The sequence below is a fragment of the Amia ocellicauda genome, chromosome 6, assembly GCF_036373705.1.
Source record: "Amia ocellicauda isolate fAmiCal2 chromosome 6, fAmiCal2.hap1, whole genome shotgun sequence".
Lineage (NCBI taxonomy): Eukaryota > Metazoa > Chordata > Actinopteri > Amiiformes > Amiidae > Amia > Amia ocellicauda.
The window spans coordinates 45,293,751-45,365,494 of NC_089855.1; the positions used below are offsets into that span (position 1 = coordinate 45,293,751).

General features: G+C 45.0%; 3 protein-coding genes across 10 annotated transcripts; all 3 read left to right on the top strand.

Annotated features, from left to right (window-relative positions):
- The first annotated feature begins 9,928 nt into the window (after positions 1 to 9,928).
- Positions 9,929 to 17,872, top strand: slc25a17 (solute carrier family 25 member 17). 4 transcript variants are annotated; one of them, XR_010817021.1, is made up of 10 exons: positions 9,929 to 10,150; positions 11,878 to 11,938; positions 13,124 to 13,190; positions 13,621 to 13,766; positions 13,878 to 13,994; positions 14,307 to 14,452; positions 14,544 to 14,639; positions 14,738 to 14,808; positions 14,926 to 15,126; positions 16,168 to 17,872. XR_010817021.1 is itself a non-coding variant. In XM_066707208.1 (9 exons), exons 1-9 carry the CDS (start codon positions 10,082 to 10,084, stop codon positions 15,065 to 15,067), a joined length of 915 nt encoding a protein of 304 aa, XP_066563305.1. In that variant the 5' UTR covers positions 9,929 to 10,081; the 3' UTR covers positions 15,068 to 17,872. The 4 variants fall into 4 exon arrangements, 2 of the variants coding, with proteins under 2 accessions (XP_066563305.1, XP_066563306.1); XR_010817022.1 differs by having other exon boundaries at positions 17,492 to 17,872; XM_066707208.1 differs by having other exon boundaries at positions 14,926 to 17,872.
- A 566-nt stretch (positions 17,873 to 18,438) lies between these two features.
- On the top strand, positions 18,439 to 45,141 carry LOC136751529 (myocardin-related transcription factor A). 5 transcript variants are annotated; one of them, XM_066707210.1, is made up of 20 exons: positions 18,439 to 18,796; positions 19,211 to 19,465; positions 19,686 to 19,751; positions 20,537 to 20,737; positions 28,116 to 28,181; positions 30,803 to 30,858; positions 30,963 to 31,038; positions 38,534 to 38,683; positions 38,854 to 38,996; positions 39,164 to 39,262; positions 39,445 to 39,752; positions 39,906 to 40,074; positions 40,367 to 40,798; positions 40,909 to 41,736; positions 42,103 to 42,339; positions 42,549 to 42,665; positions 42,785 to 42,931; positions 43,026 to 43,121; positions 43,419 to 43,479; positions 43,755 to 45,141. In XM_066707210.1, the coding sequence occupies exons 4-20, from the start codon at positions 20,587 to 20,589 to the stop codon at positions 44,603 to 44,605; spliced, it is 3,987 nt and encodes a 1,328-aa protein (XP_066563307.1). In that variant the 5' UTR covers positions 18,439 to 18,796; positions 19,211 to 19,465; positions 19,686 to 19,751; positions 20,537 to 20,586; the 3' UTR covers positions 44,606 to 45,141. The 5 variants fall into 5 exon arrangements, with proteins under 5 accessions (XP_066563307.1, XP_066563308.1, XP_066563309.1 ...); XM_066707211.1 differs by having other exon boundaries at positions 19,211 to 19,387; XM_066707212.1 differs by lacking the exon at positions 19,211 to 19,465.
- An 18,044-nt stretch (positions 45,142 to 63,185) lies between these two features.
- On the top strand, positions 63,186 to 64,073 carry LOC136751883 (protein shisa-9-like). Its single transcript, XM_066707635.1, has one exon. It carries the CDS (start codon positions 63,510 to 63,512, stop codon positions 64,071 to 64,073), a length of 564 nt encoding a protein of 187 aa, XP_066563732.1. The 5' UTR covers positions 63,186 to 63,509.
- The last annotated feature ends 7,671 nt before the right edge of the window (positions 64,074 to 71,744 follow it).

Here is a 71,744-nt window from a genome sequence, read left to right on the forward strand (position 1 = left end):
CGTCAACTCGATCCCCTCCTATCAATTCCCCGCCAGACACGCCCCCAGCACACACTCCCCAATTGCTACGCTCACACAGTCTATCTGTCAACCTAGCCTGACCAAGCACAACCTAGCCCCGGTTAAAAGGGGAACTAATTGGTAACTATATACAATCTCCCACCGCCCCCCAGGTGTGGACCCGCCTTACAATGCATAGAACACAAACAGCTCCCCTGCTTTGGTCAGGTCATTACAATATTATTCAGAAATATGAGGCCACATTGTCTCTTGACAGAGACTCCACTGTAAGAGAATGGATGCGCTTAAAACAAGCAGGAAAACGTTTGGCAGCCTCCTCTGTGTATGACTTGGTCAACATAGTGAATACAAGCAACCCAGATTGTTACTCCAACATCCATAAGGTAATTATTTTGTCTCTTACACTGCCTTTGAGCAGTGCAGCTTGTCAGAGGGGGAATTAACATAATACAAGGAGATTTCAATGCAGGTGCCTAATGGATTTTGCAGAGCAGCAAAACCTAATTATAACCAATACATGGTACCAATATCGCCATCGTTTTCTATACACATGGAAAAGCCCAGGTGATGTCAGCAGGAATCAAATTGATTACATCCTAATTAACAACAGATTCTTAAACGCAGTAAAATATGTTAAAACTTTCCCTGGAGCTGACATCAACTCTGATCACAATCCTATCATTATGAAAATAAAACTAAAGCTAAAAAGAACAAAACTAGCAAAAATCAATGAACAACTGGACATGAATATGTTACAAGAAACAGACACAAGAAGATATGCAACTGAAGTAGATAATTGTTACATACTTCTGAATATTGAAAATCTGAGCCAAGGCCAAGTGAATGAGGACTCCATAGAGAAAGAATGGAAAAACATCAGTGAAAGTATGGTCAAGGCAGCTAGGAAGGTCATATTAAAGAACTGATGATGAAAAATAAAATAATAAATAAAGGGAGTAGCTGTTTAGAACACAAATATGGAAACTTGCTATTTGAAGAAACTGATATCATCAAGAGATTGGTGGAATATGTTCAGGAACTGTATAATGATAACAGAGGAGAACCGCCTGAAATACCACAGAACCAAGAGATACTAGAGTTTATGGAAAGTGCAATTGATTGGACTATAAAGATGGTAAAAACTAGAAAAGTTCCAGGCAATGATGACATAACAACAGAAATGTTAAAAGAGTGAAGATGGAATAAAAAGACTACTTAAACAATACAATCGCATTAATAAGTTACATTCCCAAAGCTATGAACCACTCAACATCTGGAAGACTTCCGAAGAAACATGGAGCAACAAAAAGTACTGAATACAGAACCTTAAGTTTGATGAGTCACATCTTAAAGACCCTACTGAAAATGTAACTTTCAAATGTTAGACCAACAATAGAAGCTGACATGGGGGAAACCCACACTGGTTTCATGAAGGCATCCTTAACCTAGGAACAATAGTAGAAAGATATTTAGACATAAACAAAGATCTGTATATCTGCTTCATAGACTATGAAAACACTTTTGATCGAGTTTATCATCCCAAACTCACTGTGGCCCTTTTGAAATTAACCATTCACCCATATGACATAAAATTAATAGTAGACCTATATTGGAACCAAGTAGCATTCATAAGATCAGAAGTAGGACTATCTGACTCCATATTTAAAAGGAGAGGTGTTAGACAAGGCTGCCTCCTCTCACCAGTATTGTTCAACCTGTACACAGAAGAAATATTTAACTACACTGGAAACTGAAAGGCATACAATTTGTGGGTAAAAATATGAACAACTGATGCTACAGCACTAATTACAGAGATTCAGGAAGATCTCCAAACTTTATTAAATTAAGTTAATGGTATTGGTAAGAACTATGGTATGAAAATTAATGCCAAGAAGACAAAGACAATGCTATTCACAAAAAAGAATATACCATTCCCATTTATAATTTTAAAGATAGACAGAACTAATATAGAACAAGTTCAGTCATTTACTGTACATACCTAGGACAACTCATTAGTAATTACGGAAAATGTGAAAGAGAAATAGAGAGAAGAATAGGAATGGCAAAAAGTACATTAAATAAAATGTATGACACCTTGTCTTCAAAGAAATTGACCACCTCGACCAGATGAAGAATACTTAATTTGCTATGTACACTCCACACTGAACTATGGAAGCGAAACCTGGACCTTATCCAAACGAATATCTGTACAGATGTATTTGAAATGTGGTGTTTTCGAAGGATGCTCAAAATGTCCAGGACCAGAACATTTTCAAACAATAGGTATTAGATATGATGAAAATTAACTGATCATATTAATTAATATCATGAGGTGCAAGAACAGCTATTTTGGACATCTAACAAGAAGGAGCAACTTACAAATTGCGTCTTAGAAGGTAAAATAGAAAGTAAAAGCAGGAAGACCCAGACATGGATAGATAACATCACCACATGGAACAATCAAAACTATCAAGAATGTACAGTACCTATAAATCTTACAAACAAGATGAGTGGCATGCAATGCCATCCGACCTTCGCATCAAAGAAGGAACAAGATGATGATGATTGTTTCCCGAATAACCATCATCACCCTACCACTCAAGAAAGTTAGAGCTATTAACTTGTCAATGCGCAGGTTTTACAATAAGCATATAGCATTGATATTTTGATGAGTTTGGCATTGATTTATTATATTCATAGAGAAGAAAGCATTAGCTTCGGCATTTCACATGATCATATGCATGTCACGACTGGCATTCCAAAGCTGAATGCATGTGCTGTTAAATCCCGATTGATTGTACCACATTCCACAATCTCTGCCTGTGACCTTTGTGACATATTTTTGTGATTTCACGCTCTTTAGAATTCATAATTTTGATTTGTACTTTTTGCAAGTCATACTCATAACATCTCGCGGGATGTACTAGTTTTTTTGATGTGTACTCGTAATAGTCTGTGATCTGTACTCGTATTTTTAATTTGTATCTGTAATTACAAGTACAAACTGTTTTTATGGATACAAATCTTTTTGACAGTAATCTACCTCTTTGTGAACTTACACTTTGTGCTAATGTTAAGCTTTACCCACACAGACAAGAGTAGATTGGTACAGTGAATAAACCAAATACTTGAATAGTTAGGAAGCTCCCAGCCAGTAGCAAACAACACGAAATACACTTTAGCTGGAAGTCAGAAACATAAATCTCCCACAGAATAAAGTGGATAGGCAATTGGAAAATGTCTATAGGTTAAAATAAGGTTAAGTGGGTTTGGGCAGAGTCAGGGGCGTAGCCAGGATTTCTGGACCCCATGAAAGAAAACCTGCAAGGGGAACTTAAAGGGGAACTGTTATATTTGTAAATAAAGGACGCATTAACCTCAGGTGTGCTTAACATGTGACTGCTATTATTATTCACTCTCATTTCCATACTGTCAAGCAGTTCATCACTCTCCTGTAACACTTTCAGAACTTGCCGTGCATGGGCATAACATTTCAGCACTGTCGGAACTTTCTGTGTATATACATAACATTTCCTTCCCCACATGGAAAACAAGCAGCAAAACTCCCATTACAGTAGAATACCTCAGGCAGTGTAGCATAAGGTACACTTATACATTTCAATTAAAGAAGTGAATTTATAGTATCACCTTATCACGAATCCTGGAATCTTGTAGAACTCAATTTCTGTAATAATTGGACGCAGACACCAATTCCAAAGATATAAATTGTCAAATTTATTCAAAAACAAAGACTAAATGTAGCACTACACAAATTATACAAAAGGGAAAAACTAATTAAAATTCAACTCTAGATCAACAAATCAAAGACAAATCACTTCCGTGACCAAATCAAAGACCATGGGATCACATATGATAACACAAATCGTTAAACAAAAAGAAAGAAAGACTGTCCGCTGTTCCTTATAGTCTGTCAGATCGATAGGTGATTGGTTCCTGAGTTCTTGAGATTGGATTTCGGTTTCAGCCCCCAGTGTCCTATTGGAGGGGGGCTTGATTTATGACTGATGTCAATCCATGCCATCTTTTGGAAATGCCGGTTGGCCTGGGTTCGTAGCTCTATGTCGGGATTTCGGCTCTCATCCACTTCAAAGAGTTTTTATCACCTACAGGCCCCTTTCTCCAGACATCTCATAGCAGAATTCCAAACTATTTGGCCTCTTCTCGGTGCCATCCTCCCATAAACTGTCACTTTGATGCAAACCAGTTCCAAGCTGATGAGCTAAGGAAATCTGATAACTTTGGGGGGAGAGGTCTTCTTTAGATCAGTGCTTCAGCTCAGAGCCCAAATGCTCTTATCCAAATACACCCAACATAACGCTACAGCAGCATAGGTCATAGTCGACCCCCCTCCCCTTTTTGTCATCAAAGTTGATGTGTTAGAAGCAGGAAAAATGGGCAAGCGTAAGGATCTGAGCGACTTTGACAAGGGCCAAATTGTGATGGCTAGACGACTGGGTCAGAGCATCTCCAAAACTGCAGCTCTTGTGGGGTGTTCCCAGTCTGCAGTGGTCAGTACCTATCAAAAGTGGTCCAAGGAAGGAAAAGCGGTGAACCGGCGACAGGGTCATGGGTGGCCAAGGCTCATTGATGCACGTGGGGTGCAAACACTGGCCCGTGTGGTCTGATCCAACAGAAGAGCTACTGTAGCTCAAATTGCTGAAAAAGTGAATGCTGGTTCTGATAGAAAGGTGTCAGAACACACAGTGCATCGCAGTTTGTTGCGTATGGGGCTGCGTAGCCGCAGACCAGTCAGGGTGCCCATGTTGACCCCTGTCCACTGCCGAAAGCGCCTACAATGGGCACGTGAGCATTAGAACTGGACCACGGAGCAATGGAAGAAGGTGGCCTGGTCTGATGAATCACAAGTTCAAGGTGTTGACTTGGCCTCCAAATTCCCCAGATCTCAATCCAATCGAGCATCTGTGGGATGTGCTGGACAAACAAGTCCGATCCATGGAGGCCCCACCTCGCAACTGTAGCATTATGATGGGTGTATTCTGAGCTGAAGCACTGATCTAAAGAAGACCTCTCCCCCCAAAGTTATCAGATTTCCTTAAAGTGTGGAACTGGTTTACATCAAAGTGACAGTCTTGGGAGGATGGCACCGAGAAGAGGCCAAATAGTTTGGAATCCTGCTGTGAGATGTCTGGGGAAGGGGGCCTGTAGGTAATAAAAACTCTTTGAAATTGACGAGAGCCGAAATCCCGACACAGGGCTATGAACCCGGGCCAACCGGCATTTCCAAAAGATGGCATGGATTGACATCAGTCATAAATCAACCCCCCCTCCAATAGGACACTGGGGGCTGCAAAAACTCAAGAACCAATCACCTATTGATCTGACAGGCGTATAAAGAACAGCGCACGGTCTCTCTCTCTCTCTCTCTCTCTCTCTCTCTCTCTCTCTCTCTCTCTCTCTCTCTCTCCTGAACCAGAAACTCGCTGCCACAGCTCAACCTGTAGCTCTGTTGCCCGAACTGGAACCAGAAACCAACCAAGTCTTTGCCGGCAACAGAAGAGTTAAACTGGGAGAAGGAGATTGAGCCGTACGAAGAATTATTTTAAAGGACTTTATTAAATAAAGAACTTTACAGACTGCGCTGCCCGCCTGTGCCCATCTGATCAGTGGAGTTTTACAGTTGGACAATTGACTAAGTCGACTGAATACGAAAGTGTCAGTCATTTAAATAGCTATTTGAGTCTTAAGAAACTTGACCCTTGGAACAAACAGGGCCCTGCTTTCCTCAAAGACTTTGTCTTCAAGTAACTACGGTGGAACCCTGCTTACAAAGAAGATTTTGTGCACAACCTTGGAGCCGTCAAAACAGTGGAAAATCTGTTTGGAAAAGACTGTTTCGCGAAACCCCAACTTTCAGGTGCATCGACTGAGTGGAAGTTCTTGGACAAAGCCGAACCGGACTGCCTTTGTTCCAAACCACACGGACCTCGTGCCGTGTGCTGTTACCTGAGCCTGAAGCCAGAGAGGCCTCTCTGCGACGAAGTTCAGATAAGTTTAACAGTTTGGAGTTTGTGATTCATGACATTTGAGAAATCAATTAGAGATGTTAATCTGTGATTCATAACTCTAGAATGTGTAATATCATTTAGTTTTCTTAAATATAAATGTGTGTTGATGTTTTGTTGATCATTTTAGAAATAAAATCTGTCAACGCCGAGAAATATCTTCTCATTCCTGTTTAACTGTTTAGTCTGAAATTGACACAAGTTAATATACACCAGATTATTGGTGGCCCTGCCTATCCTTAATCATTGAATAATAATCAGTTAAGGGAAATTGTGGTAACAAGTAATGATAGGATCTTTCTCGGCACCTAAACGTAAATGAGACTGATATGTATATAACGAGAAGTTACCTGACATAAATACTAGCCTGCGTAGTTATTTAATGTCTGACTAACAATACTAATGAGAGACTCACCTTCGTCTTACTAACCGGTATTGTAGTCAATGTGTTTATAACCTTTTTTGTTTAACGATTTGTGTGTTATCATATGCGATCCCATGGTCTTTGATATGGTCACGGAAGTGATTTGTCTTTGATTTGTTGATCTAGAGTTGAATTTTTATTAGTTTTTCCCTTTTGTATAATTAGTGTAGTGCTACATTTAGTCTTTGTTTTTGAATAAATTTGACAATTTATATCTTTGGAATTGGTGTCTGCGTCCAATTATTACAGAAATTGAGTTCTACAAGATTCCAGGATTCGTGATAAGGTGATACTATAAATTCACTTCTTTATTTGAAATTTATAAGTGTACTTTACGCTACACAGCTTACAGGACTTAAAGGATCTGCTGCTCATGTCTTCGTGCCAGATACCACAGCACACCTTCAGAGGTCTAGTGGAGTCCATGCCTCGACGGGTCAGGGCTGTTTTGGCAGCAAAAGCTTATCTGTGACCTGCATAGGGGAGGACCAAAACGAACGTAACTTGTGGTTACGATGGGGTCGATAGATCCTGACCCAATCCTGGACAGAAATGCAGGGTGCTTTCACTGTGAATGATAGAACCACAGCTTAATTTGATGGTGGCGGCGGTCAACTCTGCTGTGTCCATGTGATAGAGGGGCCGGTGCTCTAGGGGCCTGGAGCCTATCCAGAGGTAGCTGCAGCTCTCGTCCTAGCATAAGAGACGCCGGTGAGCAGCCAGTTTTGGAGTGCTGCGTTGCTCTGTAATGTAACAGAGTGCATAAAAGTGCCACGGAGAAAGAACACCCCTCGGGCAGGTGAACTCTGATGCCATTCTTCAGGGTCTGGTTCAGTCTTTCCACCCCCCCATTTGCCTCGGGATGATAAAGGCTGTGGAAATGTGACGGATGTCCCTCTCAGCCAAGAATGCTGAGAACTCTCCAGACAGAAATTGGGGCCCATTATCTGTAGTGACAGCTGTAGGCAATTCCCAGAGGGCAAAAAGATCATCAAGGAAGGCCGTAACCACTCGGATTGTGACAGACCCTGCAGAGGTCACCTCAGGCCATTTAGAATGTAGGTCATAGACCACGATGAGGTACTGTTGGTGATGTGGAACCCCATGTAGCTCCCCACAGATGTCCAGCTGTAGATGCTCCCAGGGCTTAGCCGGCCAGTCGAAGGGCTGCAGCGGAGGTGGGGTAGGTTTTTCCGCTGACCAAGCAGGCTGTGCAGTCCTTGACCAGGGCTTTGATGGCCACCAAACCAGGTCACAACAGCGCTGTTTAAGGCCTTTTTGTTCTGCAGCGCTTAGAGCACGGGAGACAAAGGCGATGGGCCTCTCTGTGCCACTATGGAGCTGGGAGAGGACAACATTGATCGGTTCAATGACTCTGGCCTCCAACAGGTTCCACAGCTCTGTGGCGACGCCATCGCGGAGTGCCAGTGGAATGCGGCACAGTGGCTGGATGACGGGGTGCACTGAGGGGTTGAGAAGGGGCTGGTGGTTAAACGCTGATAGGCAACCAAGGCCATTGAACAAAGCAGGCCATTGCTGTTGCTATGGTGAGCCCACAGCATGGATAGCTGACCCACTTGTGTCAAGGAGAGCAAAACCCAGACCAGTAAACAAGTCGAGACCCAAGAGGTTGGCACCGTGGCGGGAAATGTGGAATGTGAAATCCGGCAGGAGCTTGGAGCAGTAGTGCACTGAGAGCCGGAGGGAGCCCACAATGTCAATTTTAGAACTGCCATTGGACAGGTTCAGCAGGGACACCGCCACCCCAGTGTCCACCAACAGTGGTATACACACATTGTCCAGTTCAACTGTTCAGGTTTTAAAAGCTGATGATGTGGAGCTGACTGTGTGTATTGTTGTAGGCATCTGTGAGTTGGAAAAAGACTGTGTAGCATCAGTAGAGGTGGAGTGGCAGAGTTTGGCGAAGTGGTTATTTTTTCAGCAGCGCTTGCATCTTTGTCCATGGGCAGGACAGTTAGCAGGACACCCGAGTAGCGTGTGAGGAGGAGCCACAATTCCCCCAGTGCGTGTGACATGATGCCCACAGCTGAAGCGTGTGATTGATGTCTGAGCCGTCAGAGAGCAAGTCACCTGCTGCGCCGCAAGTGCAGGTGGAGAGGGGCTGAATGATGCTCTGAGGTGTAGCAAACTGTGAGTTCAAAAGCGCAATGGCGTCAGTATACCTTGTAGCAGGACCAAAGGTTTTGAAAATGCGTTGTCCTTCCATACCCAAGCAGTGTAGAAACATAGCCTTTCTGCAGGCGTCACTCACATCCTGCAGGCCGAGAGCTGCGAGATACGTCTCGAACGATTCCAGCCAGTGAGTCCAAGGCACAGGAGGCTCGCCGGGTACAGCAAGGAAGGGAAGAGGCTGTGGAAGTGAAAACTCCATCCTCATCTCCAATGTAATATTTGTAAATAAAGGATGCAATAACCTCAAGTATGCTTAACATGCAACTGCTTTTATTATTCACTCTCATATCCCTACCATCAAGCAGTTCATTCCTCTCCTGTAACACTCTCAGAACTTACCGTGCATCGGCATAACATTTCAGCACTGTCTTCCGTTCTGTGCATATACATAAATCAGAATATTCTCAGGATATTCTATATGTAGACACATATTCTGTGGAGTGAGTTTTTCATGTCCAGCTCATTCTATGTACCAGAAATCAAAGATCGATAAATAGTCCATGATGTCACGCTAGTGCTAACTCTGGAGCTGCTTTGCTGGCAAGCAAGGAAAATCAGAAAAGTCAAGAAAATCATTGGAAAAATTAAATTGTATGAACGTTCGATGGCCCCATCACTCTATTTTTCCAGAAAGAACCATCAGTTTGTAGTCATAAAAAGTTAATTTCATTACCCAGAACTGAAGGACTGCCGTGTGGACTATAATGGAGTGCGAACTGCGCACGCGCGGGGATTCCCCTTTGCAGAAAGGGATTTTCGGTGGAGTTCCCCTTTAACTCCCCCAAATTCGCACACTGCTATATGATTTTCAGTTCACACTCCTCTCTTCTTTCATGTGTTTTACTCCTGTTGTGGTTTTGTCTTGATTTCTGTTTTTTTATTATTATTATTTGTTTAAATGTAAAAAATTGTAAAATGATGTTTGGGTCTTTGAAAAGCGTTTTATAAATGCCATTAACCATTGTTATTAATAATATTCTTATTATTATTGGATAAACTGTAAATAATGTTCATATTGGGTCGTATTTGCATAATAAAAGTGTAATAATTAGTCTTACGAGCTATTTCCACTGTAAGATCATTAATAATAATATGTAAAACTTAATACACGTCTAACAGTAGACACCATATAAGGAATATGTGGGTGTAGCTCCTGGTTAATGTACAAACTTTGCAGCCAATGAGATCGACGCACGCCCCGAGGCTGACCAATCTTCTTACACAAGCCGGGTAGTGTGGGCGGGACCACATTTGAAGAAATAGGAAGCTGTGTGTTTACAGCTGGTACACCATTGTATAAGTTCGTTAAGCTTTTATTTTAATTTAACTGTGACAATTTACTTTGCGCTGAGGGAAATTAAACCAATATTTTATAAAAATCTCGCAGCAAGAAATAATAATGAGAAGCGATTTTGGAGGTGAGAAACTGTCGTACGAAAATGTAGTTCATGCTGTAGCCGGAGCCGTGGTGAGTAACTGTAAGTTGTGTTGTGTGTGTGTGTGAGAGAGAGAGAGAGAGAGAGAGAGAGAGAGAGAGAGAGACAGACTGTCAGTGAGTGTGTGTGAGAGTGAGAGTATTCCAAGTATATGGTGTTGTCTCAGCCTGAGGGACAGGGAGTGATTATGTTACTCATCTCTTTACTGTCTATGCCTGCTGTGATTACTTCTCAATTTAAGATTTTCCTTACTAGACACACACACACACACACACACTTATCTTATTTCCTTTGTATTTCAGTGGGACTTAATATGTAAACTGCTTTGGCAACAATATTGACGTGGTAATGCCAATAAAGTATTGAATGTAATTGAGAGAAAGCACCAGTACCCCTTACTCCACTCCATACAAAAGCGAGCTACTGGGTCCATCTGCAGCAGGCTTATATGGAGACACACCACCACACAGCACTGTGTAGCTGCACACAGCCTGCAGGCCCACCACCACACAGCACTGCACACAGCCTGCGGGAGAGTAGCGTGGTCATGGGGCCAGCCAGTTGAGCCAAATTAACATCAGTGAGCTTCAGAACACCACCAACAAAAAACTCCCAGCAAACAAAATTAAAAATATTAATAGCAATCTGGAAACCAGTTACAAATTACACTGGAAACATGAAATTGAATCCAATAATAAACTACAGTGATATTTTGTCCTAAAAAGTCTGCTCAGGGTCTAAAACACAAAACACAGGAGACCCAGACTCAGTGAGCACAGCCTGGCCATAGAAACAGACGGCTGTGTGTGAAACATCAGGGAGACCTACTTCCTGCAATTTACAAATAAAATCCCTAAATTCCTAAAATCAAATACCATAGTAGCCCAGTATGTGTCCATCTTCCACAGCCCAAGGGGCAGTGTGTGGACACCAACCTGCAGGATTCCAGTGGACAGTCACTGGTGATTTGGGGAGGGAGGGAACTATTAGTCGCTCTTACACTGCCATTTCTGATCCGGATCAAATGCATCGGTACATTTGATCAGGATCACTTTTCAGCAGCACCAGGGTTCTTCGCATGTGCACTAGCACGCAAGTCCAAACTAAATTATATGTATGTATTAAATTAGTCCTTTAGAACACGGCTATTTCAAAAACTGTTGTTTTATCTAATTATTAATTATTCCAACAAGTAAAACCAATGCACTTGCATATTTTTTCACAACTGAAGCAGTTAAAATAAATACAATTATATTTTTTGTTAAAATAAAATAACCTTTTTACTTTTCACAACCTAGGCATTTTAAATAAAAATACAATTATATATTTATTTTTGCTAACATAAAATAAGCCATTTAGTATAAATTTTAACTATGTTATTTATAATATGGAAGTAGGGAAGTGTTCTCGTATCTGCTCCATGATGCGAAGGGTGGTCGTCTGCCTCTGCAGTGCATGAGCATGAGTGAACTGGAGCCGGTTGAGTGTCCACACTGCCAAGATCAAATACTACCAATGCATTTTATGGGTCTGTACCATCTTCCTGAGAGGTGCATTTGATCTGACTGCTGAGTGTTTCTGGCATTTTTGAGCAGGATCAAATGCTACTGATGCAATTGATGTGGATCAGAAATGGCAGTGTAAATGCACCTAATCTGTGTGTGAGAGAAAATTCATGTATCTTTGTGTAATGAAACCCATTGCTCTGTTGATACCAGACATCCATTTAAGGATCTCCTCTCTCTCTCTCTCTCTCTAGGGCAGTGTGATGTCCATGACTGTATTCTTTCCTCTGGATACTGCCCGTCTGATGTTACAAGGTGCAACTGACCTTTCATAGAGACTGGACTGGACTGCTGCAGAGTCACTGACTGGACAGGACTGAACTGCTGCAGAGTCACTGACTGGACTGGACTGGACTGCTGCAGAGCCACTGACTGGACTGGTGCAGTGTCACTGACTGGACATGACTGAACTGCTGCAGAGCCACTGACTGGGCAGGACTGGACTGCTGCAGAGTCACTGTCTGAACTGGACTGGACTGCTGCAGAGTCACTGACTATGTTTACATGCAGAATATTTGGTATTTCGGAATTAATTAATTCAGAATGGATATTCCGAACCAACTGTTTACATGATCTCACATTCATGAAGTTATTGTGGGTACCTGTTTACATGTCAGTCATATAACCCGAATAGGCCACTTTGTGACTTGCGCAGTGTCATTTTGCTGCGCAGTTTGCCTTTTCTCGCATACAGTAAGAGACATGTTACTTCACATTTTGTGCATCTTGCTGGCTTTAGTCATGTCCTTGCGATTAAGACAGAAGCAGAAATTGCAAACTCTCACCCTACTATTCAGACGTCGATGACATGAAGCAGAGGTATTTACTTCAAATGTCATGATCATGTACAGCAGATAAATAAATACATCTCTATCCACAAGAGTCACATGTCATGAATGGGTGAAAGTGAAAGTAAGGACTGGTGGCAAAGAGTTGGATGGAAGCAAGACTTTAGATTGACACGTCTATCTCTCACAAAACTATGCACCCTGATGGAAAGTGTGATGGCCCCAGATGATGTAACTTTAATCATGCGTGTGGCAAATGTTTTGTACACCTTAGGAAGCTGTGCTGAGTATTGCATCAGAGCAGACCAAGAGGAGTATGCGCACTAATCTTTTACTCATTCAGATTCATAATGTAATCCGAACAATCATTTATATGGCTAATATTCTCCTATTGAGGGGTTTATCAAAGGCATATACCAGGTCATTTACACAAAATGAAATTTCATTCAGAATGGCTCTGTTCGGGTTATTCTATTCCGAATTAGGTGTTTATATGAGGGACTTTATTCTGACTTTATTCAGATTATTAACGGAATATTAAGCTGCATGTAAACATATTCACTGACTTGACTGGACTGGTGCAGAGTCACTGACTGGACTGTACTGCTGCTGAGTCACTGACTGTCACCCACTCTCTCCCTCCCCTTTACAGTGGATGACAAGAGGAGTTGTCGCTCCACTCCTGCTGTCCTCTCTGACATCATCAGGGAGGAGGGTCTGTGAGCACAATCTGTGGTTTCGATCTTTTCTTTTGTTTTTCTTATTTTTCCCAACATCTGATAAAAATACAAAATGAAAATGCCCAAACTTCCCAGTTTAGAGCTCAATACAGTGTAGACTTGCAATACATCAGAGTATCTGTCAGGGTGTGTGTGTGTGTGAATGTGACTGTATGTGTAAGTGTGTCTGTCTGTGTGTGTGATTGTCAGATAGACACCCCTGTCAATATGCTTCAGTTCAGGTGAAATAGATACATACAGAAATAGGAAAACCATAACGAATGAATGAAAAAAATGAAGAATCTAAATAAGTTTGTACGAAATGCATAAATGACTGAATAATTCAATAGACGAATGAATGAATACATTGCTTAATGCATGGATGAATGACATGGATGAGTGAAGTTCTCTCTCTCTGCTCGTGTGTCAGACTGGCTCCCTACAGAGGTTGGCTGGCTGTGATCTGCTCTGTGTTCTGCTCCAGCTTCATCTACTTCTACTGCTTCCATAGCCTAAGGGCAGTCTGGGGCCTCCAGCCCACCCCCACTACTGACCTCATGGTGGGCATCATCGCAGGTACATAGCACTTGTACTATACTACAGTCCAGCATTGGCTCTAGTCTGGGCCCGATATTATACTATAATCTAGTCTTAACCCAGGTGACTTCTGCCCTTTGACCCTCACAGGTGTGGTGAACGTGCTGGTGACCACTCCACTCTGGGTAGTTAACACCAGGATCAAACTGCAGGGGGCGAACCTCCAAAATGCCAACATCCGCCCGACGTGCTACAGCGGCATTGTGGGTGAGGGCAAATGGTGTGGCTGTAAGATTGACAGACTGGGAGTCTGAGACACACTGGTACACACTGGGAGACACAGAGTGATACACAGAGGCATAGAGACGCACTGAGAGGCGCACAGAACACTCTGAGGAACATAGAGAGATAAAGAGACACACTGAGAGACATAGAGGGATACTGAGAGACAGAGAGAGAGAGAAAGAGGGAAAAACTGAGACAAAGAGGCACAGAGAGATGCATAGAGACATTGAGACACACTGAGAGACAGACACTGATGCATAGTTGAACTCATGCACATTCATCTCTCCCCCCCAGACGGGCTGGTGCAGACGGTGCGAGGGGAAGGTCTGGGAGGTCTGTGGAATGGCACTGTACCCTCTCTCCTCCTGGTGCTGAACCCCGCTGTGCAGTTCAGTGTGTATCAGGGCTTGAAGAGACACTTAGGGGGAGACACTACTGAGGTATATTGACTGACTGACTGACTGATACACTGACACACTGACTGACAGACACACTCACTGACTCACTTTGTGTCTCCGCGTGTGTGTCCAGCTTTCTTCTCTCCAGGTGTTTGTCATGGGAGCCGTGTCCAAGACCGTGGCCACTGTCCTCACCTACCCCCTCCAGACAGCGCAGTCCCTCCTCAGGGTGAGTGTCTGTCTTTCTCCCTCTCTTTATATCTCCTTCTCTCTCTCCAATTCAATTCAATTGCACAGAGCTTTATTGACATGCTATTGTGACCGCAGTGCTGCCAAAGCAGTGACAGACAGGCCCAGAACTGGAATAGAAGCTGGAGCCTGTTGAGTCAACGAGTCAGGTGAGAATCTGACACCCTCACACACTCACAATCACTCAATCACTCTCCTGCAAACACAAACAGACAGAATGCTACAGAAACCCAAATTAACAGTACTCTGTGCCCATACCCCACTAGGACGCAAGGCATGCTATGTCTGTTCAGAGGACTGGAGGCGAAGCTGCTGCAGACAGTGCTGACCGCTGCCCTCATGTTCCTGCTGTACGAGAACATCGCACACTACACCTTCCAGATTATTGGGACCAACCGGGACACCTGATTGGCCAGGACCACAACCTCAGGCACCACCAAGTGGCTGAGAACTGGAGGAAGTGGGAAGTGAGCAGGTTTTGTGTGGGGTGGGACAACTTTTGTTTTAAGTTGAATCAAATACAGCTCTGGAAAAAATTGAGACCACTGCAAAATTATCAGTTTCTCTGGTTTTATTATTTATAGGTATGTGTTTGGGTAAAACAAACATTTTTGTTTTATTCTATAAATTACTGATAACATTTCTACCAAATTCCAAATAAAAATATGAATGGAATGGAATGGCTGCCATACATGTAGAGACGCTGATTTAAGAACAAATTGCAATGGTCTCTTAATTTTTTCCAGAGCTGTATGTATTTTTATATATTTTATTAGTTTATTTTTTTAATGTTTTTATATATTAAAAAACATTCCCTGTGCATTATAACTTATGACTGTAGCTCCCTGGGACCCAGACTGACATTTCTGCACTGCCAGCTGATTCTGAAAGACTGAAATATTAGAACTGGCTACCTTTTGTGATTTTATTTTTCCCATTTGTATTGTAAGAGACTACGCCTGTGTCAGTAAATATTCTTTATTGGGTTAAGTATTTTACGTTTCAGTTAAAAACCAAAATTTAGAATTCAAAATTGTAATTCTTTTGATAACATTAAAAAAAAAAAACAATTCTAAAATCAAATCTTAAACATTAAAATATAAAAGTGAAACAACATATAAAGTTAATTCAAAATAAATGTATTAAAGAATACAAAAATTAAATTTGTGCTTAAATTTAGCAAACTGCCAAAAACAAATCAAAATGTAATCTAATACATTGAATAGTTAACGGAAAATGCATCAGATAAATCAAAAACTGAACAAAACCATTAAAAGAACAAAACCAAAACAATCTGATGCATTTAAAAGGAATATGAATTTTCAATGTATTAGACAAAGAAACGGAACAAAACCATCAATCAATAAAAAAAAAAACTGTTATGCCTGTCTGGGGGAAATATTATGCCTACATAGAGAAGAATAGGGAAGAGGATGGCCTTAACAACCAGCACCTTACCAGTCATCGTCAAGGTCCTTGTTAAAGTTAAAGCTTCCTCCCAACTCTAGGTGCCCGTGTTGGTCCCGTCGATCGTGATCCCCAGAACCTTGATGGCCGTCTTCACAGGGAACACGGTTGGCGGGGCCCAGCCGACAGGCCATGCCTGAGAGAGGTAGACCTCGCTTTTGGTGTTATTGACAGCAGCCCCCGTCACTCTGCACAAGCTGTCCAGCAGTTCTTCCACCCTGGCCACAGACGGCGCGTCCGTGCAGACCACAGCCACATCGTAAATGTAGGCCAGGGCTTTCAGTTGCTCTCAGCCGGCGCCCAGGAGACAGAAACCCGGGCGTCCCGGCAGATCGCCTGCATGAACGGCTCCAAACAGAGGACATGTATCAGGGCTGATGGGACAACCCTGTCAAACCCCCAACCTGACCAGAAATGGTTGCATCAGGTGGTGGTTCATGAGGACCCTGCTGCTTATGCTGCTGTAAATGATCTTGACCCATCTCCTCAAGCCAAGAGCAAGGTCCATCCTCTCCATCACGAGCTGTATACGTGGCCCACTCTGTCGAAGGCCTTCTCCTGGTCCAAGCTGATCAGGATCAGGGGAAGCCTTCTCTTGTTCGAGTAGGTCACGACATCGCTGAGCAGCATGGCATTGTCAGCCGCCAATCTCCCCCCCGGGGCACCACAGACATGGTCGGGACCCACGACTTGAGGGAGTGGCCGCTGTAGCCGGACTGTAAGTGCTTTGGCCAGTATCTTGTAGTCGGTCCACAGGAGGCTGACCGGCCGCCGGTTTTTCAGATCCTTTGGATCAGATCCTTCTCTTCTCCATAGAAGGTGCCGGTTTACCCTCTCTGTACACCAACCCCAAGACCTGTGCCAGATCTATGCCTGTGTCAGTATGTATAGTTTCGCTGCTCAATGACTGTAAGCACAGTGGGAAGCACAAACTACATTTCTCATGAGGCCTTATAGCCAAGTCCACAATTCAGTGGTAGGGTTCTCCATCCCAGTGCATTGTGGGTACTTTAGTTTCCTGGACTCTGATTGTTTTGCTGTACTGTACTACGCTACTGCCATCTGATTTGGAGTTAATGTGCAGTACACAGTGAATGGAGGTAAATACACAGCTGATGTAGGGCTAAGCTGCCCCATCTTGGGTATGGTATTCTGCCTGCCTTGCCAGTTGCCTGAACTCCTATGTGGTGGACACTGGAATGAGCGAACTGTGTTTTCCATGAGCATGTGCAGCTGCCTCCCAGTGCATGTAGCTAGTGAGCATGTGTAGAGCCCTCGGCCCTGGACTGTCTTTACTGTACTGTACTATACTGTACACTGCGCGCTGATTCAGAATCCCTTTTGTGCTTTGTATTTTCTCTCCAGATTCATCATACATCAAGTGTGCTGAGGAAAACAGCAGAGACACTTTCTGTTGCACTGAAAAACACTCCGGTTATTTTAATTTTTGGGGGTGTCTGAGAAAGGGACTGAGAGGATTCTGTTTGTTGTGGTACTTTACTTTCTATTGCAGTGTTGAAACTGCTGTGTGCTTTGTATTTGGTGTGTTACCACCTTGCACTGTACGATTTGCAGGTTTTACACTGTGTGCACTGGTGTCCTCTTTGGGAGTCAGGCCCAATGCCTGCTTGCCAGAATGTTCTTTTCAAAGACATGCAATTATAGCTTCTCACCACGTGGTGGAGCCCTGTTCCCACTATTCTATTGTACTGTGTTGCACTGTATTAAAAAAGTAGTTTTATTGTTCATGTCTTTTTGTTTGTGTATAAATATATGGGCTTCAGACAAATTATTATTATTATTGTAATTATAATAATAATAACAATATGGTATATTTTTGTATCCACCTCTATTATTATTATGATTATTTGACTAATGTTTTTTTTCCCTGCAAAGTAGTTACATTAACTACTTCCTAGTTACTACTTAACTTGGAAGTATGAATATGAAACGCTGTAAAATATTGGAAACCATAGATTTCGGTGTATATCCGGTTTGTTGCAGCACACTTTCTGCGAAAAGTTATTTTAGAAAGTGAACGACCTGGATTCCCATTGGCGCACAGCCTTACACAGCGACACCAGAGCGGCCGCGGATTGGTCCGGAAGTAAGACTAGACGCACTTGTTCTGCACTCCGATTGGACAACGTCGCTGTCAGTCGTCCTCGCTGTTTGAAAGAAATGTGGTTCCCGAGGCGGCCGGGAGCAGAGGCAGGGCGGGGATTGGCTGCTTGCTGGTGTCAATCGAGCCGGCGCCGCATGCCATTGGGTGACCTTCCCTAACGGGGGCGGGTGAAGTGGAAGGAAAACGGGCGGGTTTTCCGGCTGAAGTTTAATATTGGAAATCGGAAGCGAGTTGTGATAGTATGGGGGGGTGGTCGGGCTGTTACATGTTGCCTGACAACAATAATATTGGCAATAATGAAACCGTAATCTAAACAACGCGACTGGCGCACTGTATACCCCCCACCCCCCCGACACCGCCGCGCTGTGGATACTGTAACTCCTGAGAGAGGCGAGGCGATTGTCTTCACGCTGCTCGGGACAGACAGGGGCAATTGTCAGAGGATCTGCTCCTCCTGGCTTGATTTATTGTTCTATTCATCATATAACTGTACTGTTCATGAAGGTCCCCCGCGGACAGGGGCTCAGGCATGGAGTCTTTTACAGGTACGTTCTTTTTTTGCTGTGGCTGCTGTAGGTACCCTGTCGTAGTAGCGTAATAGTAAGTGTTGAGTACAGTGGAAACACGCCTGCTATGATTCAGAAACGACTACGATCATAACCGGCGCTTAGCCATAACATAGCCTCACAGGATATGATATACAAAGGGTGCAATAATGAGCAATAGCGTTTATTTACCTACTGGTCAAAGTACTGTTTGACATGGTCTTCACGAAATCCCAGACAGACGTGTGTCTAATAAACACACTTCCACCCGTGCACAAGTTAAAACAACTGTATTGTTAATTATTTCATGTTGTGCCATTCCATTAATTAATAGACAGCCATGTTAACATGACAGTTGGCCAGTTTCCGTGCCATAATAATAATGTCTGCCCTCATTATCATTGCATATTCGAGGAGCGTCATATTTTGAGGTCCATCCGGAAAATGACAGTGTTTTGAGGTAGAAGAGCAGCGCATCACAGGTCAAAGAGCCGCGGAGCCGCTGCAGCCGGTGATCGGCCGCGTCACAGATCAGTTGCGGAAGCCCTCGCACACGTGTACCGGGCAGACGCGCTGAACACGGGCTGCTCTGTAAGCTGGCCGTGTTCATCGTTTTAACATGCTTTTTTGAGAGAAATGTCCCGGGTGAAGGGGACGTGTGTGTCAGCTGTAAGTGTCTAGGGGACAGTGTTGTATGGGATGTCGAATACCAGTACTCACACTCACAATCTCACTCTTACACACACACTAACACTTTCACTCTCACTAAAACACACACACTCTCATTCAGTCTCGTACACGAACGCACTTTCATTCACTCTCACACCATGGAATTGGTTACTAATTGCTGAAGGCCCAACTGTCCTAATAATCTCTCTGTCTCCCCTAGTGAGTGAGTTTCTGCAGTGATGGGAATCCCCAGAGCCCCAGCACACAGGAAATAGAACCAGTACAGGTACCTCCTCTTTCTCTCTTCAAAGCAAGCTTTATTGGAATGTGGCCAACGCATTGACAGACAAAGTGAAGAGGAAAAGGAAATACAGTACAATTTAAACAAGAATGTGAACTTTCTTATGTTCTTCACTTATTAATAAAATTACAAACAGCTTTCCAGATTTTACATGTGTGCAGTTATTATACATGTGTGTCCAGACTCTGTGCTCCTCCAGCCCCACTCTGTGCCTCCCCTCTCCCCCCCTTTCTCCTTCTCTCTCCTTCTCTCTCCCCACTCTGAGTCTCCTGTCTCTCCCTCTCTTCCTCCCTCTCCAAGGTTTTAACCTAAGTAGCTGACTGCAGCCTGTGGCGGGTTAAGTCGTGTGTGCAGCTGTCTAGACTCAGGAGCCTCTCCTATAAACACCCAAAAAGAAAATGGGAAAAAAACACCCACAAGATTGATGCCAAAACTGTGTTTGTCTCTCCATCCAAAATCCACTATCTGACTGCTGAAGAATGTTGCTCCTCCCAAACACGCAGGCCTGCTGAGACACAGGCCTGACTGACACTGACTCTCTCTTTCTCTCTCTCCCTCTGCTTATGTATCCCTTTTGGTCTGTCTCTCTCCCTCTCTCTGTATCTGGCCCCCTATGTCCCCCCCGACTAACTGCTTCACAGGGAATCAGCCACTTTGATCATTGGAAGAAGCTCAGACTCCTCTTTGACCCCTACAGACTCCTTCCTGCATCATCACTCTCTGTATTCTTCCCTTTATTCTTGGATAAATTGCGTTCTCTTCTGTCCCAGGTCTATCTGTCGCCTCACCCTCCATCACCCTGGCGACCCTGCCCGAGCCCATGGGGGAGGAGCCTGGCCCTGTCCCCATGGCCCCTGCCGCGGCACCCGGCTCCGCCCCCAGCCCGCAGAGTGAAGCGGTGACCAATGAGCTGCAGGAGCTGTCCCTCCAGCCCACCCCCAAAGTGCTGCCCCTGAGAGAAAGGAAGAACGGTGAGTGTGAGTTTGTGTGTTGCACACTAATGCGCTCCCTTACCCACGAAATGACAGTCCATGTGTCGAGAAACGTGTCCATCCCGGACAAATATGAAGACAAAATAATCGTTTAAAAAAGCGTGCATGTAAGTATGTTCCGCCCCAGAAACAAAAACAGTGAAACAATAGTGTGCTGTGAAATACATCCCCCTGGAAACCATGTCAGGTGACTGTGTTCTTAAAATACCTTCCCCTGGAAACAATATAAAGAAATAAAAAAAATAAAAAGGATGTACTATGAAATACATCCGTGCCGGTTAACAGAATCTAACAACAGTGTGCCGGTTCCCCCCGAGGAACACCTCCCTCACCCTCTCACTCCCTTTTTCTGCCTCTCTCTCTGCCTCAACACCCATTCCACCTCACCTTATTTTCTCCATTTCTCTCTTCTTCTTCCTGCCTCTCTCCCTCCCTCCCTCCCTCTGCTCCAGGCTACACTATCCACAAAGGGCACCAGCTTTCAGACAAGTTGCTACAGGCAAATCTCTGTCCCTCGCAGCTAGAAGGTGTTGGAATCGGCCCCAGTGGCAGATTTTAGTGTCAGTGTTATATGCACGTTATTGTGCAGAGTGCACAGTGCGCAGGGTGAGATGTGCTGGGAGTCCCCAGAGAGACAACACACACACACACACACACACACACACACACTTGCTCACTCCCACACACACCCCCCATGCCTGTCCTGTACACATCATATCTGTGGCACAATGCAAATTGCTGTGCACGGTTTATTTCATTGGGTTTCCGAGTGTAGATGAGGTTAGTGCTAATACAGTGTAGTATAGCACACTGTCATGCAATGCAGTGTGTTGTAGAGCTGTGTAGTAGGTTGCAGTGTAGTGGAGTGTTATGTAGAGTAGAGTAGTGCTGTGCAGTAACATGTGTACTATAGTGTAGCCTGTAGAGTATTGTGTTTTGGTTGAGGAGACCAATTTAAGTATAGAAAAATGCAGGAGGGGGATTGTAACAATTAAAATTGCGTAACTGCAAGTGTGTGTGTGTGTGTGTGTGTGTGAGTGAGGCTGTGTGTGAATGAATGAATGAATTAATTAATGTGTGTGTGTGTGTGTGTCACTTTATGACTGGGTGTCTGTGTTTGGGGGAGATGGTTTGTGTCCGGGCAGGTTAAAGGTCAGTGCCTGCTTCTAATTGTTTGGAGGTAGACAGAAAGAAATGCATGTAAATATTTGTCCCCTTAAGTGTAGGTGTGGCTACACTGACTAACACTGTTTTGACTGATCCAATACAACACACTCTCTCACACACACTTAGACACAAACATACACACATCCTGGCACTCTCACACACATGCAAACATACCCAGACATACACACACGCATGCACACACACTCTCACCCTCAGACACTAATACATACTCACTCTCACAGTCACACACACACTCAGACACCCACACATACAGACGCCTGCTCTCCCGCTCTCTCTTCCACACACTTCCTACCTTTTCCACACACTCAGTCCCTCCCTCCTCCTTCCCCCTCCCTCTCTCTCAGTGTGTTCAGAGATAAGGACTGAAGGGAGTAGTAGCAATCTCTCTCCCTCACATACAGCTCACAGAGACAACTTACAATGGGCTAAGGAAGCATCTATCTGGATTTGGGACGTCCCAGCACTGTCTCCTGCTATAGGAGAGGAGGGGAGACAGGGGAGAGGGAGAGAGAAGAGAGGGGAGCGGGGAATGGGACAGGTAGAGAGGAGGAGGGAGAACATGAGCATGTTTTTTTAGAGATTTAATTTTTTTTCTGTTGGAGTTTTCCCCCGGTTTTATCCGTCTTGGACGTTTTATTAGTTTGTGGTTTTGGTGGCAGGACGGAATGGCCATTCACTCAGGTAGGGGCTGGGGCTGAGTCTGACCGAGGCGTGTGTGCTCTTCTGCTCCCTCGCTTGCCTGGGGGTGGGGGTGGGGGTGGTGGGGGGGGTGGCTGCGGTCCTGTCAGCGGTGTGGACGCATACTTATTTGGCTGTTGTAAGTTGTGAATACTATATTTTTATTTTGTATCTTCACATTGTTGTTTGTTGTTTAGATGCAGTAGTAATGTCAGTGTTCAGAATCTCAGTGCTGTGCAGTGTAGTATCCTAGGGGCCAGTGCAGTGCAGTGTAGTAGCACCAGGTAAAGTAGCTGTAGTTGTAGTACCAGCACTATTTGCCGTATTACATTTGATCAGTAGAGGCGATCTGCTAATTGCTGCTGTTGTTTGTGTTCTTGTGAGTCGGGCAGTGCGGTGATGTCACTACTCTACACTGCACTACACTACACTACAGTACTCTGCACTCTCTCCTGTGGAGGCTGTGATTCGTGCTGAAGTTCCTCGATAGTTAAGTGTGTATAAACAAGTGTGTTCCTGTGGGCTCCAGTATGTTATGTAACTCTGGGGGGGCTGAGCCAGAGATCCTGCCTGTGTGTCTGCAGGCTGTAACAGGCTCCTGCAGGTCAGAGCAGGCCTCCCGCCCTCCTGCTCCTTCTTATAGGAGCTTTAAGGATATCATATCTGCAGGGTCATGAACTGGACTGAACTTAATTGGACTGGACTGGACTGCTGCAGAGTCACTGACTGGACTGGACTGCTGCAGTGTAATTTATAAAGTTGTATATTACTTTTTCCCCCTCTGTTTCCCACTCCCTCCCTCCCTCCAGGGGGGATTGCGTCATGCATTACGACAACTGTGCGTCTGTACAAACAGCAGCCCCCCTCTCTCCTTTCATCCCCCCCATCTATCCCTCTCTGGCAGTACTCTGAACTTGGTCTGACCCCCCCCGCTCTCTCTCTCTCCCTCCCTCCCTCTTTCTTGTCCTAACTGCAGTTGTAAACAGCTGGGTGGTGTTTAGGTTGTCTTGAGATGTTTGTGAGGTTAGTTGGGTTGGCAGGGGAGAGAAACATGGAGAGGACAGAGAGAAGGAGATTTATGTTGTACTAGAGTACAGATCATGACACTACAGTAGAGTACAGTAGAGCACCGCCCCAGAGGACTGCAAGTATAATCAGAGAGGGAGCGGAGCTGCACTTTGCTCCTGTGTCTCAGTCTGTCTCTGTGTTTGTCAAGGGCTCGGTCCCTCTCCACCACTCACTACAGATGGGAAGGGAGAGAGAGGAGGGGGGGAGAAGGGAAGGTATAGAGGGAGACCAAACATTTATAAAGACATTGTACTCAATAAGTCAGTCAGTGTGTCTGTCTTTGAGTCAGTCAGTCAGTGTATCGGTCAGTGTGAGTGTATCGGTCAGTGTGTGTGTCAGTCAGTCAGTGTGTGTGTGTCAGTCATTCAGTCAGTGTGTCAGTCTCCAGTGTGTTGCTCAGTGTCCAAACATTTATAAAGACATTGTACTCAATAAGTCGGTCGGTCTGTCGTCAGTGTGTCAGTCAGTGTGTCAGTCAGTGTATCGGTCAGTGTGTCGGTCAGTGTGTGTGTGACAGTCAGTTAGTCTCCAGTGTGTTGCTCAGTGTTCAAACATTTATAAAGACATTGTACTCAATAAGTCAGTCAGTGTATCGGACAGTGTGTGTGTGTCAGTCAGTTAGTCTCCAGTGTGCTGCTCAGTGTTGCCCCCTGGTGTCCACTATGCACATTACAACAACAGCAGCAACCTATAACCTTAGACCCTGAGATTAACAACAGTGAGAGGCTGAGCAACAGCTGTGGGGCTCCGAGTCAGCCAGCCTCCCTCACAACATTGTCACAGACTGACACACTTGCACACACTGAGACACAGAGAAGCAACAAAGTGTAAAGAGAAACAGACGGAGACACACTGACTGACTGACTGGGACAATGACTATACAGAAGAGACAGGGATGGTGGAGGGGGTGGGGGTGTCTGGTTGAAACTTTATCCCATGCTTGTGTCATTGAGATAGGGCTGCATTTAGACCCACTGACCAGCTGGCATTGCTATTTAAAACCTTGAAATTATCTGAGCGGGTGTGGGGGGGTGCAGACATTCTAGGACGGAGAGAGAGAGAGAGAGACGGGACGGGACGGGATGGGACGGGAGAGAGACTGAGATGGAGACAGTGTCGTATAGTAAAGTGTAGTAAGTTGTGATACTCAATCAAGTCTCCTTCCCCTCTCACCCTCCTCTCTCTTTCTCAATTCAGAAAAGCTTTAGTGGCAGGACCAATGGACAGCATTGTTGACAAGGCATTGACAGACAGGTCCTGTGCTCAGAAAAAGGGCAGTGGGATCAATAAATACAGAAATGATGCATTTAACATTTCCAGACATTTTGCATAGGATTGTTGTAGACACTGTATACCTCGTGTCATGGACCTTGGGGGCCAGTTTGCCTCTATGTGTGGCACCCTCCCCCCCCCCTCCCTCTCTCTGTCTCAGTGTGTGTCTCTGTATGTTAGGATCTGTTAGCCAATCTTAGTTCTTGGACTAAAAGTATTTTTGTATTTAATGATTTTATTTAAAACTTGTCTGCCTCCTTGGGAACGACAGATTGGTCGGTAACCAGCCCCCTCTGTGGACTGAGAGGAAAACAGGCAGAGAGAGAGAGAAAGAGATGGGGAAGAGCAGGAGGTGTAGTTAGTGTGTGTTTTCAGGGTTGGGAAGCTGGTGGATTTTACAGCCTGAAGTTGGATTACAGTCTCAAGGAGAAGGAAAGCATTTTATTTATTATTATTATTATTATTATTATTATTATTATTATTATTATTATTATTATTATTATTATTATTATATGTATGGTAGTAGTTGGAATATTCTTGCATCAGCAGTGAAAGTGTGAGCTATTATTATTATTATTATTATTATTATTATTATTAAAGGACAGTTCTCTTTGAAAGGTTTCATGAGAAGGTTTTTCCTTACTGTAGTATACTATAACTGTGTGTGTGTGTGTGTGTGTGTATGTATATATATATATATATATATATACTACAGTACAGATATTTATGAGTCAGAGTTACTGTTGTGTCTGTCTTGCCCTATCTGTGAGTTCACTTTCCGGAGGGCTCGGTGGTGCTGTGCTCAGCGGTGTCTGAACAGGCAGTGTGTGGCAGCTGTACTGGGCTACCCTGCTGACAGAGGGGCTGTGTGACCTGTGAGGAGGGTTCCACTGCCTCTGTCACTACCCTGAGGAAGACCCTCTGCCAAGGAGTTAATAATAATATTATTATTATTATTATTATTAACAAAAATAAATACACATAATAAATAAATAAAATAATAAATAAAAATAAATAAAGACCGGAGCAGGGCCTCTACAAACCCAGTTCTCGGCAGACGGGAACTGGGGGGGGGGCATGGAGGCCCAGTCTCTGAGTCTATGAGTGGGGCTCTGAGCATCCAAAAGTGCAGTGTTTCTTGCTGGGGATTTTGGTGCAGGCGAGGGGGCTGCAGGGTTTTGAGGGGGGGCAGGGGAGCATCCAGGACAAAATGAAATGACCCTCATCTCCCCTGACACACCCCCACCACCAGCTGCCCTACTGGACAGAGGAGCAGAGAATAGTTTATCTTTCTTATTCTTTTCTTGTTTTTCTTACTTTCCTTTTCCATATATATATATAGATATATGTTTTCTTTAAAAAAAATTAACCAACTTTTATTTTTCTCTTCCGACCGCATGACAAAGGAAGCCCTCCACGCTTATTATCCCTCATTAGCACAGTTTGGTGTTTCGTATCTCGTTAAGCACTTTTTAACCCCATCGCATAACTGAGAGACCCGACTTTGTGCCAGTGGGGCACCATGTTGGACACCAACCCAGGGATTATAATTGACCCCACCCCCGTCAATGGGGAAGGGAGGGGCCTGGAGAAGCAGGGCAGGTGATTGGACTATGGGAAACATGCCTACCACAATCTGAAGGAAGGTGGGTGGGGCCTGCGTTTAAACCTGCGTTAAAACTAACCTTGCTATCCACTGTACTGACACTGTGCACTGAATTGTGTTGCTGTTCAGAGAGCCCCCACAATGTCACACAGAGGGCACAACCGGGGCCATGCTATTGTGGAGCAATCTGTTTGTTGTGGTGCACAGTGCTGTAGGGTGAGCTGTGCTGGGAGTCAGGGCTGTGCTGGGGTGGAGGCTGTGGAGACGCTGCTTCAGCCTCAGAGAGACGACGCACCCTCACACACACACAATCAGACATATACACACATGCTTACACACACATTCACACTAAGACATACACACACACACACACAGAAACACACACTCACTATACACACAACCTCTCACACTCACGCATTCTCACACACTGCCTCTGACACACACACAGATTCACAGATACTCCGGCAGAAATGCGCACTCCGGCAGAGATGCGCGCGCACACACACACACACACACACTCGTACTTGCACAGAGAGAGACCCACACACACCCAGAGAGGTAGAGATGCACACAAACTGACACACACACACCCAAAGAGATCTAGATACAGAGACAGAGAGGAGGAGTGGCTGATAAATTTTCCACACAGTCTGACGCTATTACTGTGTCTGTTGTGCTCTCACACACTGACTCTCTCTCTCACACAGACAGAGTGGGGGAGGGACTGCTAACATCCTCCACACAGTCAGACTTATCACTGTCATCTCTGTGTGTCTGCAGTAAACTCTCTCACACACACACACACTGACATTCTCACACTTATACACTCTGTAATTGTCCAATAAGTGTGTATGTCTAGCTTGGTATTTATTTTTTTCCACTTTTTTTGACATAAGCTTGGGCCCATCACGACTCTGTCAAGGCTGTACTCAAAGCATCACTCTTATCTTACAGCACTCGGAGATCTGGACTGTAATACTACTTCCTGTTTTCAGACAGGCGCTTTTTAACCAATAGCGGAAGTTGCGAGTTGGGTTAGTGTAAAACTTATTTTGTGGTAAAATGTGTGTAGAGAGGAGGGGGGGTTGCAGTAACAAGTGAAGAAGCAGGAAGTTCAAAAATTGTCACCTCCCTCCCTCTCTCTCTCTCCGTCTGTCTGTCTGTCATTTGCCGGTAGTCCCTGCATCTCTACCTCTCGGCACAAAACGAGAGAGCAGAGAGAGCGTGGACTCTCTTTCTCTACCCCCCTCCCCTCCTTCCTCCTCCTCCTCCTCGTCCTCCTCTTCTTCCACTTTTTTATTTTTCTTTCGCTGAAATATTTTGCTTTTGTTTTTGCCAACAAAGGTAGAGAGGAAGCAACTGTCCAGAAGAGAAGAAAGACGAAGAGAGAGGAAAATACTGAGGGGGGAGGGGGAGTAGCTGGAGCTGATTTTATTTTTTTTAAGTCTTGGTTTTTGGGGGGCTCCGTCTGGTGTCCTCATGCTGGCTTCCTCACTCTTTCCCTCCCTCTCTCTCTCTCTCTTCCTCCCCCTCTCCCTCGCTCAGTGCTCCAGCTCAAACTGCAGCAGCGCCGCACCAGGGAGGAGCTCGTTAACCAGGGAATCATGCCCCGTGAGTACCTTAACAAGCTTTCTATTATTCCTAATTGGTTGTGTTTGTGGAATGGGATCGTCAGCGCTGCTGTTATTCAGCTCAGGTTAGTTCAGCCCAGTTCAGCCCAGCTCAGCCCAGCTCAGCCCAGTTCAGCTCAGCCCAGTTCAGCCCAGCTCAGTTCAGCCCAGCTCAGCCTAGCTCAGGTTAGTTCAGCTCAGCTCAGGTTAGTTCAGCTCAGGTTAGTTCAGCTCAGGTCAGCCCAGCTCAGGTCAATTCAACCAAGCTCAGGTCAATTCAACCAAGCTCAGCTCAGCTCAGCTAGGCTCAGTTCAGCCCAGCTCAGTTTGCACCAGTGGTTCATCCATGTTCAGCCTAGTTAGTTTATTTGAACAAGTTTTCAGTTGCTCGTAATTGCTTGTTTGTGTGAAGGGCCATTTTCTCTGCTGCTGGCTGTGGTGTAACTGTGTGTGGTGGGGAGGGGGGGGGTGGGTGTTACCGACTGATCAAGACTGGGAGGAGTGCTAGGAAGGGGACGCAGATGGGACTCTTAAGTTTGACCCAGTTTGACCCAGTTTTGGCAGTCTGCAGGTTCCCTGGTCGGAGTTGCAAGAACAGTGCAGCACTCTACTAGTACCGGCACAGTACAATATAGTGCAACACAGTACAAAAACACTATAGTGCAGTATACTACAGTACAATATAATACAACCTAATGCAGCCCTGTGCACTGCAGTGCAGTATAGTGCTGTACAGTATAGTATTGTGCAGTATACTGTAGTTTGATGTAGTGCAGTACAGTCCAATATATTACAGTCCTAGCCAGTGCAGTGCTGTTTCTGTTTTCTGTTTACACAGAAAGGGGCGTTGTTGTCTGCTCATCTCTCTCAGGCTCTGTGTTTCACTTCCTGCTATGCACTACCAGAGCAGAACTGCACTGTGTCCACCGATCACCCCACTCACCCATACCGGGGAATAAACAGTCAGATAGGGACTTCCTCTAGAGATCTGGGCCCTCTACTCTACTATACTATACTATACTGTAGTGCACACAGCACTGTGGATATATTATATAGTATAGTGCTCTTTGCAAAGTAGCCATAGGGTGCTTTACAGATTGAAAATAAACAAATAGACAAAATAACCATTAGGCTTGGAGGAAAGAGAAATGAAAATGCCTATAGGACAGCAGACTGTTATAGGAGAAAATACATCTCTGTGGGTCCACGGCTTAAGGCCTTGGCCTACTGGTTGCCTCCCCTCCAGGCAGTGTAATGGGATTAGGAGAGCACAGGTCAGTGTGTGTGACCGACACCATGTCCCCGGTTTAAACACAGCAGAGGAAGCATAGTTTCACTTCTCCTTCCAGGAACAGAGAGAGAGTCTGAGACAGCAGGGGTGAGGGGGAGAGTGAACAGAGGGGATACATCGAGAGAGAAAGTGAGATGGGGAAAAACGGGGAGAGAGTTTTCGGCTTAGAGAAGATGAGAGTGAGTGAGAGGAAACTGGGAAGAGGAGAGAGTGAGATCCAGACTGAGTGGGGGGGGGAGAGAAGTGAATACGGGTGTGTGTGTTTTAAGTTCTGCTCTCTCTCTTACTGTGCAGCAATTCGAGAAGTAAACAAAAACACACTCTCTAAAATACAAAAACACACATGCAAACACACACACGTACACACAGTCTCTCTCTATGAGACACAGACACACCGACTCTTTCACACACTTTTTCTTCACCCACACAAACACTTTACAGTACAGATTAATAACACTAGTTTGTAGCTTCTGCTTCTGGTTAATGACTACATGAATGTGGGAGGTAATGGGAGTGGGGGGCAGGGTTTTAGGGGGCAGCAGTTACGAAGACAGTGTCTAGGACGTCTAGTCAGGGCAGACTTTGGGAAGCACTTGCTCGTTAGTTAACGATGCATTGAGCACTGTCCACAGTATGTTAGCTCTGACACTCCGCGGGAGAGTGCTGTAAGAGGGAGTCTCGGGTAGGTACGTCTAGATGTTTAATTGCATGAATTGCATGAATTAATTAATTTCGTGTCCCTCTTGCTCTGTGTTTCTGTCTGTTTCTATTAATTTCTATCTCGATCTGTCCCGCTGTCTCCCTCTCTGTCTCACTTTCTCTGTCTGTCCTTTGTATGCATGTGTGTGTTGGTGTCTCTGTGTGTGTCTCACTCTCTGTCTCTGTACACACTGTACACCTGGTCTATATAGACTGTACACAATGTACACATTGTCTATATAGAGTATATTATTAGAAACTGCACAATGTAAGAATGAAATTCAGCTTCTCTCTCTCTCTCTCTCTGTGTCTTGTTTTGGAGAAGTTTGTCGATTGAGTAATTGAGGAAGAGTAGAGAGATAGGGAGTAGAGGGGCATGGGGTGAGTGTGCACTTTCTCACTATAGAAAGAACAGACAATTGATGCATTAATGAGCATGATTGCAAACTCTCAAGAAACAGATTGTTCTGCATATTGCTGAAATTTGCAGAAGCTTCAGGAACTGACTAAGTTGGAGACCTGGCTCTTTGTGGACTAATAGTATAGTGTAGAATAGGAGCCTAGACTGGAGACACTGCTGTGGTGTCAGTCTTCAGTGTATCTATATTCACGTCTCTCTTTCTCTCCCTCAGCACTGAAAAGTCCAGCTGCCTTTCATGAACAGAGAAGAAATCTGGAGCGTGCACGGGTCAGTCCATCTCTGTGTCTCTGTCCCTCTCTCAATTTGCCAATATACTGTAATGTCCAGTGTTTCTGTTCTCTAATTTCTCTAAGTTCTCTCTTTCATCTCAGACTGAAGATTATCTGAAGAGGAAGATTGGGTCTCGCCCTGAGCGCTCTGAGCTGGTCAGGATGCACATACTGGAGGGTGAGAGAGCGTGTCTGTGTTTCTGGGTGTCTGTGTATAGAGTACACGGCATCCGGGGCTCAATAGGTGGGGTCTTCTGTGGAAACAGTGACTCACAGGCAGGGGAGTAGGGTGAAGGAAGTACACGTTTATTTACAATGAGCAAAACAAAGACGTAGAAAAACAGCAAACAAAACCCTTGCTCCTAGTTGAGCCTAAACTAAACATGGTCACTGATCTACACCTCTTTACACAAATAACTAATTAAACACAAACACTCAGCAACAAATCCGTGATCTATAGAATAGTTGAGTTGAAAAGCCAGAGTTCGTTACCAGTCAGCTCAAATCCGATTCATCATCTTCTACTTTAATCACAGTCGAACAATATACTCCGCTCCTACTCCGCAGCTCTCCTCTTGCCTCTCCAACAACAAAAGTTGCCAGCTTCCTGCTTTTATGCAAGAGCCGGCCAATGGGGAACAGTCATGTGCTTCACTTCCTGATGCATCTCCCGAGGCATCTGGGAGTTGTAGTGCCGGGCAGGGCAGCAGTCATTTGCCCAGTCCAGCACTGTCACAATATATATATATATATATATATATATATATATATATATATATATATATATATATATACACTCACCTAAAGGATTATTAGGAACACCTGTTCAATTTCTCATTAATGCAATTATCTAACCAACCAATCACATGGCAGTTGCTTCAGTGCATTTAGGGGTGTGGTCCTGGTCAAGACAATCTCCTGAACTCCAAACTGAATGTCTGAATGGGAAAGAAAGGTGATTTAAGCAATTTTGAGCATGGCATGGTTGTTGGTGCCAGACGGGCCGCTCTGAGTATTTCACAATCTGCTCAGTTACTGGGATTTTCACGCACAACCATTTCTAGGGTTTACAAAGAATGGTGTGAAAAGGGAAAAACATCCAGTATGCGGCAGTCCTGTGGGCGAAAATGCCTTGTTGATGCTAGAGGTCAGAGGAGAATGGGCCGACTGATTCAAGCTGATAGAAGAGCAACTTTGACTGAAATAACCACTCGTTACAACCGAGGTATGCAGCAAAGCGTTTGTGAAGCCACAACACGTACAACCTTGAGGCGGATGGGCTACAACAGCAGAAGACCCCACCGGGTACCACTCATCTCCACTACAAATAGGAAAAAGAGGCTACAATTTGCACAAGCTCACCAAAATTGGACAGTTGAAGACTGGAAAAATGTTGCCTGGTCTGATGAGTCTCGATTTCTGTTGAGACATTCAGATGGTAGAGTCAGAATTTGGCGTAAACAGAATGAGAACATGGATCCATCATGCCTTGTTACCACTGTGCAGGCTGGTGGTGGTGGTGTAATGGTGTGGGGGATGTTTTCTTGGCACACTTTAGGCCCCTTAGTGCCAATTAGGCATCGTTTAAATGCCACGGCCTACCTGAGCATTGTTTCTGACCATGTCCATCCCTTTATGACCACCATGTACCAATCCTCTGATGGCTACTTCCAGCAGGATAATGCACCATGTCACAAAGGTCGAATCATTTCAAATTGGTTTCTTGAACATGACAATGAGTTCACTGTACTAAACTGGCCCCCACAGTCACCAGATCTCAACCCAATAGAGCATCTTTGGGATGTGGTGGAACGGGAGCTTCGTGCCCTGGATGTGCATCCCACAAATCTCCATCAACTGCAAGATGCTATCGTATCAATATGGGCCAACATTTCTAAAGAATGCTTTCAGCACCTTGTTGAATCAATGCCACGTAGAATTAAGGCAGTTCTGAAGGCGAAAGGGGGTCAAACACAGTATTAGTATGGTGTTCCTAATAATCTTTTAGGTGAGTGTATATCAGTAATCAGTAAGATACACAAGAGTTGCATTCCTGGAAAACCTTGCATAGGCGAGAATTACACAACTCGGGCAGCATTATCAAATGGCAAACAATGGACGTGATGATATACATGACTCGGACATCATATTTTATACACCTCGAATTAGGGCTGGGCGATATGACTTAAAAATAATATCTCTATTTTTAGAAGTTTGGGCGATACACAATATACACTCACCTAAAGGATTATTAGGAACACCTGTTCAATTTCTCATTAATGCAATTATCTAACCAACCAATCACATGGCAGTTGCTTCAATGCATTTAGGGGTGTGGTCCTGGTCAAGACAATCTCCTGAACTCCAAACTGAATGTCTGAATGGGAAAGAAAGGTGATTTAAGCAATTTTGAGCGTGGCATGGTTGTTGGTGCCAGACGGGCCGGTCTGAGTATTTCACAATCTGCTCAGTTACTGGGATTTTCACGCACAACCATTTCTAGGGTTTACAAAGAATGGCGTGAAAAGGGAAAAACATCCAGTATGCGGCAGTCCTGTGGGCGAAAATGCCTTGTTGATGCTAGAGGTCAGAGGAGAATGGGCCGACTGATTCAAGCTGATAGAAGAGCAACTTTGACTGAAATAACCACTCGTTACAACCGAGGTATGCAGCAAAGCATTTGTGAAGCCACAACACGTACAACCTTGAGGCGGATGGGCTACAACAGCAGAAGACCCCACCGGGTACCACTCATCTCCACTACAAATAGGAAAAAGAGGCTACAATTTGCACAAGCTCACCAAAATTGGACAGTTGAAGACTGGAAAAATGTTGCCTGGTCTGATGAGTCTCGATTTCTGTTGAGACATTCAGATGGTAGAGTCAGAATTTGGTGTAAACAGAATGAGAACATGGATCCATCATGCCTTGTTACCACTGTGCAGGCTGGTGGTGGTGGTGTAATGGTGTGGGGGATGTTTTCTTGGCACACTTTAGGCCCCTTAGTGCCAATTGGGCATCGTTTAAATGCCACGGCCTACCTGAGCATTGTTTCTGACCATGTCCATCCCTTTATGACCACCATGTACCCATCCTCTGATGGCTACTTCCAGCAGGATAATGCACCATGTCACAAAGGTCGAATCATTTCAAATTGGTTTCTTGAACATGACAATGAGTTCACTGTACTAAACTGGCCCCCACAGTCACCAGATCTCAACCCAATAGAGCATCTTTGGGATGTGGTGGAACGGGAGCTTCGTGCCCTGGATGTGCATCCCACAAATCTCCATCAACTGCAAGATGCTATCCTATCAATATGGGCCAACATTTCTAAAGAATGCTTTCAGCACCTTGTTGAATCAATGCCACGTAGAATTAAGGCAGTTCTGAAGGCGAAAGGGGGTCAAACACAGTATTAGTATGGTGTTCCTAATAATCCTTTAGGTGAGTGTATATCTCTATTTCTTGTTTTTATCCAATCAAGCTACAAAATAAGACCAAAGACATTTAAACAAAAAGTCTTTATTTAATTATTAAATATGCAAAATTAACAAATACCCCATGCAGGCTGTAATGGTAAATATATGCAGAGTGCAACATTACAGCGCAAGTGTTGTGTGATTACTATTACGTGTGTTATGTTGTTATGGGATATATATGTACACAAATACACAGTATGATTTACTGTCACATCATAACAATATCACAAGTAATAGTAATCACGCAACACATGCGCTGTAAAATGGTAGATTCAGGTAGATTTACCACATCCGGATTTATAGTGGCGCATTTAACATCTGCTGGACAGGTACATTTCTTCTCTGACTGTCGCGTTTTGATTCTACTTACCGGTACAGCACGTGGTTATACAAAATAGTAATAATAATAATAATAAAAATCTGTTTTCACCATCATAAAAAAAGAAAATGAAACTTTCTGCATGTGTTTGCATTGCTTTCCAATTTATTAAAATTCAAACCAGCTTTATTATTATTATTTAATTTTATACAAATGATATCAATCTAAATTAGTGGGGGTGGGGGGTGCTTGCAGATCGAGTTTAGCCCGGCGACGAGAGCGGGGCAAAACGTGTGCGCTTGCGCATTAAAGTATCACCTGGTTGTTGTGGTTATTCTGTGTCGAGTTCACTCTCCTCCATGTTTGTTTGTGTTTCTGAATGCACATTTCTTGCCTGCATCCAACACGTATGGAAGAACTGGTGAGAACGCAAATGACAAAAAATACTGCCGTAAAGAGTGGGATTTGCGACACAACGATATAAACGATTGAGCATAATATGAAACGATAGACGTTTTTCTATCGTCACACGATATATATCGTCATATCGCACAGCCCTACCTTGAATACACTTAAGGTAACAATTAAAGATCTTTCCAGTCAATACTTTATATAGTTACAACATCATATTCAGTGACTATTTAGTAAATTAACATTAACATTCATACACTATGAGAGAAAGACACTATTGCAAATTCACGCAGAAGCCCAAGGCGAAGATGTCACTCTTGCGAAAGCAAAGCTCAGTGGACTGGTTGGGCCAGCGCTCCGGCTTCCTCTTCACAAACCTGACCTGCACATGACTGCGTTTGCGGTCTGCACAGCTTGGGTAAAGAGAGGCTGAATGTGTGGTGATGCTTCAGGGATTCTTATTTATAAATAAGAGAAATACATTTTAATTTTGAATTAAGATCAATTTAATTTTAAATCTTGGTCATGCACTATGTTTGTCTAGTATTTGTCTCCTTGCTGCCCCCCAAACATGATCTTTCTCTTTTTCTGTTGTGCAATTATAGAAGTCATACATTTTAGGAGTTGAAATGTTATATTAAGTTATTTAATCAACTTAACTCTTTGTGTTAATTGTTCAAATTATTTATCCACTTCAAACTAAATGAGAAGGTGGACCCAGTAAGCACATTTCCAGTTTAATTTAAGATTTATTACAAGGCTTAAGTAAAGTATTCTCTTGCCAGTGCTCTGCACTCTGGAATGGACCATTTATAAAGTGTGGTACCACGAAAATTTCATAACTCGAATTTGTGTAATCTCAAGGGATTACTGTGAATATATACAGCTCTGGAAAAAGTTAAGAGACCACTGCAAATTTGTCTCTACATGTATGGCAGCCATTCCATTCCAGTGTCTGTTGAATTCCAACACAGGCACACCTCATTCTACTGAATGAGGTACTGATTAGATGATCACCTGAACCAAATCTTATTTAACGAGGAAAAGTATAAAAACCACTGCTGTGGTCATCACTATCCTCTTGCAATAGGACCAGCTGGATGGCAAAAACAGTGTTATTAGTACATAAAAAGTAATTAAAATAAAAAAAATAACTATTGACCATGCCAAAAGAGCTGAAAAGGAAAGTTTTGAGTGAGGAAAAGAAGGGTTCAATTCTGGCTTTAATGTCAGAGGGATACAGTGAGTGTCAGGTTGCTTCCATCCTTAGAATTTAAAAGACGGCGGTTCATAAGAACAAGGTCAAGCAGCAGACATTGGGGACAACCAAGCTACAGACAGACAGAGGGTGAAAACAACTCTCCACTGACTGGGATGACCGCCAACACATTTGAATGTCACTTAACAACCGTAGGATGACATCAAGTGACCTACAAAAACAATGGCAAACGGCAGCTGGGGTGAAGTGCACGGCGAGAACGGTTCGAAACAGGCTCCTAGGGGCAGGGCTGAAGTCGTGCAAAGCTAGAAAAAAGCCTTTCATCAATGAGAAGCAAAGAAGAGCCAGGCTGAGGTTTGCAAAAGACCATAAGGATTGGACTGTAGAGGACTGGAGTAAGGTCATCTTCTCTGATGAGTCCAGTTTTCAGCTTTGCCCAACACCTGGTCGTCTAACGGTTAGATGGAGACCTGGAGAGGCCTACAAGCCACAGTGTCTCGCACCCACTGTGAAATTTGGTGGAGGATCGGTGATGATCTGGGGGTGCTTCAGCAAGGCTGGAATCGGGCATATTCGTCTTTGTGAAGGATGCATAAATAGAGTTGGGTATCGTTTGGGTTTTTTACGATACTGGTGCCAAATCGATACTTTTAAAACGGTACTGGTGCCTGAACTGATACTTTTAGAGCAAAAAATAAATAAAAAAGCCACAAAACGACAGTGGATGACATTAATAGACAGACAGTAGTGGTTAGGGCTCTGGACTCATGATTTGAAGGTTGCGGGTTCAAATCCCAGGTAGGGATAATGTAATGTAATTAAAGAACTGCTTTTTTATTGAAAAAAATTATAATATTTAAATTGAACAATATATTTAAAGTTTAAAGTATACTTAAATATATAAATATAAGTACATACAAAACACAACACATTTACATAACAAATTCAGAATAAAACCTAACCCAACTACAATAATTTAACACTAAATAACAGTTACAGAACTAATAACGGCAAAGTAGTCGGTATTCTTGGTATGCTACAAACCAGCTTCAAATTTCAGCAATTATTTTGCAGAAATATGACCATATTTGCCTTCTCTGGCAAAACATGACACCTCTCCTGACTTACTGCATGTCCTGCACAGGAGAAAACCCTCTCAGATGGTGTCGATGAGGCCTGTACACACTCGTCGTGATAATCAATGGTCTCCACATTGCTAGGGTTGGTCTGACTGGGGCCGGGGACGCCCACACTACCAGCTGATGTCCGTCGAACACGTTGCATCCCTCTGCTTTGAAGTTTATCCCGTGTGTCCTCAAATGTTTCATTAGGTTTAACGTTTCCCCCTTTACACACAATTGTTGTAAAACATTTGTTGCACGTCGTGGTGTCGGAATCCTTTCTTGCGAAATACAGCCACACTTTAGAACGTTTAGCTTTAGGCATTTTAATTTAAGCACGTTTAATGTAGCAAGGTACCCAACCCTACGCATAAACCAAGTCACATACAAGGTTGTCCTGGAAGAAAACTTGCTTCCTTCTGCTCTGACAATGTTCCCCAACTCTGAGGATTGGTTTTTCCAGCAGGACAATGCTCCATGCCACACAGCCAGGTCAATCAAGGTGTGGATGGAGGACCATCAGATCAAGACCCTGTTATGGCCAGCTCAATCTGCAGACCTGAACCCTATTGAAACCTCTGGAATGTGATCAAGAGGAAGATGGATGGTCACAAGTCATCAAACAAAGCCGAGCTGCTTGAATTTGTGTACCAGGAGTGGCATAAAGTCACCCAACATCATTGTGAAAGACTGGTGGAGAGCATGCCAAGACGCATGAAAGCTGTGATTGAAAATCAGGGTTATTCCACCAAATATTGATTTCTGAACTCTTCCAAAGTTAAAACATGAATATTGTGTTGTTTAAAAATGAATATGAACTTATTTTATTTACATTTTTCGAGGTCTGCAACACTGTATCTTTTTTGTTATTTTGACCAGTTGTCATTTTCTGCAAATAAATGCTCTAAATAACTATTATTTTGAATTGGGGAGAAATGTTGTCTGTAGTTCATAGAATAAAACACAAATGTTCATTTTACCCAAACGCATACCTATAAATAGTAAAACCAGAGAAACTGATCATTTTGCAGTGGTCTCTTAATGTTTTCCAGAGCTGTATACTGTTAATCTGTGTGTGTGTGTTTGTGTATATACGGTTAACCCGGTGTATGTGTGTGCAGAGACTTGTGTGGAGCCATCCCTGCAGGCGAGGCAGCTGCGTCTGAAGCGTGCCCGGCTGGCCGACGACCTGAACGAGAAGATCTCCCAGCGGCCCGGCCCCCTGGAGCTGCTGCACAAGAACATCCTGCCCGTGGACTGCAGCCTGATCGGTGAGACAGATCTCTAGTCTATAATCAGTTGTCAATAAAGCCAGTGATCAACAGGCAATGATATACAAGATGAGGACATATTGTCTCTAAGCTGGAAATCAATAATAAATAGTGAATTGTCAATTAGCAATCAAAATCTTTTCTCTCTCTCTCTCTCTCTCTCTCTACAGAGGAGTTGCCCGGTACAGCAGGGGCCAGCTCCTCCTTTGACGAGGACAGCAGCGACGCTCTCTCCCCTGAGCAGGGCTCCAGCCTGGGGTCCCCCACACCCACCGGCCCCCTGCCTTCACCTCCTGCGCCCTCCCCTACACAGGTAACACCTGACCCTCCCCCATTAAGGTTAATGACTGCAGAGCCACTGACTGGACTGGACTGGTCTGCTCTGCTGCAGAGTCACTGACTGGACTACTTATGTTTCAGGGATGATACTGGTATTTTGTATTGACCAATCACCTCTCTGTTTCTCATTTTCTTGCCCAGGCCCCTCCCACAGCCCCACAAGAGCCTTCTCACCAACAGAAGCTGGCCAATGGGGTGGCAGCGCAAGCAGTAGCCAAGCCCGCCCCTGCCCTTGTAAAGGTAATTGAGACAGCCTCACTGTAGCCCCCCCTCTCTCCTCTTCCTCCTCCTCCTCCTCCTCCTCCATTCCTCCTTCCATGTCAGACACTTGCTTTTCCCCTCACTCCCTTTAGCTCCTTTTCTGCCTCTTATTAGCCTATCCCCCAACCCAACAGCAAACATTAAAATTTCCCCTTCCACAGTCCCGGGTGGCTGCCCCCACAGTCTCCTCCTCGCCCTCGGAGCGCCCCCCCCCAGCCCAGCGGAGCAGCGGCGGCAGCAACAGCAAGAAGCAGAAGCAGGACGGCCGGCCCAAGGTAAAGAAGCTGAAGTACCACCAGTACATCCCCCCAGACCAGAGGGCGGGGCGAGAGGTGGCTGCTGCCCCACAGCCGCTGGACTCCGCCTATGCCCGCATCCTGCACCAGCAGCAGCTATTCCTGCAGCTGCAGATCATCAACCAGCAGCACCAGCACTACAACTACCACACCATCCTGCCTGCCCCGCCCAAGTGAGTGTGTGTGTGTGTGTGTGTGTGTGTGTCCGTCCGTGGTCATCCTGCCTGCCTGCCCAAGTCAGTGTCTCTGTATGTCTGTTGAGACCTCTTCTGTCTGTCTGTCACCCATTCACTTCAAATGTATACAGTTTATTTATCTCTCTCTAGACCTCCAGCTGATCAGCAGGCCTCTTCCACCCTTGGCCCCTCCCCCTCCCGGAATGGCCCCTCCTCCGCATCGGGCTCCTCCAGTCAGAGCGCAGGGAGCCGCCAGAGCCACCCTGCAGTGGGAGGAGCCAAGCCTACAGCACTTCCTCCCAACTTGGATGACCTGAAGGTCAGTGTAACAGCGAGCCAGACATGGAGGTGCGGTCTGAGATGGCAGGCCTTATTTAATCCACACGCAGGGCAGATGAACAATATCTCCCTCGCAGAGGAGCCTTCAAACTCCAAGAGAAGATCAGAAAAATAAACAAAACAAACTATCAACAGAAATGTGCTGAAAATTACTTTAAAGGCTGCAATGACATTTTGACCTGGATAATATACATTTTTTAAAGTCAATAATAGATAACAGTAGGTGAATATAAATGTCCAATGATACCCCTCTGACTAAAACCCCTCTGCAGGTAGCCGAGCTGAAGCAGGAGCTCAAGCTGCGCAGCCTCCCAGTGTCTGGGACCAAGAACGACCTGATTGAGAGGCTGAGGCACTACCAGGAGTCGACACCAGCTCCTAAGAGCCACCCCTTACCCCCACAGCAGCCGCACTACCAGCCGCCCCAGCAGAGCCTACCCCAAGCACCCCCTGCCATCACAAACATCCCAGGCCCCTCTCCACTACTGGCCTCTCCCGCCGTACTGCACCAATCACAGGAAGGAGGCGTGGTTATGGCTACCTTCCCCCTGGTGGCCACCATGACTGGGGCTCCAACTGTGGCCATGCCACCTGCCACCATGCCGTTGGGTAACAGCTGCAGCTCCACCCCCCCCGTGTCTCCCGCCCCCTCTGACAGGTCACTGGCCGGCCTGAGTCCTGATGGAGATGCCTTTGGGGAGATGGTATGTCTGTCTATCTGTGTGTCTGTCTGTCTGCGTCTGTTTGTCTTATATCCATTTTTTTAACAACTCTTTTCTTCTCTCTCTCTCTCTCTCTTTCTCTCTATCCACAGGTCAGCTCCCCTCTCACCCAGCTCAGCCTTCACCACTCCCCCCCTCAGCCTCCCTCCATCCTCCCCTTCATCAAAGAGGAGACGCCTGCTGCCCCCTGTCGCTTCTCCCAGCATGCCGTGCAGCCGGCCACCCACAGCACCAACCACTCCCACGGCCTGGCGGCGGGAGGGGACGGGGGATTGCCATCATCAGTGGGATTTAGTTCACATTTGGTGTCAGCAGTGGGATCAGCAAGGAGACTGGGAGCAGCAGGGGGCCGGGGGGCAGCACTGGACAAGGACAAGATGCTCCAGGAGAAAGACAAACAGATCCAGGAACTAACCGATATGCTGAGACGGAAACAGAGGCTGGTGGAGACGCTGCGCTCCCAGCTGGAGCGAGGGAAGACCGGTGAGAGAGATGGAGAAACAGGAGAGGGAGGAGAAGGAGAAGGAGGAGGACTAGGTGGGGAGGGAGTGCTGTGCGTGCGCATTAAAGAGGAGCCCCCCGACTCTGTGATGCCCACCTGCCACCACCACCACCCTTTCTCCCCCAGCCTTGTGGAAGATGCCATTCAGGTCACGGTCAAAGAAGAGCTGGAGGAGGATGCAGAAGTGGAGGTGGAGGTGGAGGAGGATGAGAGGATGGAAGAGGAGGGAGAGGAGTGCCAAGGAGGAGGAAGCAAAAGGAAGACAAGGAGGAGGAGAAGGAGGAGGAGGAGGGGGGGGGGGGGAGGGGAGGAGGAGGGTGAAGAGGAGGAGGAGGAGGAGGAGGGGTTGGACGCAGGAGGAGAATGGCAAGCAGAGACACAGCCCCCCCAGCCTCTCCCACAGCTCCAGCCACAACAGGTCAGTGTCTGTAGAGGGCCTGTTCTATATGGATTCAGTTACATGGGACTGGACCAGAGTGTGTCCCTCTTTCTTTCTGTGTCTGTCTGTATCTCTCTCTCTCAATTTTAATTCCAGTTCAAGGTGCTTTATTGACATGACAAACACATTTGTATTGTCAAAGCAATTGGACATACATATATGGAAAATAAATAATTATAAAAGACAAAATTAAATGAATAAAATATAAATGATCTCTCTCTCTCTCTCTCTTTCTGTCCCTGAGTAAGCACGTCTCTTAAAAAATAAATAACATTAATACATTTGTCTTTTTCAGCCTGGTGTTTGTGCTGTAACTCTACTGATCCTCTCCCGTTCCCCCAATAGGTGGCGCCAGTTTTCCTGAGCCTGCCAGGTCAGCCCCCTCAGCCTCCAGCACCAGCCCCTGCCCCTGCCCCTGCCCCTGCCACTATCCCATTGGACATCCTCAAGGCCCACCCCCAGCCCACCCTAGTGATGGACAGCCAAGGCAACCACTTCTTGATCGCGCTGACCAACCACTTCACGCAGGGCCAGGATGGCCACCAACCCCCAGGCAAGGGGGCTGGCCGAATCACACTGCAGGTATCCCTCCGCTTTCTGCCTCCTGCTGGAACTACTTCCCCATAAAAGACTAATGTGTTCAGTTTTCTCTTTAAGAGTAGTTTATTCAATACACAGACAAACAGACAGATGCATGCAGACACGCTTATGCACAGATACACATGCACACACAAACATGACATGATCGCTGTACTGATCAATCTCTCTCTCTCTCTCTCTCTCTCTCTCAGAGACTGCAGTCCTCACCAACTAAGTTTCCCAGCCAATCTGTGCCCCAGTTGGCTGCAAACGACACACAATCAAAACAGCAGCTGCAGCCAGGCTTCATCAACCAGCCAGTCAGAAAGGTGGGTGGGGACTGGGGTTCAACTACCTCAGTAGAAGCAATAATAGTAGTCAAAATTCTTCTTCTTCTTCTTCATGAAATCTGTATTCATTTTTAATTCCCTCTCTTGCTCTCTCTCAGGGGCAGAAGGCAGGGCTTCACTTGGTGACCAATGGCTCTTCACAGGGGCTGGCCCCCTCGTTCTCGGCCCCACCCAATCTACAGCCGTTCTTTGTGGGTGACTCTGCCCCCTCAACTGAACACACCCCCTCCTCGCCAACACAGATGGTAAAGACATGCCCACTGAAGTGTGTGTGAATGGGTGAATGAGTGTGTGTGTGACGCTATGATACCAAACCAGTGTTTCCATGTTCTCTCTCAGGTTTCGGGGGAGTGTCCAGGCACTGATCAGCTGACTGTAGCCCCCCCCTCACTCCAGGCGACAACACAGCCCCCAACCCCTAGCCACCCCACCAAGGTACACTGTCTGTGTGTCTGTCTCTTTTGCTTCCTTTGTGTGTGTGTGTGTGTGTGTATCTGTCTGTATCTGTGTGTGTCTTGATTTCTTTCTGTCTCCGTCTCTCTCTCTCTCTATCTCTGTCTGTCTCTGTGTCTTTGTCTCTGTGTCTCACTGTCTGTGTGGGTATATATTTGTCTGTCTGTATCTTGTTGTCTGTATATATATCTGTTAATCTGACTGTCTCTGTGTCTGTGAGTGTGTATATCTATCTGTCTAACCATGTCTCTGTGTCTGACTGTCTGTCTATCTATCTAGGAGAACGGCCCCATCAGTCAACACATGGACGACCTGTTTGACATCCTTATCCAGAGTGGAGGTAAGACACAGAGAGAGAGAGAGATTAAACTATTTTTTTTCCTTGTTTGTTTTCAACCTTGATTTAATCCTTTCATTTATTTACTGTATGTGAAATCTTATATTGCTGTGTATGTATGTAGTGTAATTGCTTTAGCAATGCAGCTAATTGTAAGTCATGCCAGTAAAGCACCTTGAATTTAAATTAATTGAGAGACCGAGAGAGACAGCAAGTGTATTTGTTAGTGTATATGTTAGTACCAACTCCTTAATTCTCCGTCTCCCTCTCCCTCTTAGAAATCTGCAGCCCCTTCAGAGACGACGACCACAGCGGCGCCACCCCCCCACCCCCTTCTTCCCATCTGCGGCCCAACACGCCCCCACCCTCCTCCTCCTCTCCCCTCCCCCGCCCCAGCAACAGCCCCGGCCTCCTCCTCCTTTCCCCTCCCTCTGTGCCTCCTTCTCCCCCCTGCTCCTCCGCCTCCTCTTTCTCCTCTTCCTCCTCTCCTCCTTCCCCTCCCTCCTCCACCTCTTCCCCTGCCCACAATCCCCTGGGGGTCCTGCCATCACCCCCGCCGCCCACTTTCTCAGGACTTGGCACAGAATCGGGAAGCGGGCGCCTGGAGGACTTCCTGGAGACCACCACCGGCAAGCCCCTGCTCCTCGGGGCGGTGGACCCCAACGAGGACGAGCCGCTCACACTGATCGACGACCTCCACAGCCAACTGCTGAGCAGCTCCAGCATCCTGGACCCGCCCCCCTCACCCATGGACACCTGCGAACTGGGCTTCTCCCCCGTGACCCCCCCACACCTCCTGCTGCCTTCCCAGCCCCCCCACAGCCACCACCACCTCCAGCCCCCCCCCTCCCTGGAGTTCTCCGACCCCACCATGGACAGCATGGACTGGCTGGACCTCACCATGGGCGGCGGCAGCAGCAGCGCTGGTGGTGGTGGTGTGGGCAGTATGGGTGGACCAGGCCTGGGGCTGGGCTTGGGGCTGGGGCTGGGGCTGGGAGTGGGGGCTGTGGTGTCAGGGCTGGGGGGGCCCCTGAGCTCCTTGTCCTCCCATGCCGCCCCCCCCAGCGTCTTTTCGGCTGACTTCCTGGACAGCTCTGATCTGCAGCTCCACTGGGACTCCTGTTTGTAGCCCGGTGGGCAGGAAGGGGGCGATGGTGACTCAAACCCAAGCCAAATTGATGCCTCGCACTTACGCACTAGGACTGGACTGGACTGGACTGGACTGTGTCTGTCTCTCTCCTTTCTCCTTGTGTGTCTCCTCTCAGAGACAGACAGAAAGACAGACTGGGCTGGACTATATTTTGCTGTACTCGACTAGACTGGACTAGACTGTATTTTGCTGTACTGGACTGGATGGAGGTCACAGCTGCCTTTTTTTGTGGCTGATCTGAGGTGATTGAAGCTTTCTGTAGTGGGCGGCATCACCGTTGGCACATGGTTGGCTGTGTGATTTGCACTTGATGCTGGGAGGCCACTGGGAGGGCCGTGGTGGACTGGCTCCAGGGCTGCTTTGAGAAGGAGGGGGGAGCGGCTGGTCTCTTCACTGTAGTGTAAAGATTGGGAGTGGGGGTGGGGGGTGGGTGCATGGGGGGGCTAGCTAGCTTAAAACAATATATATTGTAAAAATAAATCGTTTTTGCTTTGTTTTTTAATGATGAAATACAACTACATTGAAACAGAAATTCTACTGCATTAGTCTGTGTCATTGTGCAACCTTATTACCAGTCTAATTGGCACTCGTGATCTTAGCATTGTTATAAGTAGTAGCAGTATTCATAATAATGGTAGTATAGTAGTAGTGATAGTAATATTGTTATTATAATTAGTAGTGTGTGTGTGTGTGTGTAATTTATATATATATATATACACACTCACCTAAAGGATTATTAGGAACACCTGTTCAATTTCTCATTAATGCAATTATCTAACCAACCAATCACATGGCAGTTGCTTCAATGCATTTAGGGGTGTGGTCCTGGTCAAGACAATCTCCTGAACTCCAAACTGAATGTCTGAATGGGAAAGAAAGGTGATTTAAACAATTTTGAGCGTGGCATGGTTGTTGGTGCCAGACGGGCCGGTCTGAGTATTTCACAATCTGCTCAGTTACTGGGATTTTCACGCACAACCATTTCTAGGGTTTACAAAGAATGGTGTGAAAAGGGAAAAACATCCAGTATGCGGCAGTCCTGTGGGCGAAAATGCCTTGTTGATGCTAGAGGTCAGAGGAGAATGGGCCGACTGATTCAAGCTGATAGAAGAGCAACTTTGACTGAAATAACCACTCGTTACAACCGAGGTATGCAGCAAAGCATTTGTGAAGCCACAACACGTACAACCTTGAGGCGGATGGGCTACAACAGCAGAAGACCCCACCGGGTACCACTCATCTCCACTACAAATAGGAAAAAGAGGCTACAATTTGCACAAGCTCACCAAAATTGGACAGTTGAAGACTGGAAAAATGTTGCCTGGTCTGATGAGTCTCGATTTCTGGTCAGAATTTGGCGTAAACAGAATGAGAACATGGATCCATCATGCCTTGTTACCACTGTGCAGGCTGGTGGTGGTGGTGTAATGGTGTGGGGGATGTTTTCTTGGCACACTTTAGGCCCCTTAGTGCCAATTGGGCATCGTTTAAATGCCACGGCCTACCTGAGCATTGTTTCTGACCATGTCCATCCCTTTATGACCACCATGTACCCATCCTCTGATGGCTACTTCCAGCAGGATAATGCACCATGTCACAAAGGTCGAATCATTTCAAATTGGTTTCTTGAACATGACAATGAGTTCACTGTACTAAACTGGCCCCCACAGTCACCAGATCTCAACCCAATAGAGCATCTTTGGGATGTGGTGGAATGGGATCTTCGTGCCCTGGATGTGCATCCCACAAATCTCCATCGACTGCAAGATGCTATCCTATCAATATGGGCCAACATTTCTAAAGAATGCTTTCAGCACCTTGTTGAATCAATGCCACGTAGAATTAAGGCAGTTCTGAAGGCGAAAGGGGGTCAAACACAGTATTAGTATGGTGTTCCTAATAATCCTTTAGGTGAGTGTATATACATATATATATATATACATATACATATACATATATATATACATATACAATATATATATATATATATATATACATACATACATACATACAGTGAGGGGAAAAAAGTATTTGATCCCCTGCTGATTTTGTATGTTTGCCCACTGACAAAGAAATGATCAGTCTATCATTTTAATGGTAGGTGTATTTTAACAGTGAGAGACAGAATAACAACAAAAAAATCCAGAAAAGCGCATTTCAAAAAAGTTATACATTGATTTGCATGTTAATGAGGGAAATAAGTATTTGACCCCTTCGACTTAGTACTTGGTGGCAAAACCCTTGTTGGCAATCACAGAGGTCAGACGTTTCTTGTAGTTGGCCACCAGGTTTGCACACATCTCAGGAGGGATTTTGTCCCACTCCTCTTTGCAGATCCTCTCCAAGTCATTAAGGTTTCGAGGCTGACGTTTGGCAACTCGAACCTTCAGCTCCCTCCACAGATTGTCTATGGGATTAAGGTCTGGAGACTGGCTAGGCCACTCCAGGACCTTAATGTGCTTCTTCTTGAGCCACTCCTTTGTTGCCTTGGCTGTGTGTTTTGGGTCATTGTCATGCTGGAATATCCATCCACGACCCATTTTCAATGCCCTGGCTGAGGGAAGGAGGTTCTCACCCAAGATTTGACGGTACATGGCCCCATCCATCGTCCCTTTGATGCGGTGCAGTTGTCCTGTCCCCTTAGCAGAAAAACACCCCCAAAGCATAATGTTTCCACCTCCATGTTTGACAGTGGGGATGGTGTTCTTGGGGTCATTCCTCCTCCTCCAAACACGGCGAGTTGAGTTGATGCCAAAGAGCTTGATTTTGGTCTCATCTGACCACAACACTTTCACCCAGTTCTCCTCTGAATCATTCAGATGTTCATTGGCAAACTTCAGACGGGCCTGTACATGTGCTTTCTTGAGCAGGGGGACCTTGCGGGCGCTGCAGGATTTCAGTCCTTCACGGCGTAGTGTGTTACCAATTGTTTTCTTGGTGACTATGGTCCCAGCTGCCTTGAGATCATTAACAAGATCCTCCCGTGTAGTTCTGGGCTGATTCCTCACCGTTTTCATGATCATTGAAACTCCACAAGGTGAGATCTTGCATGGAGCCCCAGACCAAGTGAGACTGACAGTTATTTTGTGTTTCTTCCATTTGCGAATAATCGCACCAACTGTTGTCACCTTCTCACCAAGCTGCTTGGCGATGGTCTTGTAGCCCATTCCAGCCTTGTGTAGGTCTACAATCTTGTCCCTGACATCCTTGGACAGCTGTTTGGTCTTGGCCATGGTGGAGAGTTTGGAATCTGTTTGATTGATTGCTTCTGTGGACAGGTGTCTTTTATACAGGTAACGAGCTGAGATTAGGAGCACTCCCTTTAAGAGAGTGCTCCTAATCTCGGGTCGTTACCTGTATAAAAGACACCTGGGAGCCAGAAATCTTGCTGATTGATAGGGGATCAAATACTTATTTCACTCATTAACATGCAAATCAATGTATAACTTTTTTGAAATGCGTTTTTCTGGATTTTTTTGTTGTTATTCTGTCTCTCACTGTTAAAATACACCTACCATTAAAATTATAGACTGATCATTTCTTTGTCAGTGGGCAAACATACAAAATCAGCAGGGGATCAAATACTTTTTTCCCTCACTGTGTGTGTGTATATATATATATATATATATATATATATATATAGCATTTAACAAATGGCAAAATAAATATGTAAACATGTCCTCATGAATTGCCCTCAAGCGCAGAATCGGGCAGAATCTTGTTCTCTGGCAAGTTCTTTATTATTACTATTATTAGTAGTATTCTGTTATGCTACTAAAGTCTTCCTATAGCGCTTGTGCTCGACAACCAAAGCAATTCACCACAATACCAGTTCAGTTGCTGGTACGTTTGTTGTGGAAATTATCAATAATTATTGATTTAGTTTTGAGAACGGCAAAAATCCCATTGGCAAACAAGGGTGGGTAGCTCAAAGTTCCAGGCCTCGCGCAGCGCACCCTGTCACTGTACGGTCAAAAGCCAATCTGCAGTGAATCATGCATTTGATAGCCAATCAGCAGTAAGAACTTGCAGCCAATCAAACAGATGGCTTTCCTTTAAAATAATGGTCTGATACACTCCTCCTCCTGTCAGTAATGTTTATCCTCTCCGCATTGCTGTGCTGCACCGTGATTCCCCTGTAACCTGAAATCGCATATTATTTGATTTCCCTTTTTTAATTTTACACACTATTTCCTAACCTAAATTCTAGGACTATTACTTTGATTACAAACAATCATTCTGACATTAACCTGCATATTATCATACAAATACATACACTCACCTAAAGGATTATTAGGAACACCATACTAATACTGTGTTTGACCCCCTTTCGCCTTCAGAACTGCCTTAATTCTACGTGGCATTGATTCAACAAGGTGCTGAAAGCATTCTTTAGAAATGTTGGCCCATATTGATAGGATAGCATCTTGCAGTCGATGGAGATTTGTGGGATGCACATCCAGGGCACGAAGATCCCATTCCACCACATCCCAAAGATGCTCTATTGGGTTGAGATCTGGTGACTGTGGGGGCCAGTTTAGTACAGTGAACTCATTGTCATGTTCAAGAAACCAATTTGAAATGATTCGACCTTTGTGACATGGTGCATTATCCTGCTGGAAGTAGCCATCAGAGGATGGGTACATGGTGGTCATAAAGGGATGGACATGGTCAGAAACAATGCTCAGGTAGGCCGTGGCATTTAAACGATGCCCAATTGGCACTAAGGGGCCTAAAGTGTGCCAAGAAAACATCCCCCACACCATTACACCACCACCACCAGCCTGCACAGTGGTAACAAGGCATGATGGATCCATGTTCTCATTCTGTTTACGCCAAATTCTGACCAGAAATCGAGACTCATCAGACCAGGCAACATTTTTCCAGTCTTCAACTGTCCAATTTTGGTGAGCTTGTGCAAATTGTAGCCTCTTTTTCCTATTTGTAGTGGAGATGAGTGGTACCCGGTGGGGTCTTCTGCTGTTGTAGCCCATCCGCCTCAAGGTTGTACGTGTTGTGGCTTCACAAATGCTTTGCTGCATACCTCGGTTGTAACGAGTGGTTATTTCAGTCAAAGTTGCTCTTCTATCAGCTTGAATCAGTCGGCCCATTCTCCTCTGACCTCTAGCATCAACAAGGCATTTTCGCCCACAGGACTGCCGCATACTGGATGTTTTTCCCTTTTCACACCATTCTTTGTAAACCCTAGAAATGGTTGTGCGTGAAAATCCCAGTAACTGAGCAGATTGTGAAATACTCAGACCGGCCCGTCTGGCACCAACAACCATGCCACGCTCAAAATTGCTTAAATCACCTTTCTTTCCTATTCAGACATTCAGTTTGGAGTTCAGGAGATTGTCTTGACCAGGACCACACCCCTAAATGCATTGAAGCAACTGCCATGTGATTGGTTGGTTAGATAATTGCATTAATGAGAAATTGAACAGGTGTTCCTAATAATCCTTTAGGTGAGTGTATACAGTAATATATCATGTAGGAAGTACTGTCACATGCAGACAAAGTGTCTTCAGATACTGTAAATTGTAGTTTATTTTTATTTCTGGCTATGCATCTCTGTGGGGAACAGAGTTAAGATAGGGACTGTCCTTGCCTGTGTATTACTGTGTGTCTGTCCGTCTGTCTGGACTCCTGACCGCTGTCTCTCTGGGGCTGAAGCAGGGTCTCCACAGCCCTGACCCCTAGCACAGCTCACCCTGCGCTTTGTGCACTGTGAACGTACCACTGCACAACATCCTCTTTGCAAATGAATGGCAATTGACAGCTTCCCATTACAACTGTGTACAAATATGCAGCAGTCAGACAAGGCCTCGCTAACCCATTGCTGTGCAAAATCCCCAGTTAAACTGTGGCCAGCATTCCTCTCACACCCTCACACTTTCCACTCGGGTCATGACGTGCCATCACCAACCACAAGTAATGCATTATAAAATAGTTTACATTTTTTTTAAGCTAGTTTATTATTTATTTATTTATTTATTTATTAATTATTAAAAATACCCCACTGACCCCAGTTCTTTCTGGTGAAACTCCACTTGAGGGGAACTCCACTTGGGGATCCAGAAACCCCAGTGATTTTGTGCACAGCTGGGCATGACTGCAGAAACAGCCAGTCAGCCATAATTACAGCAGATAGAACAGGGACCCCAGAAACAGAGCTGACTTCACTGTGGAGACTCCCACTCCCATTCTCACAGGGAGACTTGTGTGTGGACATGCACACACACACTGTCCACTGATCCATTGATAACAGACCGGTCACCTGATTCAGAGCAGTGACCGTGGTCTGTGGCTAATTGTTATTCCTGCTTCCTAATTGATCACAGACGGTGCCCTAATTCAGTCAGTCTCCCCCCCCCCATCAGAACAAAACCCCTCTCTCTCTCGCTAGTCAAACTGGTACACAGAAAACTGGGAGTTATGTAATAATTCCCTTTTTTCTTTTAGTTAAAGTGAATGGTAAAAACTGGAGTGAGAGAACAAAAGGTGATGGAAGGGAACAGAGAGAGATATTCCAGTACTGCAGGGTCTCCAGCCCTGGTCCGGCACAGACTCATTATAGTACCGAATTACACTTGCTGGTTCTGGCCACTGGAGGGAAGTGTGATCTATAATAAATGGGGGTCCCATTGTGAGAGCTGTAGTAACATAAGAGATACAGAATGCATATCAGATAGTCACTCACTCTTCCCCTGTTTATGCCAGTGTGTCTGTAAGTGGGTATGGAAGCTTATCTGTATATCTGTCTATATATCCATCCATCCATCTGTCTGACCGACTAACACTGAGTGACACTGACAGTACTAACATGTCCCCCCCGAGACCCCTGAGTGTCTGTGTGCTGGCCCATGTGCTTGGCCTCTGATGACTAGCCCCTGTTTTCCGGTATTCATCTGATTGAATGTATTCATTTTGTAATTTCTTAATTTATTTACTCGTTCCATGTTTGTGTTTTCTCTGTTCCTCTCCTCCTTCTCTCTGTCCCCTCCTCCTCACCCCTATCTCCTCTCCTCATTCTCTTCCCTCCCTCAACCCCCTCTATTCTCCTCCCTCCTCTCACCCCCTTCTCTCTCCCTGTCTTACCCATCTCTCTCTCTCTCTCTCTCTCTCTCTCTCTCTCTCGCTCTCCCGCCCCACTTCTCTCTGGAGAATTTTCATCTATTGTGTGTACAATTCATCTTATCATTGACCTAAAACATGGATCTCATTTCAACACACACACGCTCACTCACTAACATTCACATATGGGTGAGTGGGGGGAGGTGGTTGTTATCAAGGTTAAAATATTATTAGGGAATCGTCCCTTCATCCTGTGGAGCTGGGCATACAGTATTGCAGTGGACAATGTTATGTTCTCTCAACATTGTCTCCCCTCTCTAAACCTACACATATGCAAACACACACACTGACACACATGCTTGAACTATTAATAAAGTACTAGCATAATAAAAACAATTGTAAAATGGCTATTATTATTACTAGTACTAGTAGTAGCAGTGTTGTCATGATTCTAATTATTACTAATCGTGTTGATACACAGTTCAACACAATACATATTACACATGACAATAAGTGGGTCAGTAAACTCACTATACAGTGCCAAGCAGTGCCAAACACTGTGGAAGTGTTTGCCTGTTCTTCACATTGCTAATATTTGTATTCATGTTTCAGTGTACAGGCTCTGTGGGGTGAGGAGCTTCAGATCACACCTTTAACCCTGACATCCCACCCCCACCCCCAGTCCCAGCTGTGGATAGGATGCCTGTGTGCCAGTTGTGATGTCCCAGGGGAGAATCCCCCCGTTCTACTTCCACCAAGAAAGAAAGATGAATTTTCTCACTGACCTGAAAAACAACAGGTAGAGGAGGAGGAGAGCCCAGAATGGAGCCAGCACTGTGTGGACTATAGTATAGTGTAGTATAGTATAATATAGGGGCCCAGCCTGGAGCCAGTGCTGAAACGCAGAGAGAGGACCATGTTGTGAGTATTCTAGCACCGCTGTCAGCCCTCTCTCTGCCCCTTCCAAAAAAAAAAAAGAAACCCAGACACATGTCACACAGATGGCAACATCCATATTGTATGTTCCATGTTCTGTATTGCGTGTTCCATGTTATAAATAGAAGCGAGGGGTTTGTGTTCAAAGTAACTGGAGAATCCGTCTCTGTTGATTCCAGACGTGCACCTGTCTCAGCGCATTACACTGCAGCCCTGCTCCTGGAGCTCTGCAGTGTCAACTTTATCCTTTTAACTTTTCTTTTGGTATTATGCTTTGGCTAGAAACCCCTGCTGTACTGTACTATACTGTGTGCTGTAAATAACTGCTATACTGCACTGTGGTGTGTTGCACTATGCTGTGTTGTGTTGTGTGCTAGGGACACAGGCTGGGTTATCACTCCTGCACATGCTGTGGCTTAAGACTGTGCTGGCTGCCCTTCACCCAGAGAGAGCAGTAATCCCCACCCCAGAGACACACAGAGGGCCATGTACACACATGGATTATTAATACTATTATTAATATTGATTTACTTACATGAGTTAGTGGATTTCTGCATGCTGTTCTCTCTAACCCCTGTTCCCTCCTCTCCTCCATCTCAGCCATGGTTAGGCTCAGTCCAATGTTTCTTTCTACTTCTTTTATGTTGAATTCAGTTATTTATTAATTTGATAGTCTGTGACTGGATTAAGCTATGCTACACCATACTGTACTATATTATATTATATACTAGTCTGGGCCCCTATACTATACTATGCTATAGTACTGTAATATACTATAGTCCACACAGCTATACTACACAGCTCTGTCTGCACTGTACTGTACTGACAAATCCCTCAGTTTATAAATGTAAACTCGCACACACACTTCCTCGCACAGCCCTGTTGCACACTGTATACCTGCAGAAAGCAACATATGTCCTGTGTATAATTTAGCCCAGAGTCACATCGCTGGCTGTCCACTTTCATTTGTCTCCCAGTCGCCAGACATGTTTAATGTATGAGAGCGGGCACATGGATGCACACGGACCCGGCAACACACGCACCGCTGAGACACTCACACATAGAGACAGGTGAACCACACACACACTCAACTACACACACTCACTCGCCTACACACACACACACTCACCTACACACACTCACACACACACACACACACACACACACTCACCTACACACACTCACACACACACACACACACACACACTCACCTACATACACTCACTCACCTACACACACACACCTACCTGTCTTTCTTCTAGTCAGTCTTTCAATTTCTCCTGCTCTCTGTCGGGGAATAGTAGGGGAATAGTAGTACAGCAGTACCCTAAATAGTCGATAGCTTCAATAGAAGGTGACGTGTTGCTTTATTGTATTTTTAGTGTATATGATTTGGGTAGGACGTGTTTTCATAGGCCGCGGACACGACTGTGATTGTGTGCGCTTGGAGAGAGAGAGAGAGAGAGAGAGAGAGAGAGAGAGAGAGAGAGAGAGAGAGAGAGAGAGAGAGAGATTGAGATTCAAACGGCACCGTCTGGCGGGGAAGCTGTTAGCGCCACAGAAAATGCCGTTTTGAATTTCGGTCTCGGCGCCTTTTGCTGAAAGCGGCCCTACATTTATATATCAGCCGAATTTAAACTTGACAATGAGCCCTGAGAGAGAGAGAGAGAGAGAGAGAGAGAGAGAGAGAGAGAGAGAGAGAGAGAGAGGCAGGGAGGGGGTCGAGAGACAGTTCCGCACGGGATATTAATTTATGTATTCATTGTTACCGTAGATAACGGGCAAACATAAAAATAGATGCTCCCTATCTGATTGCAAATATACGCCGCCTGCCTCGCCGATATACGAGTGTGTGTGTGAGAGAGATATTGTGCAAAATGTTTTGAAAACTTGGCTACTGACGAATACCACGGAGAATCGCTCTCCCAGAGAAGAGAGGGAAATTGGTTGTTTTATATACTGTCTCTCTCCTCCCCCCCATAGATTTCAAATGCAAAAGATAACTTTGAACACACCATATCGCCACCATGTTTTTATAGAGAAGATCAAAACGAGACTGACCTATTTTAATGCAAGTTATTATGATTATTCTGTTATTCTGTCATTTTTATGTCATTTTCTTATTTTTTTATTTTTAATTCAGGCCTGGAGAGACAGTCCAGTCCAGCAGGATCTGCAGCCCTGCTCCTGTAGAGAGACAGTTCCCTTTCAAACTTCAATACCTCTGGACTGGCTGGTGACTCGTGAACTTTGATCTTTGAACTTTGTCCTCCTTGTATAAACCCCCTGTCATTTCTACACAGACAAGCTGAACACGAACAAAAACCCTAGCCCACCCTCCAGCATTACACAAACAAACACACACACACACACACACACAGCCCCCCGATCAGACCCCTCCTCCGCCACTGCCAGCTGAGCATCTGTACCTGGTATTAGTACTATCCGGGGGCAGTCTGCTGGGACCTGTATGTTTCTCCTTGACTAGCCTTCACACAGCACACTACACAACACTACATCACACCGCACTACAGGGCATCTCTTCTTTGCTGGAGCCCCCCCACCCGTTCATACAGAGCTTCACCCCCAGTAGACAGAGCTGCCTGCAACCATATGCACCTGAATCTAACTCCGTTTACAGATATACCACAATACACTGCACTACACGGCACGGAAAGGCATGGCACAGCATGGCATGACACTAACTACACTGCACTGCACAATACAACAGGACTACAGTCTAGTACACTACACTAAAGCAGGGTCTCCAGTCCTGGTCCTGAAGAGCTCCAGTACAGTCAAGTAAACTTTAATTTGTGTAAGTGTGTGTGTGTATGGTAGGTGTATGTTTTGTATGGTGTGTATGCTGTGTGTGTGTATGTGGTGTGATGTGGTGTCTGTGTCGTGTGTTTGTATGGTGTTTGTGTGTGTGTATGTAGTGTGTAAGCAAGTGTAAACTGCTGTGACAGGAGCATGTATGTTCTGACCATTCAATCTAACTCTCCAGTGTGGATTTCACTATGTCAGCAAAACCATCCCTCTATCACTGACCCCCCTCTCTCTCTCTCTCTCTCTCTCCCCCTCCCTCACTCTCTCCCTCTATCTCCCTGTCCCTCTCCCTTTTTTCTATCCCTCTCTCCTTCTCTGTCTCTCTCCCACTTTCCCCCCTCCCTCCATCTCTCTACCTCCCTCCTTTGCTCTCCCTCGTTGTGTCGCTCTCCCTGTCCCTTTTTCTCTCCCTCGCTCCCTCTCTCTCTCTCCTTACTTATTCTCTTTATAGTCACAGTGTGGAACAGATGTAGATGCTTGGGGGGTTATTCGTAGCTGGTACTGTTGCCCCCCCTCCCCCACAGTCCCCCCTCCACATCTCCACCACCACCCCTGTATCGCCTACAGCGCCCCCCCGGCCATCCTGTAGTGTGTGTGTGTGTGTGTGTGTGAGTCTATGTGACTGAGTGTGAGCATCAGTGTACATGTCTGTCTGCTCCCTGTCCCTCTCTCTCTCTCCCTGATCCCAATCTGTCTCCTGTCCCCTCTAACACCTCTCTCTCTCTCCGTTTCAAATTGAACCCTACACACACACACTGATACACATAGACATACACTCTGATACACTCACAAGCACAGACACCTGAACACACACTCTCTCTCATACTCTTTCACTTTAACACACACATACGCACAGAAAGACACACATACTCTCACACACACACTGACACACTTACATACACAAACAGACACATTCTCTCACACACATACACACTGACACTTATTCATTCATCCATGCACAAACACGCACACATATAAAATTAAATCCAAACCCTATGTACCCTAACAGCAACAAAAAGAGAGAGAGAGAGAGAGAGGGAGGAACAGAGGGAGAGAGGGAGGGAGGGAGAGAGGAGGAGACAGCTGCCTCTATATTTAGAAAGAAAGAGAGAGAGAGGGAGATTATGAAGGTATACTGTGGAATCAGATTAGCTCGTCACAGGAGCACCAGACCCAGCACTTCTCTCACTGAATGAAGCCTCTACTGGGGATACGAGGACTGGTCTGCACTGGGTCTATTGGACTGGACTAGACTGGACTGGTTCAGAGTCACAGACTGTATAATGGCATAACAGGGCTAGTATAGTTAATATAGTATAGTATAATATAGGGGCACTTAGCTTTTACTTTTACTTTCCAGGATATAAGACCTAATTTATTGTATTTACTTGTGTAACTTTGAATTTGTACAATGTATTATGCTTTGAATTGCTTTGTATTATGTACATTTGAATTTGTAATGTTAGATAAGGGTATCTGCCAAGAAATACAAATAATAATAATAAATAGGGGCCCTGGAGCCAGTGCTGTGTGGACTGTACTATAGTATTCTCTCTCCTCTCTTCTCCCTGCCTCTCCACCACAGGGAGCCACTCACAGCCACTGCCCATCAGATGCCCTTTACTGTAATTCACTTGCCCTGGCATCCAGGGAGGTCCAGCGCCCCACCTGCCAGGGCATCACAATAGCTTATTCGTTTATTATTTATTCCTATTATTATTAGTATTATTGTTATTGTTTTCATCATTGTTATTTAATCCCAGTACCCGTAATTAGCTCGTTCGTAATTAGCTCCATCTCTGTCGGTAATTATTCCTGATGTCTCTGTGTTCTGGGCTGTTTGGCTGCTTAATGAGTGATAGAGAGTGGGGAGAGATGCAGCTTCTCTTAAGATTTATCGGTTCCTAATGACTTCTACTGCTGTCTGAACACGAGGCCGGGACAGATGGACTGGCACTGAGACACAGGGAAACTGGGTGGGGGGGTTAATACAGACTGACTGTCCTGTGACTGACACTGAGACGGAGAGAGAGAGTGTGGGCCATGGGAGCAGGAGGAAGTGCAGGATAAGGCCCACTTCCTGCCGCACACTGCCATCATCAGGGACGCCCACTGCCACAGACTCGCAGGCCTGACCCCTGACCTCACCTTACTAAGCAGGGACAACTGTCTCACCGTCCTGCTGGGGGAGGAGCACAGAGGGTAGGGACAGAGGCACAATAAAGCACTGTCCCCCCACATTGAGAGTAAAACTGCACTGCGGGTCCATGACACTATGGCCTTGACGTACTAGAGCACGTTTAAGAGCAGTAAATCTGTCCCAAATGAGGCAGGGATGTCAGGTGACTGGCACCGAGCACAAGCCATGACTTCTGTGTGGCTTAAAGACCTGGTTTGCGGAAACAATTGGTCTTTACAGTTAAGCCGCTGATGAATATTTAATTTGGGGCGTTTCTGCAAAAAGCTGCTCAAATGGGGGCAGGATTATGCAAACAAGGTTAACCGTTTATTAAAATGAGATGTACCAAAGCTGCCAGGCTTGGCGACACTTACAATTGCGTCAATTAGTTAAGAACTGTGGAGAGCATGTTTTAAGCTGTCACAATCAGCAGTCCTTATAAAGGCAATGTGCTTAATGTGCTTACCTATGGTGCTGAATGCTTTGTTGAGAGGAATGTATAATTTGTTCCCTAAAGGTACTTGAGCCTCAAAAATCCTTACACATTTCAGGTTCCCCCAATGTGTTGTGAGCAATAGACTACACATGTGCCTCTAAACCCTCCCCGACTCCTGTATTTGTTAAAACATTCAAATGTTAAACCAGCTGCAAGAAATATGGCATTGACTTGCTACTAGGTGAATATACATGCTTTAAATAGTTAATGAAAGTGTAAGTAATGGGACATTCAAATTGATTAAAAACACTCTCAAACTGACATCTCAGCCTTAATAGCGGCTGTGTTTGAAAGTTTTGTTCAGTGCCTTGACCTTTTGTATATGTAACTACACTGATCAGGCATAACATTACGATCACTGACAGGTGAAGTGAATAACACTGAAAATCTCGTTATCATGGTATCTGTCAGTAGGTGGGATATATTAGGCAGCAAGTGAACATTTTGTCCTCAAAGTTGATGTGTTAGAAGCAGGAAAAATGGGCAAGCGTAAGGATCTGAGCGACTTTGACAAGGGCCAAATTGTGATGGCCAGACGACTGGGTCAGAGCATCTCCAAAACTGCAGCTCTTATGGGGTGTTCCCGGTCTGCAGTGGTCAGTACCTATCAAAATTGGTCCAAGGAAGGAAAAGCTGTGAACCGGCGACAAGGTCATGGGCGGCCAAGGCTCATTGATGCACGTGGGGAGTGAAGGCTGGCCCGTGTGGTCCGATCCAACAGACGAGCTACTGTAACTCAAATTGCTGAACAAGTTAATGCTGGTTCTGATAGAAAGGTGTCAGGACACACAATGCACCGCAGTTTGTTGTATATGGGGCTGTGTAGCCGCAGACCAGTCAGGGTGCCCATGCTGACCCCTGTCCACTGCCAAAAGCGCCTACAATGGGCACGTGAGCATCAGAACTGCACCACGGGGCAATGGAAGAAGGTGGCCTGGTCTGATGAATCACAAGTTCAAGGTGTTGACTTGGCCTCCAAATTCCCAAGATCTCAATCCAATCGAGCATCTGTGGGATGTGCTGGACAAACAAGTCTGATCCATGGAGGCCCCACCTCGCAACTTACAGGACTTAAAGGATCTGCTAACGTCTTGGTGCCAGATATCACAGCACACCTTCAGAGGTCTAGTGGAGTCCATGCCTCGACGGGTCAGGGCTGTTTTGGCGACAAAAGGGAGACCTACACAATATTAGGCAGGTGGTTATAATGTTATGGCTGATCGGTGTATGTTGCATAAAAGGTGAAATGAGATATTGAAATAATAATAATAATTATTGTGGACAGTGGCTTTCCTTTTCATCCGTACTGATGCCAGTATTGAATCCAACTTCCCTGTCACAGAGGAGCACAGTATCCAGGCACTTACAAGCACCAGGGTGGTGACTGAGCAACCCAGAGTCGCTCTCCAGACCAGCCCGGACTCGTGTGGTCGGCTGAGCATGTCAGACTTGGCACAATTCAGCTGCCGCTATTTATTTCTTAAAATACTGCAAAGCTCATGCACGGCTTCTCACAAAGATGTCATTAAATATATTTAAATCCGTATTTGGCGCCTGTCTTCATTAACATATTTTCCCTCGGTACACAGGATCTTTTTGTACGTTGTTTGTGCTGCGACTGGCCTTGATTAGTACAATTACTACAATTCGTTACAAAAACCTCTAAATGTTAAATGCAATTTTTTTGTATGTATTGCCCTGTTCTTGAGGACTGGACCTGTGTGTCAGTGCTTTGGCAACACTGATGTTAATTAGTCATGCAAAGAAAGCTTTCTTGAATTTGAATTTGATTTTGAATTGAATTGAGAGTGGGGGGTGAGAGAGAGAGAGGGGGTTAATACAGACTGACTGAGTGACTGCATAGTACAGTATGTTCACTCTGCACTAGGGGGAAGAGAGAGAGGCAGACAGAGAGTGCAATACTTAGTGCGCTATAAGGTCACTAAAGTGTGCTGTGAAAAGCTGGGACAAGTCAATAGGTCAATATTGTTCTCAGTTCCTCCCTCTCTCTCTCTCAGCATTAATGTACTATAGGCTCCTGTCAGTCAGTCATAGTGTCTGTATGTATTAACCCCTCTCTCTCTCTCTCTCTCTCCCATCCTGGGGCTAGTGCCATTTTTGATATATACTGTTGTGATGGATAGAGTCTATAGGCTACATACTCGTCCTGCAAACACCAGACAGAGACAGCGGTGGAGATTGATACAGAGAGACTGACAATCTTACTTAATACTGTAGTACAGTGCATTAACACTACACCGAGAGAGATTCAAATTGGACTTTAAATGTTTAAACGAAACAGAAATAATCCATTAATTATCATCTCAGCCTGTGAGAACTTCTAGTTATTTCGATGTCTCTTTCTCTCTCCCTCTCACACACACATACACATTTACTCTCTCACATCATACTCATATACATACACACACTCAGTGACACTCACACCACTCACTCTCACACACTCACTCTCACACTGTAGCCAAACTGTGAATTGTAATCATTTTTTTGGTCCTTTTCTATTTTCCTGTACTGCGCAAAATTAACATGTGGATTCCTTTATTTATGTTTTAAAAAACAAACACAAAATTAAAAATGTAACATCACTGCAGCTGCAAAACAGCAATGATCAAAAAGAGTACTGTACTGTAGTGTATCTGCAGGACCAGGGCTGGAGACCCTGCTGTACTGTACTGAAGGAATTATTATTTGGAATTAGCTCTCTACCATTCCCCCATCTCTCATTGTCTCCCTCTTTGTGTCCCTATCTCCGTCTCTTCCCATTTATCCCCCCTCTGTTTCTCTGTCCATCCCTCTCTTCCCTTCTCCCTCGCTCCCTGTCCCTCTCTTCCCCTTTCCCTTGCTCTTTGTCCCTTTCTCCCTCTTCCATTCCTTGTCCCCACCTCTCTCTATCTGTCCCTCTCCCTCTCACTATCCCCCCTCTCACCCCCCATTCTCTCTCTCTCTCTCTTTCTCTCTCTCTCTCTCTCTCCCTCAGGACTGTGTTGTTCACAGCACAGCTCCCTGCAGCCGTACCTGACTGACTGTCACTGCGCTGCACTCAACTGTTGAACTGAAGAGAGAGCGAGAAGGGGTGATGGAGGGAGAGGATGAGACATGGAGGGGCTGGGGGACAGAGAAACATGGGGAGTAGGAGACAGAGGGGGGTAAGACAGAGAGAGAGAGAGAGAGAGAGAGAGAGAAAGAGAGAGGGATGAGGGATATGGGGGAGAGAGAGAGAGCCAGAGAGAGGGAGGGATAGGAGAGGGGGAGAGAGACAGACATCATGAGAGAGGGAGAGAAAGAAGGAATTAGAAGGGAGAGAGGGAGACAGAGCAGGTCAGAAGATGGGATAGAGACAGGATGAGAGAGGAGGGAGGGAGGTGGAGTGTGGAGGGGAGGGAGAGAAAGAGGGAGGGATAGAGGGAGGGATGGAGGGAGGGAGGGGGGTGTCAGTGACAGAGTAACAGAGAGAGAGAGAGAGAGAGAGGGAGAGATAGAGAGCGCGCATTTGCTGTTCAGTACTGCCAGAGAGTTGAATGCCACAATTTGTGCTGGGAGATCATCTGGGCGAGACGTACTACCCTTGCACAGAGAGCAGAGGAGGAGGAAAAGAAGAAAAGAAGCTAACAGATAAAAAAAAAACGAAGGAGAGAACGCACAGAGAGGACAGGAGGAATAAGCTCCCAACACACCAAGTCTGCTCAGGTTCGGAGTTGCAGACTCCCATCGGACAATTTCTTTGGGGATCAGATTCATTTTTGAACTCAACCAAAAAACGGGGCTAAATACAAAGAAACCAGGATTATAAAATATTAATTATCTTAATATATATGACCAAATCTCAAATTTCTTTCTTTCTATCGATTTATTGATTTATTTTGAAAAGAACATCACAATTTGTGCATTTTGAAGAGTTGTGTCGCACTGGGATAGTTTGGGGTTTTGATTGGATTGTTTTCAACACCTTTTTGTGCCGGAGTGATATTTATTTTTTACAGAGAGAGAGAAAAGGAAACGCAGGGAGTGAGGAAGACGGGATCACAGAATAGAGAGGGAGAGAGAGAGAAACAGAGAGAGTGGAATAGAGAGGGAGAGGACGGTGCTGGGGACGGGAGCGGGTGAGAGTGTAAGCGGGCAGAGTTTGAGCGAGGGAGGCAGGAGAGAGAGAGAAGGAGGGGCACATAAAACGAGAGACAGAGCTGCAAAGGAGAAACGGAGAAAGAGACAGGGAAGGAAGGGCTCGGAGAAAGAAAAACAGGATAAAACACTTTCCCTTTGCTCAGTGTGCATTCTCTCTATGGCCTGAAGAGGGTGCTGTTGGGACTTTTGTGATATTGCACAAAAATATTGTTCTTATTAGTAGTAACTGCTTGTTTGTAATGAATGGGCAGCTTTTCATATAGTGGGAGATTTTGTGATTTTGCAAAACGAGAGAAAGAAATAAACAAATTCAAACATTTTCAAATTTTTGTTACTCCTCCCCTTTCTATCTCATGTTCTCTCTCTCTCACTTGTTTTCTCTCTGGTTCTCAGCTTAACACCCCTTCACCCCCCTGCCCTCCCCCTCCCACTTTTCAATCTCATCTCACCCTCCCCCCCCTCTCTCTCTGGATTCTGACAGCATCTCGGATACTTTGTGTTAATCCAGTCTGTTTGATCCCCGTTCACACCAGTGTAGGTGTCCGGAAAGTGATGTGACTCCAGTTTGACTGCACTGATATGAAGGAAGAGTAGAAGAAGCAGGGAGCAGGTTGGACACTAATGCATTTTGTTGCTGCTGCTGCAGCTGCTGCATCGATTTTTAATTCAAGATTAATATTTGAATGAACATTTCAATTTTTAATTTTTAATTTTGCTGTGATTTTGTGCAAGTGCAGCATCTCTCTGTCTTTCTCTCTGAAGTTGATGAATTTGTGAAGAGCCATTTGATTCAGGGAGCAGATTCACATTTTGTGTTTTTCATTATCTCATTTGTTTGTTTTCCCTTGATTTTGTTGAAGGGGGAGGGGCGGGGATGGGGTGGAGAAATGGAGATACAGTCGCGAGCCTCAGAGAGTCTGTTTCTGGAGCTTCCAAATTCAGCGTTGCCTAGAGCAGTCACTGGGGTTGTTCTCTTTTCTCCGCAGACTGGGTGTTAGTCAAGGTGAAGATACAAAATTCCTGGCTTGTGTGGGGTTGGGGGTGGAAGCGTGTGTGGGGGGAGGAGGGATCCAGTAGAAGCCAAGGACAGCCAACAATATCGCTCTAAATATCAGTGAACCAACATTAATAATAATAACAATAATTATAATAATATAAGAAAATAAAAAAACTCTCTCTCCACAACCACCGCTAAGCTCATCCCCCTCTTTCCCCTTTGCAAGAGGATGCCGACCAATCCTCTCGCCCTGGTGCTGCTGCTGGTACTGCTCTCAAAGGGGGCGTGGCCTGCCAAGCAGATGGAGCAGGACCCGCCCCCAGCTCCGGCTCAGGCCTCGGCCAACCAGACGCAGGCCCCGCCCTCTGCCCCAGAAGTTACCCTCGCGACCCCAGAAGGCGGGGCGGAGCTGCAGACAGCCCAGGCCGGCAAGGGCAGCCGTTGCCGGGGCTACTATGACGTCATGGGCCAGTGGGACCCGCCCTTCAGTTGCAGCGCTGGGATCTACCTGTTCTGCTGCGGCACCTGCTTCTACCGCTTCTGCTGCCAGTTCAAGCAGCACCACCTGGACCAGACCTCCTGCTCCAACTATGACACCCCCAACTGGGCCAATACAGGCAAGCCCGCGGCACCAGTCACTGAGGTCCAGGAGGAGCCGGACCGGGACCGGACCCACATGATCGTCTACATCATCTGCGGGGTGGTGGCCGTCATGGTCCTGGTGGGCATCTTCACTAAGCTGGGCCTGGAGAAGAGCCAGAGAGGACAGACAGACATGAGCAGCTCACGGTAAGAGAGGGGGAGGGACTGAGGTGGGGAGGAGAGGGGTATGTGGGATGGGGAAGAGAGAGAGGGCAAGAGAGGGGAGAGGGGAAGAAATTGATGGCTTAAGGAAAGAGTATGTGTGGAGCTAAGGGAAGGTATTAGTGTAGGGACCCAGATTGAACTGCATTACCTATATGCCCTTTTATCCATGCCCCAATGCAGCATGGGAACTGTGGTCTTCTGTGGCACAGAGCACCTGTACTGCACTGTACTGAACTGAACTTGGCTAAACTTTTGACTGGGAGCTCCTACAGTGTTGAGAGAACGGGAGGGACAAATGTGTGATTTTAACCTATTGATTGGGAATGAAAGACAATTGTGGGAGAGCATTGCTGGGAGACAAGCTGCCACATCGATTGTCAAGGACCTTTAGGATGTTGGCAGAGCTGTTGAAAATAATAGTGTCACAGACACACACACACTCACACAGTGAGACACACACACACAGAAACCCACACTGAGACACACACACGCACTGAGAGGGAGCCATACATATTCAGACACGCAAACACAGAGACACTCACACACGCTTATTCTCTCCAAAATTCTCACACATTCTCCACACACTCACACTTCTGCACTCTCTCATGCATTCTTACTCTCTCACACATACACTCTGCTGCTCTGGGTTCAGTCAGAATTGAGATCAGTTATATAACACACCTTCTATAGTGAAACATGACACTCTTCACTCTCCTTTTATAATGTATGATATTGTTCTGCATTGTGCTGTACTATATAATGTGTTGCATTGTATTGTTTTGTGCTGTATTGACAGCAGTGTGCTCAGGTACCTAGAGCAACACCACCTTCAACTCAGTGTGTATGCATATGTGTGATGGTGTGCGTGCTTGTGTGTGTGTGTGAGAGAGAGAGAGAGAGAGAGAGAGAGAGAGAGATAGTGTGATTGTGTGTGTCTGTGTGTGAGAGTATGTGTGTGTGATGTCTGTGAGTCTGTGTGTGATGTTTGTGAGTTTGTGCGTGTGTTTCTAATAAAGTGGCCGTAGGGGGCAAGCAAGTGACTTTTCTCTGCAGGATGAATCATTGTGCTCTGGAAAAGGGAGAGCGATGATCATCACTGAGTCACTGTGTCAGTCAGTCAGTCTGGTCTGTATAGACTGTACACACTGCACACCTGGTCTGTATAGACCAGGGGTGGGGATACTTTTTGGCTAAGGGGCCACAATGGGTCTTGAAGAACAGTTGGTGGGCCACACACATTTAGTAATACTGTATCAAGTAATTATATATTTTACCATAATGTATTCATAAGTGCATCTAAGTTCAAATTTACAACCAGGTTCCTTTATTACCTGTGACTGTGAAATAGCCCACTCTTACAATCAATATATATATTTTTTTTTTTTCAAGTTTGAGCACAGTTTTTAAAGAATTCAATAGGTTTTTCAATAAAGACAAACAATCTGAACAATAGCACATTTCAAAGCACATTCAATAGATTGATTAGCATTAAGGCTTTATTAAACAAACACACTGAGTGCATTTTCTGCAACAGGCACATATGAACAGTGCAATGTGGGAATATACATATATAAAGCGCAGTTTTACAACAAGCATTGAAAAGCCCAGACAACCTGACTAGCCTTGGCCACTTAAGCAAGTTAGTATGAACAGTGAAGCTGATCAGCCTGCTTTGCAAGTTTATCAAAGTTAAGTACCATTTTTTTTGCTGAGATCCACAGTATAGAGGCCCAATGTGCATGATTTAACCAAGATCTGTGTTTGGATTTATCACAGAGAAGGTTTGCACACACACAAGTCGAGCCAAACAGAACCTGCATCTTCTGAGCCAGCTGTCGCGTGTGTGGGAACTGTGTCTCATTTAATGACGCATAAAACTTGGGTAGAGTGGCTGTGTCAAACTTATCCCTCAGTGTAGTGTCACACTGGAGATCGAGAAGCTCAAGCTTAATGTTAGGTGGCGCTCTCTCATAGTTGTATGAGAGAGGGCGGGCACAAGCTCCAGTGAGTCCTCAATCTTCACGAAGTCAGAGAATCGCCTTGAAAACTACGCACCCATGTCGCTTAGAATAGCGCTGTATATCACTGCGCATTGTGACAGCACATTCAAAACTGCCAGTGTTGGAAAGTGAATAAATGTCATGTCACTAACCTGCCTGGTGAATAGCACGAGTTTGGCTCTGAATGCTTTTACATAGTTGTACAGCTTGTGCACAGATACATTGTTTCCCTGTAGCTTCACATTGAGGTTGTTTAAATGTCCAGAATGTCCACTCCAAATGCAAAGTCGCACAGCCAGCTTTGCCCACACTGTGCAAAAGGGTTACGATTTCCTCTCGCAACTCCCAAACCCGCCAGAACACATTCCCCAGACTTAACCAACGGACAGTTGAGTGATGAAGCAAGTCATCATGCTCTGTTTCAGTGTCTTCCAATAGTTTAAGAATTTGCAATGATTCAGCCCCCTTGCTCTGTTAAAATGTACCAATTTCACAACCACTGCTGCTGCTGCTGCTGACACCAAGTCCAGAGAGGAAGCATGGAAAACATCACTTCATTTTAAATATATTTTTTTTATTACACAGGCTATGTATTTACCCCAATATAATAATTTCACACACATCAAATTTAAATGTGCATGCTTGTAGTATGGAATATAACATGGACTGAGAGTTTGCTGCATCAGAATCGTTAGCTCTCTACTGTTTTGTCATATTTTGTTCTTGTTTTAAATGTATAATACTTTAGTATTATGTTGTTCTAATTAATCTGGCTGATATAAATAGTTTATTCGCCTTTGTAGACAAATTAACAGGAAATGATCCCATCACAGTGATCTATGAGATGAACACTGTTAGTTAACTTCATAAACAAATATTTAAGCAATGATTTCTGACAAATAAGATTATTTCCTACACCTTCCGTAAATCTCTGGCACAATGTAGACTCTCTGAATATTCTTAATTTGTGGACAGAGCCTGGCCACTTGACTTATTTGAAATGAGGCAGGTGGATTTCAGATCATATGGAAATAACTGAGGTCAAGTCATGAATGATGTACAGTATTATCCAAAGTCTGATAATACTGTCTTGCACTGGCATTGTACAATTGTCATTAAAATTATGGACTATTTGCATCAGTTGCTGAGTTGTAGCTCATTTTTAATTTAATGTAAGTGATAACGTCATAAGCACCTGTACATTAATGCTGTGAAATGTTTCCTGTTCACAAAATCTACCTCATTTGGTCCCGAGGTGCCTTGATGGGGATCTGACTGTAGTCCACAGCACCAATGACATTGGGGATCTCTGCATAATAATGTAGTCTGAGTATAGGAATGTGCCACTAGCAAAATACCGCAGCCCTGTGCATAATGTCTGCGTTACTGTCAAAGCACGGCTGCACCGGATGCTAAGGGCAATGCACGGCTAAAGTAAATTTATTAGGTAAATTATACCTTGCCGACTGAATCTGTATAGAATCTGAAAAAAAAAAACATGTGAATGATTTTGACTTCTGTCAAGTTATCCTCAAAGTTATCTGGCAAGCTACGAGAAACAGGGCCCTGATCTATAGACTGTACACACTGTACACCTGATCTATAGACTGTACACCTGGTCTATATAGACTGTACACACTGCACACCTGGTCTGTATAGACTGTATACACTGTACATCTGGTCCATAAAAAATGTGTACACATTAAACCTGGTCTATATAGACTGTACACACTGACAACCTGGTCCATGGACTATATACACTACAGTCCCCTGAAAGTGGATGGTGAGACGGTATGCTGAAACTACTGGTTGCTGTGCACTGGGGAGTCAGCCAGGCTTGTGTTCATCCGGGGTGGCAGTTCCCTGGGTAGAGAGGCTCAGGACAGTCCCTGGTTCCGGCTGGTTGAGCAGAGTAATAGGCCGGAGTGACACTAGATCCCAGTCACAGTGACAGCCACTCACACTAACTACTGTCAGTACAGCACTACTGCCACACACATTTCACTGCGCAGGCACTCGCACATAGCTGTTTGTGTGTGTGTGTGTGTATGTGTGTGTGTGTGTGTCTCTCTCTCTCTTTGTGTGTGTCTTTCTCTATGTGTTTGTCTCTGTGTGTATGTGTCTATCTTTGAGTGTCTCTGTGTGTGTTTGTGTCTCTTTCTCTATGTATGTATCTCAGTGTATGTGTTTGTGTGTCTCAGTATCTCAGTGTGTGTATGTATGTGTATGTCTCTCTCTCTCTGTCTCTTTCTGTGCTTTCTTTCAGTCTGTCTCTTCTATGTCCCTCTACATCTGTCTCTCTCTCTATTTTTCTGCCTCTCTCTTTTCAGCACCCCACTTATCTCTCTATCTCATTTAAACAATCACATTTCTGTCCTTCTCCCTATTCCTCACCTCCCCCCAACCCAACACACACTCACATTTTCCCTCCCTCCATCCCTTTCTCCTTCGCCATCTCGTCGTACTAATTTACACAATCTCATCTCTCTCAAAACAGTTTACCAATCACATTACATAAGGCCCGAAGTTTCTGAGACTTCATAATGGATAGATAGATAGGGAAGGGGGGAGTTGCTGTCGATAGATCAGGATTGTTCCATTATGTAACTAGAGAGAGGGATTGAGGAAGGGAGGAAGGGAGAGATAGAAGGGAGGGAGGGAGGGAGGGAGGGAGGGGGATGCAGATACTTTATCCAGGGTTCCTGAGATAGAGGGAGTGAGAGAATGAGTAAGATGGGACGAGTGAGTGAAAAAGAGAGCTTTGTGGAAGGGGATGGGGGGTCAGGGGAGAGAACGAGAGAAGGGGGAGCTTGGTAGAGACAGGAAAGGAGGGCAAGTGAAAAAGAGAAGAGAAAAAGACAAAGAAAGGGAGAGGAGGGGGAGAGAAAGGGAGAGAAGGAGAAGCAGAGCTTGAGATCTCTCAGCAGCTGGTCCTCCTCTCTCCCCAGCTACAGTCTGATCCTAATAGTAAAGTTTAATTCCTGCCTTTGTATTAGGGCAAATGAGCTTGATGAGTATCACACTCCCACAGCAACACAAAACTCTTAATGTCTCTGAGTCTTAAACTGTGGCATCAGGGAGGCAGAGACATCTCCTCCTGCCAGGACCCACACTCAGCCTGCTGTTAATGTCCAGTAATGAGTTTAGTCAGTCTGTCTTTTCATGTCTCTAGACCCCATTCACACTTGAGATTTAGGCCAACTATATGTCTTTCTCTCTCTCTTTCCCTCACTCTCTTTGTCTGTGTGAGAGAGAAACACAAACACACACAAACACACACACATATCAGGTGCACAGTCTATACGGACCAGGTGTATAATCTATACAGTCTATAGACAAGGTGTACATTCTATATAGACCAGGCGTAGTATATACAATCTACAGACCAGGGGCTGATTGCATAAACATATTGACTAAGTCTTTGTCTTAGTATTATAAGTCATAGTAACAATAGACACTCAGTGCAAACGGTTGCATAAAATGGTCTTTCCTTGAGCTGATGGGACACCATTCTACATGTTTCTAGAAAAGTTTTCTTTCTCTACTTTGTTGCTTGCAACATTATCGAACGTGGAAAATTCGAATAGAAAATGTACATAATGGAATTATTCAACCAATCAAATTTGTGAGAAAAGTCAGGTGACTACCTGATTCACCACAAGAAAATATGAAGAAAAAGATGGGACAAAATAAGTCGAAATCAGTTTGGGATACTGTCAGGACTAGGAGTCACCTCACCTAATTTTTTCAGGGTGGGTATACACATTTTTACTATGTATTTCTACTTATATGTAGCAGCGGCTCATCAATAAGTCCTCTAATTTTAATATGACAAGGTGATTTGTTCTGGAATTAATTTGACAGTAACTTAACTTCCTTGAATGACCCAGTTCAATATATTTTTGGTCATGTAATAAAATTTACAAGGAGAGGCTTGTTTTTGTTATGGCCCCTCCTTTGTATTCAGATTTTTGTGGGGCCATCTTTATGGCGGAGACAAGACACACAAACATTTAAATAGTGCACATCACAGAACATTTATTGCACTTTTACATACACTGTACATGTTTAAGAAATAGCTTTAGGAATAAATACACATGTAAATAGTGCACTGTGCACATTTAAAAAATAGCAATAACTAATAAATAGTTTAGGTTAAAAAAAACACCCACACCAAAAATACTCAGTACTGAAAATTGCACTTTAAAAAATAAAAATAAATAAATACAATACAATCAAAAATCATTAGCAGACAACTGGCAAAATACTGTAGTAATTCACTACTAGCTAATCATTATCATCAAAACCAGTCACATCTCCTAACTTTTCAAAAATTAGATTATTACTTCAACTGATTGAACTGGATTACTGCATAATATATAATTTGTTAATTTGTTTTTTAATTCCTCACAAAGTTATGACATCTTAAGTTCTGCTGACATTCTCTTCATAACCTCCTTTACAATATACCGATCAGCCATAACATTATGACCACCTGCCTAATATTGTGTAAGTCCCCCTTTTGCCGCCAAAACAGCCCTGACCTATTGAGGCATGGACTCCACTAGACCTCTGAAGGTGCGATGCACTGTGTGTTCTGACACCTTTCTATCAGAACCAGCATTCACTTTTTCAGCAATTTGAGCTACAGTAGCTCGTCTGTTGGATCGGACCACACGGGCCAGCCTTCGCTCCCCACATCCATCAATGAGCCTTGGCCACCCATGACCCTGTCGCCGGTTCACCGCTTTTCCTTCCTTGGACCACTTTTGTTAGGTACTGACCACTGCAGACCGGGAACACCCCACAAGAGCTGCAGTTTTGGAGATGCTCTGACCCAGTCGTCTAGCCATCCCAATTTGGCCCTTGTCAAAGTCGCTCAGATCCTTACGCTGCCCATTTTTCCTGCTTCTAACACATCAACTTTGAGGACAAAATGTTCACTTGCTGCCTAATATATCCCACCCACTGACAAGTGCCATGATAATGAGATTATCAGTGTTATTCACTTCACCTGTCTGTGATCGTAATGTTATGCCTGATCGGTGTACACTTGTATCCATCATATTTATATGACATTTAGCATACATATCCCTGACGTGTGTTTTGACCTTACTCTAAACACTATGCTCGAGTCACAGGTTAAATGACCCCCCCCCTTCTCGGGTTTACATGGTTTTAGTTTATTGCACACAGAACGGACGAGCATCTGTTTACCAGCAGCCATACAATGGGCAAATGATTGTCCTTGTTGGATAATATATGCGCCTTGTTGTTTAATACTTAGTTTTTCTGATCTTAACCGAGTGGTTTTTCACGTCACGTCATTTGCACGAAAACTGTGGTCTCACATGTGGAAATGGGCATGTTTTCGTAGTTTGTACGCCATTTACTGGTGTGTAATTGACCCTGTCCTTCTGTGTGGCTCAATAGCTGGATTAAACGCCTTCTGGATTGGACACTGTGTGTGCAAGAGGAAAGCCTAAACTAATATAAACACCAGGGCTTTCAGCACCGGCATCACACAGCTATTATGCTTATGTGACTGTCCAGTTTATTGCACTTACACATTATATTTGAAAACTGAAATTGAAAGATAAGATTTTTTAATATTCGAAAACACTGAAAACTCAAAATCAGTTATATTATTTGACTAC

What these genes read in the sequence shown, in the direction of transcription:
- slc25a17 (XM_066707208.1), top strand. Translation starts at nt 10,082, where the DNA reads ATGAGAAGCGATTTTGGAGGTGAGAAACTGTCGTACGAAAATGTAGTT. An exon ending in ATCATCAGGGAGGAGGGTCT is followed by an intron (nt 13,191 to 13,620) that starts GTGAGCACAATC and finishes CTCGTGTGTCAG; the next exon opens with ACTGGCTCCCTACAGAGGTT. An exon ending in CATGGTGGGCATCATCGCAG is followed by an intron (nt 13,767 to 13,877) that starts GTACATAGCACT and finishes TGACCCTCACAG; the next exon opens with GTGTGGTGAACGTGCTGGTG.
- LOC136751883 (XM_066707635.1), top strand. Translation starts at nt 63,510, where the DNA reads ATGCCGACCAATCCTCTCGCCCTGGTGCTGCTGCTGGTACTGCTCTCA.
- LOC136751529 (XM_066707210.1), top strand. Translation starts at nt 20,587, where the DNA reads ATGGGGGAGGAGCCTGGCCCTGTCCCCATGGCCCCTGCCGCGGCACCC. An exon ending in TAACCAGGGAATCATGCCCC is followed by an intron (nt 28,182 to 30,802) that starts GTGAGTACCTTA and finishes TCTCTCCCTCAG; the next exon opens with CACTGAAAAGTCCAGCTGCC. An exon ending in ATCCTGCCTGCCCCGCCCAA is followed by an intron (nt 39,753 to 39,905) that starts GTGAGTGTGTGT and finishes ATCTCTCTCTAG; the next exon opens with ACCTCCAGCTGATCAGCAGG.